General features: G+C 46.8%; 2 protein-coding genes across 2 annotated transcripts; both read right to left on the bottom strand.

The window, feature by feature from the left end:
- Nucleotides 1-16,526: 16,526 nt before the first annotated feature.
- Nucleotides 16,527-17,027, bottom strand: LOC140616470 (large ribosomal subunit protein eL32-like). Its single transcript, XM_072797134.1, has one exon. It carries the CDS (start codon nucleotides 16,988-16,990, stop codon nucleotides 16,541-16,543), a length of 450 nt encoding a protein of 149 aa, XP_072653235.1. The 5' UTR covers nucleotides 16,991-17,027; the 3' UTR covers nucleotides 16,527-16,540.
- Nucleotides 17,028-54,163: 37,136 nt separating this feature from the next.
- Nucleotides 54,164-69,133, bottom strand: RP1L1 (RP1 like 1). Its single transcript, XM_072796077.1, has 3 exons — nucleotides 68,525-69,133; nucleotides 62,366-62,507; nucleotides 54,164-60,806 (listed from the first exon to the last, which is right to left on the bottom strand). The coding sequence occupies exons 1-3, from the start codon at nucleotides 69,131-69,133 to the stop codon at nucleotides 55,687-55,689; spliced, it is 5,871 nt and encodes a 1,956-aa protein (XP_072652178.1). The 3' UTR covers nucleotides 54,164-55,686.
- Between the last annotated feature and the right edge of the window lie 2,279 nt (nucleotides 69,134-71,412).

Here is a 71,412-nt window from a genome sequence, read left to right as displayed (position 1 = left end):
ACCTCCAAGACTATGAGAAAATAAATGTCTGTTGTTTAAGCCACCCAGTCTCAGGTACTTTGTTATAGCAGCAGATGAATACAGCAGGAGCAAGGAATGCTAGAGAATCAGCTTTACTACAAATCACAGGCTCTTTGTACAAATCCCCCCTGACAACACTGTGATGTCATATTTTCCCAACAGCCTCATCCAAGGGACCATCTTCCCATTTGGATACTCATCAAGAAAAGCAGAGAACAGAATGTCAGTCTGGAGCCAGAAGTTCTAGCACATGCACTCAGGAATTCCGTGATCTTGGGCAAGACATTTAACCTTACTGGGCCCTAGGTTCTTCATATAAAAACAAGATTCATAATTCCTATTTTTATTTATTTATTTTAAAGATTTTACTTATTTATTCATGAGAGACATGCAGAGACAGAGGCAGAGACACAGGCAGAGGGAGAAGCCGAGTCCATGCAGGGAGCCCAATGTGGGACTAGGTCCTGGGTCTCCAGGATCATGCCGTGGGCCAAAGGCAGGTGCTAAACTGCTGAGCCACCCAGGCATCCCAATAATTCCTATTTTTAATATTTTATAGAATTGTCAAGAAGATCAAGTGTAGAAATCATAAGATAGGTAATAATATGAGGAACTGTTATTACTGATAGTAATACTGTATTTATAATAAAAAATATTTACTTATTGAGTCTTGGTTTCAGTTAAAAAATGCAAGCATAATCCTCTCTAGAATTTGCAATCCAGGAGGGAACATGAGATTACATGTACTTAATGCTATGTACAAGATGGGACATGATGAAATACAGTTCACAAAACGGAAATCAAATGTTTAAAGAAAGCAAAATCATGGGCTGATATGTATTTGGTACTGTGTACTTATTCATCAAACATTTACTGGGAGCCTCTGTGTGCCAATGCTGTTCTAGCCACAGGATAGAAACTGGAACTAGATAGCAGGCCCTCAGAAAGCCTACATTCTAGTGTGAGGACAGACACAATAAACGAACAGATATTACTGAAAATGACAGGAAGTGAAAACACAGTGAAGGAAAGTAAAGAAGTAGGGGAGGGTGGGAAGCTTTTGAGTGGAGAGGAATTTGGGATTCCTTCATAGCAGGTAATAGGGAGGACCTCACTGAAAGCTCAGACCTAGAGGAGGTGAGGGGTAGAGCCACGCTGCTACATGGGAAAAGAGCATCATTGATGCTACTGGGCGTCTTTACAAAATAAAGCTCCACAGATTTTGCAGAATGAATGGAGTCCTATGAGGTTGCTGGGAAGGGCTTTGGAGGTGGAGCAACGGAGCCAAAAAGGCTTATCTGGGATTGGCCAGAATGGGGATGCAATTTCCAGATATTGCCACCAGGTGGTAGAATGACTTCAGCCAAAAGGTCTACCAGGTGTCAAGGAAGGAAATTCTTTCTTCCTCCAAATGAGGAGTGCTTGGCCAGGCCCCGAGGAATCCCAGAAGCAGCAGAGCCACAGATACAGCTCTGAAGGGTGAGAGGGAAAAAGAGGTTATTTGCCTCATGACAAGGTGGAGCTTTCTGAGAGCCATTGGATTCTCCCACCCTCCCAATGGCTACCATGAGGCTTTGGGTCCAGAGCAGTTACACCTGACAGATATATTTTAAAAAATATTTTATTTATTTATATGCAAGAGAGAGGGGGAGAGAAAGAAAGAGAGAGAGAAAAAGAGAGAGCACATGAGCAGAGGGAGTGGCAGGCAGAGGGAGAGGGAGAAGCAGGCTCCCCATGGAGCAGAGAGCCTGATATATGACTGGATCCCAAGACCCTGGGATCATGACTTGAGCTGAAGACCGGTGCCCAGCTGACAGATATTTTTGAAGGAGCATGGCCCCATGGCGTTTGCTCAGTACTGGGAGCTAGCAAGTGGTTTCTGTTCCTCTATGGCTGGGTCATTTGGAGGCCTTCCTGTCCCTGTGCCCAGTGAGCCTCACTCTATAGCTTCCCCAACACTAATCCATGAAGCCTGCAGTTTCTCCTCCCAAGATCCAATGCAGGAAGCAGAAGCCCTGGTTTGGCAGCACAGAGTCCAATCCCACAGCCTGAGGCTGTTCACGGTGCTGTCGTGTTAGACTTGGATCTGTAGGAAAATGTGTTGTGCCCTACTGTCCCCTCCACATAGCCTTCCTGGTCATATATTCATTCAAACACATTTTATAAAACATCAACATGTGCCAGGCCGTGTGATGGGGACTTAGGGGTGAATGAAATATGTCATTAACCAGATCATTCATGGTCATAGAATGGGGACCACAAACTAAAATGTGGCGGCTGAATCCAGCCCACTACCTGCTTTTATAAATAAAGTTTTATTGGACCACAGCCTTATCCATTAGTTTATTGTCCATGGCTGCTTTGTGCTATAAAGGCAGAGTTGAGTAGCCATAACAGAGAGCACATGACCAACAAATCTGTAAGTATTTACTGTCTGGCCCTTAAGAGAAAATGTTTGCTGTCTTCTGGTCTGGAGGAAAAGACAGGGAAGTAAACAGATGATTGCATCACTATAATGAGTGCTATGATGGAGATGGGCAGGTTAGAGATGAAGCTTGGCTGGAGTGTGGGAGAGGGCAGGGGAATGCTATTCTTTAGGACCCCAAAAGGTCCCCGAAGCAGTCATGGGCAGCCACTGAAGGTCTTGAGCAGGGGTGGCATGATCTCTTCCTGGAACTATTGCATGGGAAGTGGAGGAAGATAGCAGCAGAGCCAGAGGGCCCAGTGAGAGACTGTTATGATGATCCAGGAGGGAGAAGAGAAGGGCCTGCATGGGTCAGGAGCTGTGGGGATGGGGGAGCCAATGCTGACAGGACCTCAAAGGCTGGGTAACAGCATCTGAGTGAAGGGAGGGTAAAGGAGGGTCAGGCCTGAGTTGGTGTCCAGCCTGCATCCCACCACTCTGGGGTCACAATGAAGCTCACCAAGCCCTGCCAAATGCAGCAGTAGATGTAACCATGTGGATCATTGAGAGAAGCTCCCCATTCAAAGATGGGGAAATGAGGTCTACAGTCAGCCCTCCAGCTATCTAGCGGCTGTGTTAGAAATGCCAGGCAGGAGCATCCTGAAGTCAGTTTCAGCTCTGTGCTCCCTTTCTGGCTGTCTTTCTCTTCCTGACTGAGTACTTGGTATGTTCCAGGAGTCTCCTAACCTCTGACAGTGGCATGGTCACATTACAATGCTCTGTGGGTGGGACCAGAGTTTGTGTGAACTTAGGGAGCCTTGAAAACCCAGCACATTCCAGCCCAAGGCCATGTGCTGAAAGGCAGGGAAGGGCAGAGAAGCTGTAGCCCTGTTTCCCCCAGGGTGCCTACCGTGGCTCAGGGGAGCTAACAGATGGGCCTTGGGGTCTGCAGGCAAAGAGCTCCACAAGTATGGTGATCTCTGAAGCCTCCGATTTTCTTTAAAACTCAGTTGATTTTTGCATTCTGTTCCGTAGTATATCTATTGCATTTTGATCTAGAAGGAATTTTTAAATTACTTATTGAGTAAAGTGATGCTTTAAGATGTTTCAGAAGAATGTTTCAGGTATATTCTTTATTTCTTGGTATCCCTGGTTTAACTAGTTAAGAGAATGTCTTTTTGAAAAGCCTGGATCTGGGGTGTAAGAATGAGAATGTGGCTGCAGCCTGCAGAGGGACAAGGTCCCAGAAAGGATCCAGCTTTTTGTGCTGAAACAACAGCAAAGATGGTGGAAGGACAAAGAGGTCATCAGGCTCAAAGCTCCATGACTGCAGGGGCACACTCTTTCACCCCTGGGTCTCTTGAAACCCCTGACACAGAGCTTTGCAAATACGCCAGATCAATAAAGGGGAGAAGGATAGAATGCTCAGGGCCATGAAGCAGCTGAAGCACAGCGGGCCACTCCCTTCTCTCTGTGATTTCTCCAAACCACAATTTTCTTGCCTACAAGATGCAAGTAATGATCTCTTTATGTCTAGCTGTCAGTCTTCTTGCAATGAGGTAGAACAAAGGCAAGCACTTGATAAACTACTAGGATTTTAAATATGCAAAGGATCATCATTATTCCATAAAGAATCATTCTAGTGAAACCCTGACAGGTAGCCATAAGTGGAGACTGAGAAATCCAAGTTCCTAAAATGCAAGATTTAGACGTTCCAAAGTCAATGAATGAGTGCTGTGCAGTCTGTCCCAGCCCAGGCTCTGGTTTGGCACCATTGATTGCAGCTGTCTGCTCTGTCTTAAATATCAATGATGATTTGGGGTTCTGGGACTTTTGTGAGACCTTTGAGAAAGAGGTAGATTCCAGGATTCTCCTAATCTGTGCCATTTTGTTGGCCTTTTTGGAGAAAGTTGAGATACAGGGACATATCCTCTGCCTCCTCACTTTCTAAATCAGGATTACCTGCAGTCTGTCCACCCAGCTTTTCCTTTTCCTCCCAGCCTGCCCGTCCATGACAATATTTGATGTCGTCTTTGTTATATCCAAATTCCTGTCACCATAGGCTATGATCTTGGCTTTTAATAGCCTCTTCTGAAGAAGCAGCTTTCCATTCAATACCTGTGTCTACCACATGATCTTCTTCCCCAAGGACATGATATGTTTATATTTATGTGTGGAGTGTGTGTGTGTGTGCTCATGTGCACCCACAGCTACACATAAGTATGCACAGGTGTGAGCATTTGTACAGGGGTGTAGGGAGAGCTTGAGGGAAAGGTATTTGCTCAGTTTTCCTGTCTTCTTCCACATTCAGTTGACTTTCAATAAATCAGCTTTTTCCTACCCCCATCAGCCCAAATGGACCCAGCCTCGGTCCCAAACTACTTTGAAATTCCCTACTGCTGCCACCTTCCCTTAGCGTCTTCTTATTTCAGAGCACGCTGAGAAGGCCCTGAAAGTGGTGGGCTTTGAGAACCAACCAATCTCCCCTTCCTTCTGGGAGGGCAGTGGAAGGATATCCTTTAAAAGCAGTCTGTGCTCAACAAGCAGTAAAGGTCATGCTTCATAACTGAAGGTCAAAAGGCACAGGAAGCAATCCTGCACACAGGACTGCTTACTGATCTCCTTCTCATTTGCTTTCTTTGCTCACAAAACAATGATTTGGTGAGACAGAAATATCTTGTCACTAAAATGCGCTAAATCATTCACTCATTCATTCATTCATTATGTTATTGCATCAGAGGGATAAGTGCCTTTCTCTGTGCTGGGAAACAAAATGACAGAATGTGCATGATTACCATCTTGGGGGAGCTCAACGTCTGGTGGGAGAGGCAGAGTCCCTGGGAGCATCACAAGTCAGTGGATGCAATAATAGAAGCACCAGATCTAAGGCATGTGTCCCAGAGGACTGAGGATCTCCTGTGACTGTGCTTGCCTGGGTCATCTTGTTTAAGATTTGGGAACAGCACAAGCAGGTTTCACTTCCTAATTTTGGCAATGCTGTCCGAGGTATCAACAAGAGGGGCTGAAGGGAACACAGTGTTTCTTCATTCTGCACTGGCCCAGAGTCTCTCAGTGGTTAGAACAGAGTCCCTACCCCATCCTTTCAGGAAGCAAACAAGTAATTGCATATTGCTTTGTTCTGGGTCAAGTCCCTAACTATCCTCACTATAAAGCATTTCAGATTCTCTTTTCTTTCCATGTGTTTGTTTGATAGGTGCCAACAAATAACTTCCAAAAGCAGAACTTTGCAGAATCCCCGCCTTCAAATGTTCTTGCCCAGAGGAACAGTTAAATGACAGAACCATTGCACATTTGGATAATGGCAGTATGGAGCGACCAAGTGGTGGAGCACTGGAGAAAATGGCTGGAGATTACTGGGGAAAAAAGGCTTAATATCCTGCCTTGCCTCAGTAAGCCTTAATGTGAGTATGCAAGAGGGAATATCTTCGTGCATTAGAAGAAAAGGTATTAGGAGCTCCAGGGGAAGCTCCTAGTCTTCCTCTTAATAGAAAGGCTAGGGACTGTTTGATTTAAACCAGAGATCTCATTTTTAACTTACTGATGTCCTAAAGTTGGAACTTTTAAGAAGTCCCTTTCTTTGAGAGTGAAATCATGGGAGTGTTAATAATGGCAAAGCCAGTGATGGCTGGAGGGGATCCAGGGAACATCTTCCTACTATAATCTACTGAACATTGGCTTGAAAACGCAAAGCTGTTTTCCCATTTTACGAGAACTGAACCTGGGAAGCTAGCAAATGAAGGCCATGTAGATCCCATGCCTTTCATCTGCAAATTCTGTGCTTTTCTTCTTCTTCAATGTAAGCCATTTTCCAGGCAGAAAACACATTCTCTACGCATAGTCCCAAGTTGAAAATCTTCAGGAACTTCTTCTGTCTAAATGAATGGAAAAATTAAGCCTCTCCATTTTTATAATGCTTTTGCTTTGTGATAGAAATAGCCTCAAAGTGTTTTAATGGGGTCGTTTTCCCTGCCTAAATCATGAAATTTCACACGATTACCAGAAAAAGGAATACATTGCACTGATAACGAAAATTAGGTCTCTTCACGACTGTGATTCTATTGGTTACCGTCCATGGCAAGAGAGGGGGCTGGGAGCCTGCTTCGATGAAAGTGATTAATGTAATAAAGATATTTACTGGACACAGATTACATGTACTGTTAACACCATGTGTGCTATAACATCTCATCTCATCTAAAACTCCATATGACCCCAGAGAGTAGACTCTACTATTTTTTTTAAAGATTTTATTTATTTATTCATGAGAGACACAGAGAGAGGCAGAGACACAGGCAGAGGGAGAAGCAGGCTCCATGCAGGGAGCTTGATGTGGGATTTGATCCCTGAACTGGGATCACGCCCTGAACCAAAGCCAGATGCTCAATCACTGAGCCACCCAGGTGTCCCAGTAGGCTCTACTATTGATCTCTATTTGACAGATGAGGAAAAGGAGACACATAGGGGTCTCATAATGTGTCCAGGGGGCACACAGGAGCAAGTTGAACTTGATGCTTCTGGGTCACTCCCAGAGGTTGCTGAGAATCACCCAGGAAAATGCAAACCCCATGAAGCCAGCCAATCTTCGGCTCAGAAATACATGTGGTCTCCTGCCTTAGGGAATGGGGCTCTGAGGCCTCCTTCTGTCTTTGTTTTATGGTCTTTGTCCCTGAGGCATCCTCTGAACTTCATTTCTCCAACTGAGATACCCACATTGAAAAACATTAATATGTATCACTGCATCATCCGGAAAAGAAACCAACAATTATTTTTAAAAAGGATCTAAGAGAGAGACAAGTTCTAATTATAATCCCTTCTTTCACTCTAAAAGCTCACCCCTGCCTACACTACCCATTTTGTTTGTCCTGAAGAACCTCTGTTTTGTCATTTGCCCATGTAAAGATGCCTGCTGAGCAACCTTCCATGGGCTAGGTGCTGGGCAATTAGGTGGCGAGCAAAAAGCAGCAGCCATTACTCTGTGCAGCTTCTGCGGGCGTGGGGGAGATAGGCATCTTAAAACGGTTGCAGCTGCAATAAATGTGATTCTGGATAGAGAATTGGTGACAGGGAGGAGACGAGAGGAGGATCTGGCCTGTGGGATATCCTGGAAGGCTTCCCGTGCGAGTGACATTGAAACTGAGATAGGAAGGGATGAGTCAGAGAACAATGAAGGAAAGAACTTTCCAGGCAAAGGGAACAATGTGCATCAAAGGGCTCAGGGAGAGGGAACACTCCCGGTGAATCTGGAAGTCTGAAAGAGGTCAGGTGGCTGTGGAGAGAGAACTGGAGAGAACTTGGGTGTATGCACGGTGGTGGCCAGGCTGGAGACCTGGACAGGGGCAAAGCAGGCAGAACCAAGAAGACAATGTCAAGTTTTGCCCCCTTCTCTTATAAGCCAGGGGGAAGCCACTGATGGGGTTAAGCAGAGGATGATGTGATGGAATTTCCATTTTAGGGGAGGCCCGTGTGGCTATATCAGGAAGGGGGGCTGTTGGAAGTGAAATAGAGTAGATGCCTATGAGTCAGGCAGGTGCTGTGATGTGGTTCCGGGGAGAGACTGATGGCTTGGGGGGCATAGGTAGCATGAGGGGAGGTAGGAGAATATTCAAAGTATGGAGTGAAGTTGATAGCTCAGGAGCTAGTCTGGAAGCCAAATCGGTGTGTTTTGATGATGGGCTAGATAACGGTTAAGGGGCAAGGAAGTAATCTAGATTTCGGGATAGAGAAGAATGCAACTCTGTGAGACAGGAAAGAAAGAGTGAGTTAGACCCAAACTAGTACAAGATTACCTGACCAGCCTGCTTCCGCATTCACAAGCACAGCCAGCAGTTAGCATGTCCCGACGACTTTCTATTCTGATTGATTCAGGAGGGTTTTAGAGAAGCAAGTCTATGCACTCAGCAAAGGCCCTGGCCACTGCTGAGGTCTTCAATTACTGGATTCTACTCATGGCTCCTCAGTCTACTTCCATGACCTTTAACATCTTCTTGCTCCCTGCCAACCCACCCCCACAACCCTGTACATGTAATAAAATAATAGATGCAACATAAACGCAGATACTAGGAGCACAAACCCTTACAATTCTGGGAAAAAAGTCGGGGCTTTAATCAAATTCTGTTGAAATCTATCTAAAACCCCAAGCCTCCAGTTTCTCTCAGGGTTGAAAGACCAAGAATCTGCAGGACCCAAGCTGGGTGATTGGCGCCCCCTGTAGGTTGCTGTGGGAGCTCCTGGTTGAGACTGAAAATTCAGAATTGAGGCCATTTGTCCCAGGAATCCATTCCTGGGCTCATCTATATCTAGAGGCCCTGACGTTTCCCAAGACCTCCAGAACTGCCATTCAGATTCTAGGGTCTCCATAAAGATTAAGGAACAAGGTCTCAGCTAACTTTGAGTTCCAGAACCTCCTGTTTCATGGAGCCCTGCCACAGGGTCAGTTTAATTCTCTGACTCACCAAAGATAAATCTTACTGGGTCCACCTCCTCCCCTCTTTCACCCATTTCCAAGAGCTTTTACCCACAGGCTAGAGGAATTCAGGCCTGTGGCCTAAGAGAAGGCACAGAATCTTCTCAAAAAAAAACTTGTCCTGACCCACAGAAGTCCCAGCAAGGACCCACTGTATGGGACAACCTCCACACATCAGCCACTCTGAGCATCCTGCTTACTCACTGGAGCTTCTGAATCCCAGGCCAAGGTCCATACAGTCAGAGGCTTGACCCTTGCCATGCACCCAGGCCCAAAGAGCTCCCATCCCAGCTGTGGTCAGGCCACACCTGCAGCCAGCAGAGCCAAACCCACAGCCTACCTGAACTTGGAGAAACTTGAGAAAGGGCCCCTAAGAGCAAGTGAGTGCTGCCTACCCCAGCTCCAGGAGGAAACAAGTGCTGGAGTTTCCCTGGGGCTGGTGCACCCCAATCCCACACAGACCTCCATCTCTTGGCCTGTGAGCCAACTCCTGTTTTAATCCCCTCCTCTTCACTCTATTGGGGAGGGACTGTTTCCCACTTTTGAGTTATGGGGCAAGTCTTACATAACAACTGACACTGAACTGATGCGACCAACATAGACTCACAACCCTGGGGAAAAAGGAGACTGCCCCATGCAGGCCACATTGGGGTGGCATCAGAAACAGTATCAACAACCAGGGGCTGTGGGAAGTAGGCTTTGTAGTAATAAGAGGATTGAGTGACCCTCTGGTTCCCAAAGGAGGCTGGGATTGGCTTGTTTAAACAGTGTACCATTGACTGGGTGGCTTAAATAATACAAATCTATTTTCCCACAGTTCTGGAGGCCAAAGTCCAATATTAAAGTGCAGCAAGGTTGGTTTCTGATGAGACTCCTCTTCCTAACTTGTAGAGATGGCCACTTTATCACCATGTCCTCACATGGCCTTTCCTCTATGCACACACACCCCTGGTATCTCTCCCTCTTTATATAAGGACACCAGTCCTGTTCAGTTAGAACCCCACCCTAATGCTTTCATTTAACCTTAATTACCTCCTTAAACATCCTACCCCCAAATAGTCACATTGAGGATTAGGGCTTCAACATATAAGCTGGGAGAATAGGGACAAATTCAATTCATAACAGAAGTACCTGATATTGAGCCTTAGTTTCAGGATTTATACCACACCCTGAGATCCAATAAAGCAGCCCAACATCTGCCAGCACTGCCCAGTTGCTCAGAATGAGAAAGAGTTCCAGAACCAGTGGTCATCACTTCTTCAAGAAGAACTTGACCCCACGATCACTATTAGAAGCAGGTCAGGCTGGCCTTTCCAGTCCAGCACCTTGGCTGCCAGTGGAGGCCCAGACCTCACAACTTTGTGAGCCCTCTAGGACCTGATTCAAAGTAATATCTAAATTCCATCGGAAATCCTGACAGCTCTGAAATGGTTGTAGAGAAGAGACCATTTGTTTAACTTAAATCCTAAGTTGGGAAATGAAGCCTGTGGCCAGGCAGGGCCATTACTCAGGAACTTGTAACAGCTGTCCCTAAATGGGCTGGGCCATTGCACTGGCTTCCTAGGAAGCACCAACTGAGATTGTTTCCCCAGCTCCTATCCCACTCCATGTACAGGCCTAATCCTAGCACTGGGTTCCTACTTGTGCTCCTTTTTCTGCTATAAGGGATTGCCCAGTCTTTGCAACTCCCAGCCTGCATCTTAAAGCCAATGAGCAATTCCTGGGTGCCATCTAGGTGCCCTGCATAGTGCCAGGCACTTTCAAGAACGTAGACTTATTTAACCCTCACAACAGCCCTGCCAGCATATAATATCATCATCCCCATGTGGTCAGGAGAACAGTGGCTCCCAAAGACATCAGTTCCTTATTCCTTATTCCTTATTCCTGGATCCTATGAATGTAACCTTAGTTGGAAAATGGGTCTTTGCACATGTAAATACAGTAAGGATCTTTAGGTGGGAAGATTACCCTGGATTACCAATGGAACCATAAGTGTCTTTACAAGAGGAGGCAGAAGAGTATTTGACACACAGAGAGAAGATGAAGACAGAATGGAGAGGTATGAGAAGATGCTGGCCTTGAAAATTGGAGTCATGTAGCCACAAGCCCAGGAACACCAGCAGCACCAGAAGCTGGAAGGGGCAAGGAAGAGTATCTGTCCTAGGGCCTCCAGGGAGAGCACAGCTCTGCTGACATCTTGATTTCAGTGCAGTGATACTAGTATGATTTGATTTGATTTTACATATATATATATATATTTTATTGAAGCATAGTTGACACACAATATAGTTTCAGGTATACAACACAGTAATTCAACAACTCTCTACATGATGCTGTGCTCACCACTAGTGTAGCCACCATCTGTCTCCATACTACGCCATTATAATACCATTGACTATATTCACTGTGCTGTACTTTTCATCCCCATGACTTTCTCATTCCATAACCAGCAGCCTGTACCTCCCACATCCCTTCACCTATTTTGCCCATCCCACTATCCTCCCCTCTGGCAACCGTCAGTTTATTCTCGGTATTTAAGTGTCCATTTCTGCTTTTTGCTTATTTGTTTGTTTACTTATTTGTTCCAGGGATACAGATTTCAGACTCTGGTCTACAGAATGGTGGGAGAACAAATTTCCACTGTTTTAAGCCACTAGTTGTGGTAATTTGTTACCATAGCCATAGTATACACCCATTTAAATACTTCCGTGTGCCTGACCTCTTTTAATCACCATCTCCATTTACAGTTATTTACCCCTATTCTTATCTGTAAATCTGTAAATACTCATTTACAGATTAGGAGACTAGGGTCCAAATGATCCCCAGACACTGCCTCCTGGAGATATCTTGGTTTTTCTGTTCAACTACTCCCCATTGGGGCCCTTGTATCCTTCCCTAGCACACTCCCCTAATGCCAACTGCCTGCCTGGGATTCTAGATGGAGGGTCTACCTGTTTATTGGCCTTTCTCTGGTAATCTAGAGCTATCCCTCTTCATGACACTCTGGCTTATCCTTCAGAAGATCTGGATACAGGAGCTCTCTTTCCAGACTGACGTGGCCGTTGGCCATAAGCTTCCTGACTGTCCCCATTATTCCACATGCTGGCTATACACAGAGCCAGAGGGTTGGGGCCAGCAGAGAGGCCAGCATGAAATGACCATTGAGCTTCACATGGGGCAGCTCTGTGTGCATAACAGTTCCTGCTGATCCTACCTCCCAGGAGTCTGGTTCTATTCCCATAGGTGCTAGACAACCCCCGTCCATCAGTGCAGAGTGCCAGGTTGCTCTTGGAAGGTCTGGGCTTTCTGATTTTCCAGTGGGGCAAAGGTAAGACTTACAGCTTCTTGGAGTGCGATGTGTGTATACCAGAGAGACATCAGTTTCGTGACTGTAGATCTTGAATCTGCAGTCCCCAGCAGGCTGTCATTGCCCTGCTCACTACAGAATGTTCTTAGCAAAGTGATGGATGTTAGAGACACCATGCAGGAAGCAGATGAGTGTGACAATGGTATCCTGGGCAAGATCTTCTGCTGCTCTGAGGGAGGGAGGAAGGGAAAGATTTGCAGATAAAAGAACACAGTGATAAGGCATTGATTCACAATCATGGATTGTTCCAAGTTGTTCCATGGATTGTTCTTTAAGATTTTTAAGCCAGTTAAATGACACGTGTTCTTATAAGAGATAGAAGAGGAAAATAGAGGAGAGGAAAGCCATGTGAAGATAGGGAGAGATTCAAGGGCTGCTTCTGCAAACCAAAGAACTCCTACAGCTGCCAGAAGCTGTAAAAGGCAAAGATTCTCCCCTTTCACAGGGATCTTGACCCAGCCTACACCAGTGAAAGAATAAATTTATGTTTGCTTTTTTTAGAAAAATATTTTTAGGCCAAATCTTCATATTTTTAAAAATGAGTAAGCCAAAACCAATGGAAAAAATAAGTCATTGAAATTTAAGGGAGGGGGGTGCCTGGGTGGCTCAGTTAGTTAAGTGTCTGCCTTTGGCTTAATTCATGATTCCAGGGTGCTGGGATTGAGCCCCACATTGGACTCCCCACTCAGCAGAGAGTTTGCTTCTCCCTCTGCCACTCCCTCTGCTTGTGCACGTTCTCTGTCTCTAAAATAAAATCTTAAAAAAAAAAAGAAAAGAAAAGAAAAGAAATTTAAGGGAGGAAGCTCGTTATTAGGAGTCAAGTTCCTAGGCCACCAAACCCAACATTCTGACCCCCACTTCAGACTCTTGTATGTGCAGATTTCTTATATGCAAAGATATCCTTTGCCTAGTTCATCCAGAAGGCTGTGTCTTTGGTTTACCCACCTAGCCTGGTACTAGAGAAGCCATCAATTTATCTACCCTCCCAAATTTCCATTCCATTTCAGAAACCCAGTCTTTCTGGAGAAGTCCCAAATGTCCTACCAAATCTTGTATTACTCCCAGACCAAAAGATTCTTAAGAAATACATTCAAGTTCAAGGCCGTTAAATAGTTTGGGCCATTCAAGTGAGGTTTCTAGACTTCCCTGAGACCCACCTTAAGACTTGCCTACAGTTTCAAGGGGAACATAAGGACTGCTGCTCATGTCAGCCTCTGGACTCTACCCATGAGATCAGGCCCCTAGTAGTTCTTACTCTTTCTCAACTCTGTAGATAACTGGCCAGAGCCGACTTTGACAATCTTTTCTCTCCTTCCCCAGCTTTTTGTGTGCCTGGCTGCTCTTCATGTTTTATAGTGTCATCTAGGCTGTCAATCTTTGGGAACCCTGTATAGTCACCCAGGCCTAGTTGGGTACATTTGCACCAAGCCCCCATAACTGGGCATACTTCCAGTGTGACTTCTAGCACCATAGTTCTAACTGCTTTTGTACTTTCTCATGACCTCTATCCTTTCTCCAGCACCCCACTCCTGGTAGGCATGCAATAAAAGCATGGATGAACAAATGAATGAAATATTGTTGGTTAAGGCACAGTGAAGGGGATTTGGAATAGGAGGCACTTCTCTGAGGTCCAGCTAGGCAGGTGAGGAAGCAAGTCTCCTCACTGACTAGAATTTTACACTATGCTTTCACCAGTGGCAAAACCAAAGAGAAGAGCCACATCTCCTGGTGGTTAACCACAAAGAACAGCTCCTAATACACTGGCAAAGAACTGAGACTAAAACCTAGGAACTAGAAACTTGAAGGGCCTTCAAGTCTCCTAGCATCCCACAGTGGAAATATAGTTTGATAGTTCAACTATAATTGGGCAATTTTCATGGAGAAAGAGCCCAGCACCAAGTAGGCCTTTTCCTAACTCAGACATGTATTAGAAGCAGATATACTCACCACCCAGGGGGGCTCTGGAGGACAACAAAGACTAGACAGCCTCGTTGAGTGGACCCCAGAATTGGTGGGGGGTCTTGGGACATGGACTCCAGCCTGCCCTCTCCTGAGAGTTTTCAGGTTCCTGTGAATTCAAGGGCCTAAATACAGAAGGATGAACGGGAGTGTGAAGCTCTGGGAGTAAGCAGTCCTATTCCCAAATGTACTGATGTTATCATCTGGAACATATCAGCAACCTATAATTATGCAGCAGATGCCTTGCACTAAATAAGATTCCATTATCCACGTGAAATCTGTGAAAATGTAGATCTGCAGTATGCAAATCCACTGTCGTGCAGCATTTTTCTCTGCCACTAGGTGGCAGATGTTCGCGTTTGTGGGACTGCCTGGGAGACAGGTTTACCAGGAAGGGAGGATTCTGGTCAGGGGAAGTCAGGCCTCATGCCACCTGAGCTGTCTAGAAGCTCCTCAGCTGAGGAACTCTCTGCATCTAACCTGGAGCTGTCCCTTCTCTCCCAGGATCTCAGTCTCTAACAGCTGTGACATTTACGCTCCTTTTCTGGTTCTTCCTGAGTTGACCTCCCTTTTAAGCCAGGCTTTCTCTCTAACCCTTGTACCCAAGTCCCCCAGACCTCAGGGGGAAGAAATAGTCTCCTCCTCTAAATAGACAGGATATCTCCCTGTCATTTTTAGGTCATTTGTCCCAAATCCTATAAAAATTTCCTAACTGACCCTCTGTCTTTCTTTACCAGTCCCTTGCCCTTCACCTGGCTGGCTGCCTGACCTGTCTGTTCTTGACATGAGCCTAGCCTCTCCTGACACCCAGAGTCACCCTCCCTATTCCAACAGATCTTGTTGTTGGCATCGGACAGCATTTCCCAAAGAGCATTCCAAGGGTGTCATGAAATGCTCTGAGTTGGGGTGGGTTTGGGAAACTCCTATGGCTACATCTCTATCCTGGGGATACACAGTGCATGTTACATAGGAAAGGCTCTGGAGAGTCTTCTACAAAGGCTACTGTTCAACTAGGAGGACTCAGGCCTCCCTAGATATCCCAGGTCTAGTCCTCTGCTCTCCTTCACCCAGCCCCCAGCCTTGTTAGTGCTCTTGATTACTTCTGTATATTTCAGGCCCTGATAACTAATATCAAGTAAGTATTTGGGGCTTTCTGGATGGCCCAGAGTTCAAGCCTGAGCATACACTTCCAAATGAAAAGTTGAGAGTTGATTAAAGAATACCAAATAATTATGAGGCATATTTAAAATGTTTGTGGGTTGAATGAATGAAAGAACAAATGAATTCACTGAATGAAGGAGAAAGCTTACAACCTGGGATCTGGGATGTCATTTTAATTTGTTTCCATGTTTAGGTGAAGACAATGATATTCTTCCTTTAGGTCTGTGTGTATGTATGCAAAGACTCTCTTGGTCTAAGAGAAGAATTGCTCTAGAAGTGTCTATGCATGGATACACAGCTGCGGCATATGTTAGCAGGTGCCCTGTTCTGCCCACAGCACCCCTTCTCTTCATGCTTTGTCATTAACCTGCTTTTGTCTGGGAGAAAGCCTCACGGGCACCTGTGCTCACTGAGGGTGACTTTTGCTTGTCCTAAGAACTTCTCTGGCAAGGTAGAGGTTGTGCTCATAATAGCAAGTACAGGAATGTCCCAAGGAGCAAGTGCCTAACCTTACAATCAATGGCTTTCCTTTTAAGGGCTAGCCATCCCCACTTTTATAGGTGAGGAGGTCCAATCAGAGACTGAATTGCCTGAGGGCATGGCGCTGGCGGAGTCAGAATGCAAACCTCTGGCCCTCTGTTTACAGAGCTTGACCTGGGCTTCCAATCCCAGCTTACTGATGGAAGACAGGGAGGCTTTTTACACTATTGGATGCCTAGGCCCACTCTGAAAGAGCAGTGGAAAAGGGGCTTTGAAATGGTACCCTAGCAACCTTGCACAGGTCCACATAGGCCATGCAGGCAAAATGTGAGGCTCAGCTCGTCTGAGTCTTGGCAAGACAGATTGTGATGGGATGGCAGTCCAGGGATGGGAGCCTGGGAGGAGCTGGTAGGAGACTGTCCCACATCCCCTGCTGCGGTCATCTGGCCCCTTTTGTCTCCATGTTGTCCTTCTGGCATGGTGGACAGGGCTCTTTAGGAAATGGCACCCTTTGTTCTCCTTTTCACTGTCACTGTAAGAAATAAACTGTCTATGTGGTGTGATGAGCACTAGGTGTTACATGCAACTGATAACTTATTGAACACTACATTTGAAACTAATGACATACTATATGTTGGCTAATGGAATTTATTTTTTTTTTGTAGTTTTATGGTTTTATTAACACAAATATGACACGCACATAAGCTGTCTCTTCATTTTCTTCGCTACGCAGCCTGGCATTGGGATTGGTGACTCTGATGGCCAGCTGGGCTGCTCTTTCCACAATGGCTTTGCGGTTCTTGGAGGATACATTGTGAGCAATCTCTGCACAATAAGACTTGTTGCACATCAGCAGCACTTCAAGCTCCTTGACGTTGTGGACTAGGAACTTCCGGAAGCCACTGGGCAGCATGTGCTTTGTTTTCTTGTTGCTCCTGTAACCAATGCTGGGCATCAAGATTTGGCCCTTGAATCTTCTGCGTACCCTATTGTCAATGCCTCTGCGTTTCCACCAGTTGTGCTTAATTTTGACATATCGGTCTGACTGGTGCCAGATGAACTTCTTGGTCCTCTTTTTAATGATCTTGGGCTTCACCAGAGGTCTGAGGGCAACCATGATGCCCAGCAATCGATGGCTGCCACCTCCACAGGCAGCGCCGAGGAAGAGAGGGCTAATGGAATTTAAATTTAAAAAAAAATTTTAAAGAAATAAACTACCAGTGTCTCTTTGGATTAGTGAGGTCTTGATCTTTTCTTATGTGTCTGCTTGACAATCACCTGACTGGTGGAGATGAAGCCCAGAATGTCTCATTTCTGATTGTAGTTTTTACTTCTTAGTTTGAAATAATGATAGATTCACAGAAAGTTGCAAAATAGTGTACAGGAGGTCCTGTGTACCTTTCACCTTGTTTCTCTCAGTGATAATGTCATTGTAACCACAGGACCATATCCAGTCTAAGACATTGACATTGGTATAATCCACAGAACTTCTTCAGATTTCATTAGTTTTATAGGTACGTGCATGTGGTTCTATGCAGTCTTAGCCCATGTGTAGATTTGTGTGTCCACCACCACCACAATCAAGATACAGAGCCATTCCATCACCATGAGGCTCTCACATACCATCCCTTTACAGCCTCACCCACCATCCCTGTTCCTTGCCCTAGCAACCACGAATCTGTTTTCCATCTCTAACATTTGGATATTTTGAGAATGATACAAATGGAATCAGACAGTCTATTGAAACTGGCTTTTGAAATTGGCTTCTTTTACTCAGCATAATTCCCTTGAGATGCCCCCCAAATTGTTGCCTATGTTGATAACTCACTGTATTTGTCACTGACCAGTAACTCATGGTGTGGACATACCAGGTTTAATTTAACCAGTCACCCATCAAAGGACATCTGAGTTGTTTCCATTTTGGGGCTATGAGCTGCTTAGAACATTCATGTACAGGTTTTCATGTGAATATAACTTTTTATTTCTCTAGGATAAATGCCCACAGAGTGCAATTGCTGGGTCACCTGATAGCTGCATGTTTGATCCTTTAAGAAACAACTACCAAACTCTTTTCCAGAGTGGCTATCTGATATTTGGCTTTTCCTCTCATGTGACTCTACTGTGCAGCTAGAGCTAAGACTCACAGCTCTGGAAGGAAGCTGAGGCATTCCCAGAAACCATGGGCACTTCAGCTAGGGAAGTGGAGGTCTCCCATTCCAATTTTTCAGAGATAATTCCTGGGAAATCTTTCTAAATTGTTCCCTAAGGACCAAAAAGGACTGCTCCCTTCACCTTAATTACTTATGCATGTCCTCTCAGATACGAGCTCAAGAGAATGGAAATGTCCACACTGCATCTATATAAGCTTCAGTGCATGGTAGAAAACTTGCCTACATTCAGCTGGTAGGAAAGTCAGGTTGAACTTTGCAACCAGGGGCAACTGCTCTTCTGACTCCTGCCACTCTTTTCATGGGGGCTGGAAGCTTTTCTAGAAAATGGAGCTCTCATCATAGCTAAGCCTCTCAGCACCCTGAGCTCTTGTAGATAACTAAAATCAAAACAGTCTCTCTCCCAAGTGGTGCGACTTCTCTGGGGTCCCTTGGGTGTTCTTTGATCATTCTACCATGTATGTCCCAACCACAGGGAGCACGGGTGGTGACATATACAGTAGAATGTTGGCAGGGCTTCCTTGGACCCAAGCATGGAACTAAGGAGTGACTAAGTCACAGACTCCAGGATACCCCTGAAGATAGAGCTCTTGACCCTGCACCCCTCCACATGGCCTTCAGCTAGTCATCAAGCACTTATCTTGTGTGTGGCTTTTGCTAAGGGTCTCAGTTGCACTACACAGATGCCTCACACACACAGCTCAAAGGGTCTATAGGTCATAAAAGCATCTGGTGACTATGTCCCAGCATCTTACTTTTCTGGCCCATGAAACCCTAAAACTCACCCCACACAACCTCTCCCCCACAAAAGCCATCACTACCTTCATTCCCATGCCAGTTCTCTGTCCACTCCTTCAGGGAGTTCTCCGAAGAACTCTGGTGGCATCACTGCCCCTCCACACTCCCTAGTCCGAGCCTGGGGCTAACCAAAGGCCAAACCAAAAAAAAAAAAAAAAAAAGGGAAACAAAAGCAAACAAAAGAATTCCCCTGACCCCCCAATAAACACACACACAAAAGAGCAGGCTTGTGGGAAGAGGAAGCTTGCACCAGCATCTACCCCGAGGGGGGGGCCCTGGGGCTCCCCTCATTGTTCTCCCTCCTCAGGCCTCGTGATGACAATCCCAGCCCAGACAGGTTGTAGCCCCCCTGCCCTGCAGCCAGCACCCCTCCTCTTTTCCCACCTTGGGCCCCCTGAGAAAGCTGCCTTGAAGCAGATGTCACAGCCCCAAGAGTGGTTCCCACAGGAGGAGGAAGTAAGAGCTCACAAAAGGCTGGGCCTTTCCCTGAGGAAGTAACGGTGGCTTTTCAGTGACAGACTCCTGCAAGGATGAGGGACAGAGCAGGTCGAGGCCCAGGGGACCAGGGCCAGGAGAGGAGCTGGCTCCTGGAGGAAAGGAGGGCATTGTGAGTCCTTGTTTACGGTGCTGGCGGGGGCCCTGACCTTGCTGCTTGTCAACAGACCCAATGCTCCCCCCTCCCCACACCTTCAGTATTGTTGTAGAGGCAGCCCATTCATAATTTTATTTGGGGGCGGTTGTTTTCAGGCTCCAGCTCCTCCCCCAACTGGCTCACTTTCAGCATTGTAACCCGGATAAAAAGGCAAGATATCCTTCCCCTTTCCTGGAGCCCCTTCCTATCCTGGCCCTGTTGGCTCAGGACTCTGTTAACCCTTAGAAGAGCAGGAGAGGGGGGTCTTCTCAACCACAGGCCTCCCAAGTAGGACCGAGACCCCCGACCCCCACTCATCTCCCCAGTATTGTTGGAGACAGAAACACATGACCCCAGGAAGGGCTAGGGACAGAAGCAATTTGGGATCGTGGATTTAGACACTGGAGAGCCCGAGTCCTGGGAGGTAGAAATGGGCTGTTAGGAAATGGGGTTTTCCCTAGAAGAGGCTGACATGTCACCCACCACAGGACACATGAGGAGAGGAAACACACACTTTTGGAGGAACACTGACCACCCAGAAGAGGACTGCAAGCTAAGAAAGGCCTGAAAGTTGGGTCAAGGGTAGGGTAGTGGAGTAGACATGGGACTTCTGGCCTGGAGGGGTTTGGCCAGGGGGCCATAATGGGGGTTCCTTGACATACTGGGGACTGTCATGGAGCTGGGGAGAGGTTTACTCTGAGTAACTGAAAGAGCAGAATTTGGACTAGGGTGCAAGCTACTTGAAGTCTACTTCCTATTAATAAAGGATGCTCCCCATTGTTGAAAGTGAGCCCTGAGAAAGCAGTGAACCACATCACTAAAAGCAGAGCCAGAGTAAGGTGGAGCCAGAGGGTGACAGGTACCATTGAGACCAGGCATTATGGGACCATGAAGCACAGGCTCACCCTATGACAAGCTCAAGGCCAAACAGGGAGCCCATGGCAAAGCCAGGACCACAACTGAGGGTTCTGGACTCCTGGAGCAGTGTTCTCTCCCTCTTACCTGTTTATATTGAGGCTGGCTGGCCCTGCAAGGCGCAAGCCTGCAGATGATAGGCAGTCCTGAGGGACCTTAAGGCTCCTTCCATAGTGAGATCTATAGCTTCAATAACTTTTTGTCTTCACCCTTGGAATTACTCTGCTTGCTCTTTCTTCCTAACACCCTGTACATTGTGATCCATTCTTCCCTAAGCTGGTCCCTTATGCCTCATGTCTTCTCTCCTGACATCCTGGTTCCAGCTCAGAAAATGCACAGGTTGCCTGGACGTTCAGCCAATTTGTTCTACCTCCCACCTGACAACACCCATATGCCCACCTCCATGAGGCTTTCTGCCTGAAAGGTTCTAAGAAGTTCTTGTCCCTGCACTCTGCAACAGTACAGCCCCTTTTTGAAATGCCTTATTTTCCCCCACTAAGGTAAATGTCCCAGGTGTTTCTGAGAAGTTTCTGACATTTAGGTCTCTACTCTGTAGTTTAGTTGGAAAGAAAGTTTTCACAAGACGGAGCCTCAGTTCAACTCATGCATTTGAGGGCTGTGACAGGATATAGGGAGAATGATGGCCCTACCTTCATGGAGCCCACAGGTCAACAGCATCCTCCCGGACTCCCCACAGCAACCTGCACTGTGCTAAGCACACACCTCAACAGCCTTTCTTCCTCACCTGATGGGCTGTGTGTTCTGAGTCATCCATGCATTCAGAGGGCATACTGATCTGCTTGGGCTGCCATGCCAACATGCACTAGGAGGTGAGGGTGGGTGGGGGTCTTAAGCAATAGATATTTATTTTCTCATAGTTCTGAGGCTAGAAGTCTAGCATCAAAGTGTCAGCAGGGTTGCATTCTGCAGAGCCTCTCTCCTTGGCTTATAGATGGCTATGTTCACCCTGGGTCCTCACAAAGTCCTCACAAAGGCCTTTCCTCTGTCTGGGTCTATGTCTGTGTCCTAAACTTCTCTTTTTTTAAAGGCACTAGTCATATTGGATTAGGGCCCTCCCCATATGACCTCATTTTAACTTAATCACCCTTTGAAATGCCCTGTCTCCAAATACTATCACATTCTGAGATACTAGAGCTGAGAACTTCAATATATGAATTTTGGGGAAGCACAGTTCAGCCCATAATGGTGGATATGGAGTACCCTTTCTCTAAGAGGATCTCCAGGATCTCATTGATTCTATGAAGAGTCAATGGCAAGAGAAATAGAGCAATAAATAGAAAGGAAGAACAGAGGGATCTGAAGTTGAAGAATGAATTGAATTGAGGGCTAACAACTAGAAAGCCCTGGAATCCTCAGAGAAGCATGTCCTGCCACCTCAGCAGTCTCTTCAGTACAAAACCCCTTGGCATCTTGGGAGGCCTAAATCCCAACATGGCCACCCATGGATTCTTAGTTAAGGGCTCTTAAAACTCACGTAAGTCAGTAAGGCCTGCATGCAAGGATAATGATATTCATGCCAATGACAGAAACAGGCTGAATGGAGGTCAAGAGCCACTTTTGGGAGATGGATAGTACATTGAGAGAAGTGGTCTTGCTGCTGGTAGGGAGGGACATAAAGGGTTGGGACATTTAGGGATTAATGATAGCCAGAAAGGCTACTAATTCTGACCCACAGAGGCCACACAAAGTGTAGGGTAAGCAAGACTTCCCATGAATGCCAGGATGCTGATGGGGAGCCATAATCTACCCCCGGAATTCCTTGCCATGTGTGTGCATATGTGTGCCCACATGCATGTTTGTGCCCGCATGCATGTTTCTGTCTGAATGCATGTTTCTGTGTGCATGGATGTTCATGTTTGCATGTGTGTGTGTGTGTGTGTGTGTGTGTGTGTGTGCCTTCATGCACTATGAGTGGCCAAGTGTCCCAGATGAGGTGAAGAAGGGACTTGGGACCTGTCAGAGCAGGGAGGCTGTAATTCAGGCCATAGAATTCTTTGCCATTGGGTGGTCATGACACAGGAAGCATCTAGTTTTACCCAGGAGCAGGGGGGGACACCCACTTCTCCCCACATCCCACTCCATCAGAGGCTTACTCTGGCTCCTTATTGGTCTCATTTTCTCTAAGAAGAGACCATCAGGATTTAAAAGAAGGGGTGCATTCTACCCAGGCTCCATGGGAGGCACCCTGAGAAGCCCTTACACACATCACACTGCTCTAGAGCTCAAAGACACATTCCTGTGAATTCCTTCATGGGATTCTCACAATGGTACTGACAGTAGACTGCAAAATCATCCCCGTTTTGCAGCTGGGCAGGGGAAATGCTGGCCTGGGGCTTGGAAGCCAGGGAGACTTGGACTGGGATCCTGCTCAGCAACTTAGCAATGTATGTCTTAGGACAAAATTGATCTCTCTGAACCCCTGTTTCCTGAGATACAAAAAATAGAGATACTAATGCTCACTGGAGAACTTTTGGGGTGGTTGGTAAGTTAAAGCATGCAAATCGTGAAGCACAGCTTATAGTAGGTATGGCAGTCCCTCCTCTCCTCCTTTCCCCATCAAAGATGGCATGGGGCTAGCTCAAGGTCACAGAGAGCACAGCTGGAATTGACTAAGGAATGTAGCGTCCACTATCCCTTTGCCTATCTCTAGAAATCTCTGCTCAGCTGTCCCATCTCAAGGCTGCTTCCTAACTGATCCTCCAAAGGCTGATAAGTGGGTGACCAGCATATTCTTCCCCATTTTTCTCTTCCAATGACCCCCAAACTAGCAAAATCCCATATCAGAACTAAGAGGGCAAGATGGTGTAACCTGGACCCTTCTCAGAACCCACGGTGGGCCAAGGGTCTCTCAGTCTCACAGAACTTCACCTCCCCAGAGGTGAGCCAAACAGCAGCTCAGAGGTCATGAATGGTCCACCACTCTTCTTCCCTCTCATCTCTATCTCTGTACATGGGGAGCTCACACCTTCAAGATGCATTCATTCACTGCTTATGGAGCCCCTATGTGGATAAGCAGCAAGGCCCTGGCACATAGCCTTCTGATTTCCCTGGAGTTAATAGTCCCTGTGGCTCCCCACCCAGCCATGAACAACTGAGTAGGTGAGAGGGAAACGATGAAGGACAGCAGCAGAAGGCAAGTTCCCCCACACTGCCTTGACTAGAGGGAGGGAACCTAGCAGCCCTACCTATGTCATTCCCATAGCACTTCTCAAATCCTGGACTCAGGATCAAAAGGCAACTGAGTCAGGATCTAAACTCAACTCCCACCCAAGGCAGGAGAAGACAAACCCATGGCTGATGTTCAGGGCAGGATATGATAAAGAATCTCTCCCTAACCAAACTTTAGATAGGCTCCTCTGCACCTTTTTTTTCAAGTAGACCTTATCCTTGGGCTTCTATGTTCATTCTTTCAGAGTCTAGTTTTGGTAAGATTCCTGCTAAGACAGTTTAAAAATAATACTTCACACTTGGTATCTGATGACCCTCAATATCTGATCAATTCCTTCATCCCCCTCACCCTGCCTCAGGTAAAATCAGATCACCTGACCTGCCTTCTGTAAGAGTCCTTTTAGGTTGTTTTAGCAATAATCCCCTAACCCTAATATCTCCTTTTAGTAATTTTCATCCACTGACCCCATAGACTGCTCCTTGCCTATAAATCCCTACTTGTTCTGGTCATATTTAGAGTTACCTGCATCTCTCTGCCCCATCAGTAATCTTAACACTTATCCCAGTAGTCCTGAATAAAGTCTTCCTTACCATCTTAACAAGTGTCAGAATAATTTTTCCTTTAACAGGTAATATAAAAAGCAAGCAAACAAACAGATATATGCTCTTTTAGGATTTTATACATATGAGACTTACAAGGTGCCTACCTGATCAACTTTTGGGGAATAATCATGAGGTATTTTTGGCAATACACAGAGCGATGGCCAGGTGGATGATCCCAGGCTGTCGGATTTATCTTTCAGAGAGAAGAATCTAGAGACATGGACAGAAATCTCTGCAACTCCAGGCACCAGGCCTGGAGCCAATACCCTGACAGAGTGAGACCACCACTCTGTTGGTGACTATTGAAGTGAGAGCCTGAGCTTATGGCCACCCTCACCCTCTTACAGTCTTCTGTCATCATGTGGTGCTGGCCAAGGGCTTTGGAACCTTTGATGTCTGAAATTCTGTTTGCCTTTTGCATGAGGAGGAACAACTACTTAGGGGCTGGTCTTGCTTACTCTAAACAGAGAATCCTCTCCACAGGCCACATCCAAGAGGAAGATTCGAGTCTTCAGCACACGGTATTTGTATTCACAGCACCTGCTTCAAAAAGAATCCTAGATACCTGGCCCACTTTCTCACTGAACAGTTGGGATCCAAACCATTTGGTAAAATCAATCCCTTACTCATCACCAATCAGAGCACAGTTGGGATTAGAACTGAGAACTGGAGCTAAGGAGACCTTCCTTTCCAGTGAGTGGGGTCCCCACATGATCAATGCTGAAGGGAGTCAGAAACAGATTTCACTGTTATTTTTCACCCTTGAAGTTGAGAGAAAACTCCCCTCTCAAGTTTTCTTTGTGGGAGGAGGAAAAAATAAGAACCTGCAAATCAGCAGGGAATACAATTTTAAAAATAAGCCTCTGGGCCAGTGTGTTTAATGCCCGCCCCGTGGGGATCCTCAGCCCATAACTCAGGAGCACAATGGCTTTTCTTGTTATGAATGAGTGTGAAGTGCCAGCAGAGGAAATAGGAAGCCCCCAATGTAGTCTGAATGGACCTGTGAACAGGGATAATAAAAGTTGTCCTGGATTTCCGTTACCACCAGGTGTTTCCGCCGGGGCTTCTATTCATTCAGGCTTGGGGATGGCCACGGGTGCCAAATCTTCCCCAGCCCCAACCCCAACCCCTTGCTCCATGCCCCTGACCTTACCCCATCCACTAGAGGCCACCCAGGCCTGGACTTCTGGGATTCCATGATGGGCATGTTCTCACCCTTGGGGCATCAATTCTATGGGATTTATTCTAGAGTAAAGATGAGAGCAAGGGATGAGAGAGAGGAGGGGAGCACCAGATTACAGCCTCCAGCCCAGTTTCAGTAAGAAAAGCTCATGAGAGGGAACCCAGATGCATACGGAGACAGGTGGTCATGAGCTATGGGTGACAGACACATAGTGAGGTACTTAGGCCAGGAGCTAAAAGGGACCCAGCAATGAGGAGGTTTAGGGTTAGATGCTGGAGAAGGACACCCATCTGTAAGGAGGGGCTAAGATATATCAACACAGGTACATATTGGAACAGCTAGACGCAGGCGCCTGGAGGCCTGTCATAGAATCTACCACTAACTTGCCCTGTGACCTTGAGCATGTCACTCCTCCACCGAGCCTGTTCCTTAGCCCCCAAACAAGGAGGTTGGAACATGCTGCTCATCTAGCGCTACCTTCTATGATCCAACATCAGACTGTAAGACAGAAGTGCTTCTAACTGAAAGGGAAAAGGAGTCTCTAGTGTCAAATGCCCACAGAAACCAGAAAGGGGCACAGATGAGTGAAACTAGCCTGGTGCAAGAAGAGGGACTAAGCGGGGTGGGCAGGAGTCAACTGCCCTGTCATGTATTTCAGTATGATGCAGGCCACAGAACACACACCAGCCCCCTGCCAGGTGAGGGACCCTGCCAAGGTAGGCTTCTTGTCCCCAAATGCTGAGGTAGCCACTGGGATGGGTTATGTTGCCCTTTAACCATTTTAATTGGACAGATTAAGAGATATGCTGCAATGGTGGGGTGGGGACTCTGTCATTCTGAAGTGGAGAGGGGAATTTATTCTCTTTGGGTAGAGAATATATCATAAATGGCTTAATTCTTTACATAGTAGATGGTTTACAATACACACCAGCTGGATGGACAAGAGCTCGTGGATCAGCCATAGCCATGACCCGATCACAGGTAGGAAGGCCCAACTCCTCCCAATCGTGGAAGACACTGCCTGAAATCCATGGATAGCCAACTGCATGGTCACTGAAACACGTTAGCTGGGATTGTTCCTCTCTGGCAACATCACTATCACAGATGGAAGAACCTTCAACTGGGAACCCCATATCCTACCATTTCTAGCCTCTCTTTGTTCCATCTTCAGGGCAGGTAGGTGAGCCAAGCAATAAACATATACTAAGAACCTACTAGGGGGAGAGAAGCCCTCTGGTTGCTGTTGTTTGGAGAGCAAGTTCTGACTATGGACAGTCCAGGTGTTTGGTTGATATTAGTTGCCTAAGGCCTTTGATAATTAGTGAAGTATGCATCATGACATCCAAGATAATATACATCGTCGGTTCCTCAGGCAATGATGATGATGGTGATAGTAGTGATGTTGATGATTCATAAACAGCTTCAGAGTAAATACTGAGCTATGTCCCTTTCATATCCTATATTGAATTTTTGGGTCTAATAACTAAATGATGTAAAAGAGATGTATATTGACATACAAGGAAGAGCACTGAGGTTCATAGACATACACGGGTTGTCAGAAATCTCATAACTAGTAAGTGGTAGAGACAACCTTTTGTTTTCTCAGCCAAGAAAGCCAAGTCTGAAAAGCACTGCCTACCACAATGCCATCACCCAGAAGATGCTGAGTGGAGTGAATACTTTTGTCCAAACTGGGAAAATCTACTGGGCTCTGAAACACCTTAGGAACCAGATGACTTTAGTTTTTTTCTTATAACCCTGTAGAACCCTGGTCCTCTATCAACTCCTCAGAAATTGAAAGGGCCCAGAGCTTCAGGTGGACCTTCAAAAATGGTGATAATCATTTTGGTATTAATCACCTTCTCCATCCTTTAGTCTATACACATGTGCTGGGTACAGAACCACCAGGTACAAAACAGATGAGATGTTGTGTGGGTAGTAAAAAAAAAAAAAAAAAAAAAAAAAAGCACCACGCTGGAAACCAAAAATCTGCATCATATTACAAGACATTCACCTTCTAGCTGTGTGACCTTAGGTGAGTACCTTCCCTTCTGACCCTCATTGTCCTCATTTGTCAAATAAGGGAATTAAATTAGATGCTCTTTTGTATTTCTCCATTTTATTGTTAAGTGATTCTACAATGGTTCCCATGCCTTTTGGGGCCACTAGCATCTTCCAGAAGTCCACACAGTGGAGGCTGCTAGAATACTATCCCTTTACCTAGAAGAAGAGAAAATTGAGAGCGGGAAGCAAGTGCTTTTCTGAGTGGAGAAGGTTTTTCCCTACCACCTGCTCTAACCATCTAAATCTCAGCCACCCTTCAGGTCGAGACTCAGGTGTGAAATAGTAACTACAGCAGCCACTGGCTTGCTTTCCCCACCCTCATGTCCCATTGGCCCCAGCTATCCCTCCTACCTCAACACACCCCCACTTTCAACCTTTCTACTGACAAATCACATCACTTGCAGTTTTGCAATTTCTAAACTGAGCTCAGATTCTCACTTTCCAGAAGGCTCCACACTTAGAAACCAAGACAGCCCTACCCTCCACCATTCCAGGCTCCCCTTGGCCTAGAACTTAGCACTCTACTTCTGGGCCAGCAATGTTGGTCATGGATTTCTTTCTGATCCTCATGCTTTCTGATCCTGATGCTTCTTTGAAGGATGCAGGATAGGAGACAGGAAGAACTGAAGGGTTAGGATCACCATGGGTTCATGCACCTGGTTGAAGTTTTGTACCTGGTCTCTGACTTGGCTCACAATTGCTGCCAGGGCAGGGAGGTGGCTGAACCAGCAACACAGAAACATCTCCAGGGCTGAAAATTCAGTCATGGAATCCTCTTGGAAGGAAGACAAGAATATAACCACCAGCAAGACCACCATTTTTATGCCTTTGTGTCAGGGGGCAGTAGACAGAAGAAATGCAATGTCTTGGTCAGTTCGGGTTGCTATAACAAATTACCATAGATCCGGTGGCTTAAACAATAAAGTGTATTTCTCACAGTTCTGGAGGCTGGGAAGTCCAAGATCAAGGTGCCAACAAATCCCATGTCTGATGAGAGATTGTTTCCTGGTTTGCAGACAGACTTGTTCTCAATGTGCTCACATGCTGGAGAGCAGAGAGAGGAAGCTAGCTCTCTTGTGTTTCTTCTTATAAGGGCACTAATCCCATTGTGTGAACTTCACCTTCATGACCTCATCACCTCCCAAAGATTCCACCTCTAATACCATCCCATTGGAGGTTAGGATGTCAACACATGAATTGGTTGTGGGGGGTTATAAGGAGACAAATAACTCATTCCAATGGTACAGCTATGAAACAGTGTAAGGTAGAGGACAAGGTTAGGAGAGAAAGACTCCTCCATCCCTCTCTCTTTCTCTTTTTTTTTTCTCTTTCTCTTTCTCTTTCTCTCTACCTTGTTCATATTCTCTATAACAGTTTTCAAGTTATCACCACCTGAAAGGATCTTGTTTATTATTTTTTCACTGTTTCACTTTCTACTTCTTCTCATCAGACAGAAAACTCCATGAGTGCAGGCCTTTTTTTGTCATATCTGCTGCTGTTTCCAGAGCCCAGAAGGGTACCAGTTGGTACTCAATAAGTGAGTTGGTGAACAAAGAAATAAACACTTGTTATCATTAGCATTAGTCCCCAAGTTATAGTTAATGGAAATGAAGGCCCAAAGAGGTTAAGTTACTTACCCATGACACGCAGCTAATAACAGAGGCAAGAACCTATCCTGGTCTTGAGATTTCCAGTTGGCTAACCATTTCATGCATCATGTGACTTGTTTTATTGTCCTTGAAAACAGTACAAGACCAAGTCAGATGCCTGGAGGCTTTCTCGGATCTTTTGAGCCCAGAAGAGTCAAGGAGATTGCACTATCCTTAGGGCTTAATATAAACCTATATTGTTTTCCTCCCTATTTAGGAGTCTATTTCAGTAAATATCTTTTGTGGTTACTACACTTATGTAGAGTACACTTATGTAGATTTTATTCAAATGATCCCAGCTGTGGTTGGCTCACTGTGGTTAGCACCGTAGGGCAGGTTATGGGTCTCTTTCATTCCTCAACCACCATGGTATCCAAAGCAGGCTCAGTGTGGGATTGTGTGTGTGTAGAATTGAACCAAATTGTCTGTTATCTTTATAGATGCCCCTCCTGCCTGATAGGTTCGTTATGCAGGGGGGTCCTCAGCTGGCCCCAGACTGAGCCTATTTCCCTTGACAACAAAGTTCCCACTTTCTTTCAGGCCCGAGGCACTTACTCTAAGGAAGGTACAGAGAGAAGACTCCCTTTCTCCAGGAGTCTCTGTCTTTGCTTTCCAGGAAGTAGAGGCTGGAGGTTGGTTGCTGGTGTCCAGTCAAGCCCTGACTTTTACATGCTAAGCCTGAGAGCAAAACTTGGTGAAAGTTCCCAGCTGGGGGAATTTCCCCTTCTTCACCAGCCTCATCCAGCCTACTCTGTACCCCCAAGCACCAGAGCCTGGGTCCCTGAGTCCACATAGATTCATCTCTACCTGCTATTCCTCATGAGATAGTCCTCTAAAACTTTCATCTCTGAATGGGCACTGTACCCATCCGTACTTTCACTTCTTTTCTCTACTCCATTAGGTAGTGGGAACCCCATTCCAGTTATATAAAGGCCGTAGTTACTGATATGCATCTGGTCAGTGAAGGGCTCCTTCCTGGAGGGTCTCCATCTCATCCTCCATCGGTGAGGGCCAAGTGACCCCAGTTCCCTAGTGGAACATTTATTATATCTTTCACTTGGCTTTCACTTGGCTCTGCTATGCACAATGGCCAATGGCTGGGAATTCTCTGAGCCCCAGTTACACCACTGTAACATAGAAATAATCATCCAGATCTCTCACATAATTGCTTTGAAAAACTAGTGGAGAAAATGCCTCGCTTAGGTGAGCTGTCTAAATAGAGTTTTCTTGTGAACTGGAATAATAATATCTAACTTATGGGGTGTGAGGAGTAAATGGGGTACCATATTTAAAGTTAGCAGAGTGCACCATACAGAGTTGCATCTCAATAAATGGCAGCTAGTGTCATCAATATTGTGGTCTCTATCAAGGGGACTGCTTGAATATCCAACATAGGCTGGCTGTATTCTCATGCTGTGCTTCTTGCCTTCCAGCAGAACCTATAAAGCTTTGATATCTCATCCTTGGCAGGGCACTATGTATGTCATCCCATGTGTTCCTCCTAGGGAGGAAGGGTTCAGTGGAAAGATCCTTGATTTTGGAGTCCAACAGACGTGGCTTGAAATCCGTATTTCACCATTTGCTGGCTGTGTAAACTTGAACGGTTATTTAATTCCACTGATCCCCTATTTCCTTACTTGCAAAATAGGGTCATTAGGAAAGGCTTTGCAAAGAAGCCATCATTTGAATCAGGCCTGGAAGGATGCGTAAGATTTGGAGAAGTGGAGAGGAGAGTCCAGGAGGAAGCAGATGCAAATGAGTGAGGCAGACAACAGCTCTGCTGGTCACAGGGCACAGGGGAGCCAAATCATGAAGGCCTTGACTGCCAGGCAGGGGGAGCTCTTTTCTGTAGGCAAAAAGGGACCATGGAAGCTTTGCTAACAATGAGGTCATCTGCACTGCATTTCTTGGCCTCTGTTAGAAGTGAGCTCTTGATACTGGTTTCTGGGAAGATGGAGATCCCACTTATAGCACCTGCAATGGGGAATCCATTCTTGGCAGAGTGAGTAAGGACCCCAGGGTTGTCTCATGTCCTTTCATGTCTCTCCACAGGTGTGTGTAGCTTGGACATGAGCTTGGCTGACTGAGATTTTTGTTTTCATTACTCTTAGCACATGACTGATGCCAAGAAAAGCAGAGAAAGGCAGATTAAGTCACTGAAAGTTGTGCCCTTGAGAATGTGCAAAAAAATAGTTTCAAGGAGTGAACAAGTGGGGTGTCTTTAGTCCAGGTGGAAATATGCAACCTGGTCATTCTGAGAGGTGGGTACCAAAGGCTAGAAGAAGCAGAAGAAGGCCAGATCAAAGGTCTGACTAATCCAAAAGGCCTAGGGGCTTCCTTGGATCAAGATCAGGATGAACTGAAGACCATGTGATGAGGGCACATAGTATGCTAGAAAAAGCACAAAACCTAGAGTCTAACAATCCATAGTTCATCTTCTGTTCTGGCCACTGTTTAGCTATGGAATCAGCATGCAAATGAAGCCTTTATGAGTTTTAACTTGCTCATCTATGTAATAATAATATTGCCCTCTTAGGGCTATTATGAGAAGTACATGAACACACTTAGGTGACTGCTGTAGGAGGCACTGGATTTAAATGCCTGATACGAACACCATAGAAGAGAACACAGATTGGAAAACTGGAATCTGAGACCTGTGATCAGCAAGAGCAAGGAGGAGAACACAGGTGTGGGGTCCAGGCCCAGTCCCAGCCCTGTAAGGAAATAGGACCATTGCATCCAGTTCTATGGCAGAAGTTACTTGCTCTGTCTTCTGAGTCACAAAGCTGACTGTGCTCAAGAAGAGGTTAGAAGTCAGGGTCCAGCAAATAACCTATTTGGGTGAGAGGGAGGTATGGACAGAGGGGCTTCTTTTTCCTCTGGACCCTTTCTCAGGCCACATCTTTATTATTCTGTATAATTGAAGACAGCTGGCTTCTCCACCATGGAGAAATGTGGACCACAGTGGACCATGCCAAATTCATCTTGTTTGGGAATAGAGACAGCACAGACTTTTACTTTACTCTTAAAGATTTTATATTAATAGGACCACAGATTTCAGTCTGAATCCATAGCAGTTGAGCAATCGTATCTAATATAGTTGGAAAGTTACCAGTTATAATGAACACAGGCAAACAAACACTCATCCCTGTATCATTGTGAATGCTATGTATGTATGTTTAAGCAGAACCTTTGCGGGTTCAGAGCCAGGGGGATTTAGTGAAATAAGCATTGGGCTTGGAGTCTTGAAATCAAAGGGCCTGAAGGGATCCTGAGCATAGAACTCACCACTGGGTACATGGTTGTAAGGAAGTTATTTAGCCTTGTGGTCATTTATTTTTCTTATTTGTAAAATGGGATAATGGGATAATATATACATAGGGAAGCTGTCACAGTTGAATGGGATATAAATGTGAACATGCTTTATATACCATAAAGTGGGATGCCTGAGTGGCTCAGCGGTTGAGCGTCTGCCTTCAGCTCAAGGCATGGTCCCAGGGTCTTGAAATCAAGTCTCACATCGGGCTCCTCACAGGGAAACTGCTTCTCCCTCTGTCTGTGTCTTTGCTTCTCTCTCTGTGTCTCTCATGAATAAATAAATTAAAAAAAAAAAAGAATTATATATACCATGAAGTGCTGCAGAAGAGGGAAATGTTTTGCTTATTGAGTTTTAGAATTGATTTACTTGGCCTGAAGACACTCTTGCTCAAAGAGGTCATCTGTTGGCTTTGGCTGTTGTCTCCCCACCCTCCCTGGGAGTTGGGAAGGTAGAATTGCCAGGAATGATGCAGCAGATCAGGGGCTTCTCCTGGCCCCCAACAGGCCTTTCTCTTAGGCAGGGATGGGAAAGAGTACCCAGGGAGCCTGGCTTCCCTCCTTCCCTATTAGAGGCAGACAATGCCATGGGAATGGGAGACTCCTGATGCAAAGACTCCCAAGCAAGGCCCTTGGTCAGGCTTCCTCCAGGGGGCTTGAAAAACCCTATGGTTCATAGGTCATCTGCTGCCAGGCAGTCTCTGTGAGATGAGGCGGTGAGGTGTGGTAGGAAGGATGGACTTGGGAAGCCAGGTTTCTCATTCCTGATTTCGCTTGTTCTGCAACCTGGGTGAGTTATGGCCTCTCTTTGGAATGATCTCTAAGATCCTTGCCACCTCTGAAAAGTAAATTCCTGCCCTTCATAAACTGTAAATGCATTGTGATGCCTTTGCTCTTAGATCTCAGGATTTACTGATCAGTTTTTATCCTCCCCTCTGTCCCACTGAAAAATTCTAAGAGTCCTCATCATTGTAGGTTAGGCTTCTTTGTCCCACCTGACACTAGAATGGCCCACCTGGGCCCTGACAGTGCTTCATACCACACTTCCCAGGCTATCTGACCTGCTCTTTTGTCCCAGAAAAGGGAATTAGGCACAGAGAAGGCCATGGGATATTCCAATGGCCTAGATCTCCTTTCCAGGCAATGTCCCCACTGACACGGGCTTTCTTGACACAATGTCCCCATGTAAAATGCACCTCAACTTTTAGTTTATCCCAAAGAGATGAGTCAAATTGTGGGCACTTCCTTTCAGACAAAAGTTGAGTGGTAAGTGAAAGATTTAGGTTCCAGCAAGACCTTCCAAGACCCTGCATCAGAACACATAAGGTCGTGATCACCCAGTCCACCTAGTTCAAGAGACTGAATCATTGTCTGTGCCAGTTGTATGATGCCCAGGGCAGGTTAACATGAACATGTGTTAAGTAAGGGTTGATAGAAGGTCCGGATCCCCTCAGTGATAGAACAAGTCGGAGGGCAGAAGTTAGGCCTCCCTGCACACAGTTCTGCTAAAGGGCCAGGCCCAGCACTCAAATACTTTATAAAGTAGTGCCATTTCTGCTGCCCCTTCTTCTGTAACCAAAGGCACTGTCATATGTGCAGCTCTCAGAGGAAACAAAGCAGTCAGAATCCATTATTAGGAGAGCCTTTTACAGATGGAGAAACTAAGACCCAGATACCAGGACTGGCTTGGATGAGATCACCTTTATGAGTTGCAAGACCTGGAGTGTGACACCAATCCCAGTGCTGACAAAGACAGGACACCTGTCCTAGCACATTGCCCCAGATCTCCGGAAGGTCAGCTAGGGAACCAGACACACGGCTCCCAGCAAGCCACCTATAAATAGCACTGAGATCTGTACCTGCACACTCCCGACCGCCGTGTACAGGGCGGTGTGCACAAGCCCAGGGCACAATGAATGGGGATTGTTAAGCAGGAGATGGCTTGTATTCATCTGCATCGCTTGGGTCTACGCCAGCCCCTTTTCTCCAAGCAATCCCATTTTGGCTATTGTGCCCATTATGGCTGATCATTATCTTGGTTGTTTATCCAGTTGCTGTATAGATTGACTTTCTGAATGTTAGGGTTTGGCTGTTTCCATAACAGGAAGCTGCTTGCTGTCTTACTGTGTTAAGAAACTCCAGTCTACACAATAGAATCCCAGCAAAAGCCTAAACACTCCATTTGCCGGGGAAACCTCATTGAATCTAGCTCTTATTGTTTCTTTTATAGGCTGAATCCTGTATTTACAGTCAGAGTGGTGTGTGTGTGTGTGTGTGTGTGTGTGTATGTATGCATGCACAGGATATTAAGACTGCCTTTTCACTTTCCACCTGAACCTCAGCATAAATTAGGGTATGAAGATTCCCCAGATATAGACTTACTAAAGTTGGGGTGTGGGGGACACAAGCAGGATCTCGTTCCTGCAGAGTTTCTCCTGGTTCTCCTCAGAATGCCTTGTACTTAGAAGGAAGTTGGCGTTTGTGTTTTCATACCAAGGCACAAACAGTAGAACAAAACGCTCAAGTCAGCGTTGAACCCAGGCGCCAAGACCCCTATGGAGGAAATAGAAGATCAAAAGAGAGGCATTCGGTCCTTGTTTCTGTCTGTCACTATTATTTATTATCTTCTGAGTGGTTCCCATGCGCCTGGAGGTTTTTAAACCAGTGCCTGGGTGTGGTTAAATATCACGGATCCATCTTCGATTTTATCAGGTTCTCCTCTCCCATTTCACCTACCAAGGAGCTTAGAGAAGAAATCAGATGGACCACAGTTGGAAGAGTCTAGAGCTCCATGGAGAGATGCCTCCTTCAGAACAGAGACTTGGCGCATCAGAGAATCAAGTGTTTAGAGTTTGGCTGGGTGCTCCCACAGGGCACAGGCCTCCTCACCACCTTACCTGGTGAGGTAAACCTGCTAATTTGACCTTTCAAGGACCTTTATGAGGTTGCAGTTCCTTGGGATGCAATTCTAGATGGAGAATGACCCTGGATCCCTTACTGTATCTGTAAACCCTGTAAATCTCATCAACAGATGATTTTAGGCATTTTGCCTGTTGTAACCAATGAAGCTAGGAAACAGCTTCGTCAAATAATCCATAAAGGTTAAGTGTGTATGCAAATTGCAGAGAGACTAGTAAGTATCTCAGGTTACCTAGTCTACCCACAGGGACCCTTTCCCTACTTCACCAGTAGAGTGCAAGTAGTCAACCCAGAAGGATCCTGGCAGAAGCTTGAGGGACAAAGAAGTGGGATTATTGGGTCCCAGAGGGACCTAGCAGATAGTATAGATATGATTTAGTTCAATTCATTCTTCACTTTGTGGCAAAAAAAGTGAGGTCAAGAAAGTCAAGTGCTTGAGGTCAAGTGGCTAGTTAATGGCAGTGTCAGAGGAGGATGCCCAAGTTGAGAGGCAGCAGAGAGAGTTAGCATTCCCCTCAAAGGTCCAGGTAAGGAGGGATGACAGTCACTCAAACCAGAAACCCAAGGCACCAAGAGAATGTGGACACAAGACTTTGTCTCAAATGATTGAGCCTGGGTTATTTTAAATCACTATATACATCATAGTCTCCAAATGTCTTTTTTTATTATTTTTTTTATTTATTTATGATAGTCACAGAGAGAGAGAGAGAGGCAGAGACACAGGCAGAGGGAGAAGCAGGCTCCATGCACCCGGAGCCTGATGTGGGACTCGATCCCGGGTCTCCAGGATCACGCCCTGGGCCAAAGGCAGGCGCCAAACCGCTGCGCCACCCAGGGATCCCTCCAAATGTCTTTAAAAGACAGAGAGAGAAGGAGGAGGAAGGGGAGGAGAAAAAAGAGAAGAAAATGCAGGTCTGGGCAGCCCTGGTGGCGCAACGGTTTAGTGCCTCCTGCAGCCCAGGGCATGATCCTGGAGACCCTGGATCGAGTCCCAGGTCAGGCTCTCTGCATGGAGCCTGCTTCTCCCTCTGCCTGTGGCTCTGCCTCTCTCTCTCTCTTTCTCTCTCTCTCTGCATCTCTATGCATAAATAAATAAAATCTAAAAAAAAAAAAAAAGAAAATGCAGGTTTCCTGGAGAGAGATTTCAAGTTACATAAAGCATGGAAGTCAGCAGTTTTAACCACTCTTAAATTAAGTAAAATTGGAGGTCCCAGTGGCGGTGATAGGACAGGGGAACAGAGAGGAGAGAAATGCTTAACTCTTGATCCTTAGAAGAAGCTCTGAATCTCCAGATCATTCTGCTCTGCTTACAAAGACGTGATCTGGTGAGATATAAGTGCCAGCCAATCTATCGGGTCTAAAGAGGTAGAAAAAGTCTTTGCTTGTTTTGTTTTGTGTTTTTAATTAGTCAAACAAATGTGTATATTCTTGTATCTTGGTGCTGATAGAATTCCAAAGGCCCTGTAGTCCAACCTCAACTGGATGCTTGAATCTAAATATGAGACAGAAACTTTTGTTTTGGTTGAAGGCTCCTGGTGTCCTATGGATCAAACATCATTTCCATCTTGTTCCACTCCTCTTTGGGGGTCTTTGTAGACAGAGCCTCCTTGGGAAAGCGGTCACCCAGAGAGCTGTAATGAGAGCTGTTTAGCAGCAGAGGGCATTGTTTACCCAAAATCCAAGCCTGAACTCGCCCTAACAAGACAAACTTCGAATTCTGATGCTGAGAGTGGTCATCTAACTGGTTCTCTGGTCTCTTCCAAACCAGGTCCAAACCAGCCTAACAGATGAGAAGGTCATAAGTTCACAAAGCACTCCCTTGTCTTACTCGGGAGCTCAGTCCTGTTGTAGCAGTCCTCCTTGTCAAGAAACCCTTAAACCAGCCTGCGCCCATTGTGTTACATTTCCTCTTGTTCTGTTCCACTGACTTTGAACCTTGTGTCCATATTGCAGCAGATCGAATTACTTCCCCAAGATGCTTTCCCTCTATTATTCTCATTTAGCCAGCATTCGCTACCATGTTAACATCCTTGGGATGGGACACAGGGTGGGGTTGGGGCAGTGCAAATTAGGCCTAATTTGAACATTGGCAGATTAAATCTAACATCGTGTGAGAGTTTGGGATAAAGCTAGATTGCATAAACCACAAATGAAGAGCATTTGATTATTTGTTGGGCTTACACTTCAGAAACCTGGCTTCTGTAAAACACATGTAAAAATCAGAATCACTCTTACAGGACTATGCTTCTTGGAAAAAATGTACCCAAGACACTTGGAACACTGGAAATAGCCAGACACCATAGTGTCATTCTCTAAATATTTATTAGCTATGTTACTGTGGTAACATTAACTTTACTCGTATTGAGATTTGGCCTTGGTCTGTATAAGGTTAAGCTTCAGAATCCCTTGTTCTAACCAAAGAGCCTTAATCCAGCCATGCGTTTTGTGAAATTTGTGAAAGTGAGATATTTTAGTCACAAATTGGTTAAGACTATTGTTTTTTTCCACTCTGACTTTCCCTCCGTCATACTCACCATGTATATACGTACTTTAGTCACTTCTGTGTAGTTAATCATTGCTAGCTCTCCAGGTGTGGCAATGGCTTCCAGGCACACCCCAGGGACCAACAGCACCATTAAATGAAGGTGCAAGGCCAGAGGTCTTACCTCAGTGGGCGCACATTTTAGGGCTCCCAGCACTGGAAGTGTGTACCAAGCAGGCAAGACTCAAGATTTGGAATATCCAGAGCCAGAAGTTTGCATGAATTATTTTTCTGGCTTTGTGATATTTGTCGAGTTTTTTCTTTTATAAATATGTTTTTGGGACAAAACTATGGAGAAAGTAAAAAATATCAGTAGTTTCCAGGGGTTCAGGGGTAGGGAGGGTTGAGTAGGTGAAACACAGAGTATTTTTAGGGCAATGAAACTCTGGTACTGTAACATTAGATGCATGTCACTATACATTTATCCAAATCCACAGAATGTACAACACCAAGAATGAATCCTGATGTAAAACTATGGACTTCGGTGATAATGCTGTGTCAGTGCTGGTTTGTTGATTGTAGCCATGTACCACTCTAAAGGGGATGTTGTTCATGGGGGAAGGAGGCTGTGGATGTATGGGGCAGGGTGTACGTTAAAAATCTCTGCGACTTTTGCTCTATTTTACTCTGAATCTAAAATTGCTCTAAAAAATAAAGACTATTTTTTTAAAAAAATAGACAATTTTCTGTAATTCATTTACTCATTCCAAATAAATATTCACATTTGAGCCTAGTTAGCATTCACAAGCTATATTCTGTTTCTTGAAGAGGACTCTGAATTGTGGAGGCTCCCACAAAACCTGGGGCTGCCCTGCTTACAGGCAGCAAATTCTTGCAGCTGTATTAGTTCATACTTAATAATTATGCCATTTTCCATTCAGATTATAAAGATCTTGATGGTGGAAAAAGTACTATTTCCTGTATTCCATTCATGAAGGACAACTATTTGCTGTCTGGAGTTAATAGACCCCCTCTTACTATACTCCATTGGCTGTTATCTGTAGGATTTGTGTTACTGGCCTGTTGAGTAGAGCACGGAAAGTTTTGTCCTGAGATTTCTGGTCACTCGGAAGTGTCTTGAGCTAAAACAGAAGGGGTATCACAGGAAGCATCTAATTATCCATGTTCCATGTCAATAGAAGGGAACAGCAAATAGTGAACTACACAAGCCAGTGACTTGAGTACAGTGAATGATGTAATGGTATCCCGCCCTGGTGAGCTGGGTTGAGAGGAGCTACGAGGCCTTTCAGCGTGGTCATCCATCCTCCTGTTCCCACTGCTGCTAATGACACTGAAAGACATTACTTTCCAGAAGGGAACATACTTTCTTTGCTTCTAGAATTTTCCCAAGTTCACTCCTTCTGGGAGACAAGATTGGTAAACTTCATAGTTTGTTTTCTCCAAGGTACTGCTTGGCTAGAGTGAAAAAAAATGGTTTTTTAGACAACCAATATTCATGGTGAATTTTTCTTCCCAGAAAAAGCCACAATTCCGATTCTCCCAGAACAGATAAAGTAGTGAAGAGAAGCTATAAATGTGGCTTATCTGGTAATTCTCCCTGAGACCCTGAAGGAGAAATCCTGTCATATCTGCATTTGCCAGCAGAGGGCGGGACATCCCTGATGGTAGGAACAATGTTGGCTCTGTAGCTAGGGGTCTTGCCTTGGTCCCCCTCCGTTACCAGATGAGTTCTGCAGACTTCCTCTTAGGCACCACACCCCCTGATGAGATGGTCCCACCCGAGGAGGTTGCAGAGAGCCCTGGGCCTGAACATTTGGCTTGGGCTGTTCTGGAGGCCTTAGGCTTGGGAATCCTGTGTCCTAGAGAGCCACCTGCAGCTTGCAGGTCTTCTCTGGAAAGGGTGCTCCAGAAAAACTTTAGGGAGTCAGACAGATCTAGGAAGACTCCCCAACCCCCATCTCCCCAATCCTGTCTAAACATCCCAAAGACTGCTCTACAGCATTCTAAACCCCACAAAGGGGTCTTAAGTAAAATCAATAAAATACAGGACATCCAATTTGATGTTTGAATTTGAGATTTTTTAAAAAAGAGTAATTTGTTTAACATAACTATGCCCCAAATCTTGCATAGGACATACTTATATTTTATTAATCATTTTTGTTTATCTGGAATTCAAGTTGAATTGGGAGTTCAGTCTTTTGACTTGCTAAATCTGCACACTCAGCTCTCCTGAGATGCTTAGAATATTCTATCCCAGAGCAGAACCAAAGTAGGCTTTCTTCTCCTTTCCCCAGCCCCATCTCCCCTAAAACGCTGGGTAAGAGCTGCTTTATTAGGCCAGCTCTAATCTCAACCCCTCACTGCAGAAGGGGCCTCGGAACTGTGGGCAAAACATGCCTTCACACTCTCATTTCCTGGGCCTTAGCTGATCCTGCCAACAACACAGGCCTGCGCTTAACCACTTAGACACAGAGCTTCTGACCAATGCAGGCACTGGTCTTGATGGAGAGACGTGGAGAGACTGCACGCACCTCCCCACATCACAGCTGGTACTGGGGTCTCCTGCCCCCCACCTCAAGCACAGAGGACCGAGATACCCAAAGAGCAGGGCCACGTGCCCTGTGCTCCAGCATGCGGCAGCAGGCCGAGACTCTGGGACCGGCCTGAGGAGACCCGCCCGTGCTCTGGGCCCGCCAGCAGGACACCTGGGCCCCGACGGCCGGCCTCCGCAGCAGCCCCAGCAGCAGCCACGCTTTCCTGTGCAGCCGCTAAGCGTGGAGGATGCTGATAACGGGAACAATGCGGCAGAGGAAAAGTGGCAGGAGTGGGACAATGAGCCAGCCAGGGGGACTCTCCCAGGCCAGGCGGGATCGAGGAAGGATCTGCAGGTCCCAGGGGCCAGGCTGGAGACTGCTCTGTGCTGGGGCGGTTGAGGGGGGTGTGCCAGGGACCCTGGGAAGGAGGGCTGGGGGGCAGCCTTGGCATTACTCCAACCCCCGAGAGACCTGTCTCTCTCTTTGTGGGTGGGGCAGATTCAGAGAAGGAATCATTAACCTAAGAAGGGGCCTTCCAGACTTCCCCAGGCGGGAGGGCAGGCATCATCCAGCTAGGACAAGGAGAGAGAGGCTCCCAGGATGACCACAGCTCTGATGTCCAGCTTACTCTCCTGCTCTCCTGCCTGTCCCATGCCCTGCAGCAGGCAGGGCTCTTCAACACCTCCAGCCCATGCAGAGCGGCTGGGTACACTTACGCACACCTACGCAGGCCCGCCAACCACTCAGGTAGACCAGCCACCAGGGGTAGCAGACAGACATTTGCTGGGGGCTGGCCAAACAGACCAGGTTTGGTGGCTGAGTGTCAGAAGGTGCTGACCAAGTAATCCTAAGAGTTGCTGCCTCTGCTCTCAGGAACGACTGCTGAGATGTCTCACATGCTGCCACCACTTCATCTATGGTTCATGGCATGTGGTAGCTATGGGGTAAATGCATGTAGAATATATTCTCAAATCCTCCAGGCCACATTGGAGACCACAGGAGGTGGGGCCTGGGGAGAAAATGATGAGCTTTGAAGAAAATCTGCCTCTTCCCTGTACAAAATCCAGGCCACAGGTCCTGAATTTGTGTTCATTGCTCTGTCCCATCTTACACCCCAAAGGACTTAAAGGAACTTGTGAGATGCAACAACATAACAGGATAAAATAAAAACAAGGGAGGGAGGAAGGGAAAGGAGGTAAAATGGAGCCAGGAGCCAAGGTTAGTCCCATCAGTGCTTGCGACCAAGTTCCGCATGCCGGCTGGGGGAGCCATGGCTGTAGCAGTCACCATGAGAGAGAAACAAGTTGCCTTTGGGGAGGAGCAGAAATAAAAGAAAACAAAACAAAACATTGGACTATTATTTCTTTTTTTTTAATTTTTCAAATTTTGTTTAAATTCAATTTGCCAGCATATAGTATAAAACCCAGTGCTCATCCCATCAAATGCCCTCCTTAGTGCCTGTCACCCAGTTACCCCATTCCTCCACCCACCTCCCCTTCTGCAACCCTTTGTTTGTTTCCCAGAGTTCGGAGTCTCTCATGGTTTGTCTTCCTCTCTAACTTTTCCCACTCAGTTCCCTTCCTTCCCTTATGGTCCCTTTCACTATTTCTTATATTCCATGTATGAGTGAAACCATATGATGATTGTCTTTCTCTGATTGACTTATTATACTGAGTGGAATATTATTTCTGACACTAAAACCATAGGCCAATTCTTGCCCAAAGTCCTCTGGGAGAGCTCAGAGCGGGGCACTGAATACCTTCCCCTGCATGGGGAGTGTGCTTCTCAAAGCTTCTCTTAGTGTTGGGCAGGGATCAGTCAATAAAGGCCCTAGAAGGAGACCACTGTGAGATGGCCCATGTGTCCACCTGTCTGCTGTTTCTGCTTAATTGTAAGGCAAAATGTTAAGGGGCAAATTTTAGTTTATTGAGAGAAGTGGATGTTTCTCCAGCCCCTGGCCAATCCTCAGCTAACCTTGTTTCTCTTGGTTGAACTCTGCTTAGGGATCAGATCACACAGAGTAGGAGGTGTTCTTCTCTGGCAACACCTGGGAGAGCCGTTGTATGTGTTCCTGGTTCAGTGCAGCCCTCTCTGCCAAGCCGTGTGCCATGGGGTGAGGCTGCCACACTCTTGTGAAAGACAAGATATTTGAGAGGCCACTCCACCCTCTCCACCCTGCAGTTCAGAAAGGCCAAGGCCCTGGCATGGCCAGATCAGGCCTGGCCTAATGCAAGATCTCCCTGGTCATGAGCAGGTGACTCGGCTTTTACCCACTTAAGCCTACCCCTTTCCAAACTCCTGTCCTGGCCAGCACTTCAACCTGTATTTATAGATGAAACTCATTTAAACTTAGGTGCATCCTCTGGACAGGGGAAGGATATCAGCTTTGCTGGTGGGAACCAGGAGGCCTCTCAAGGGTCTCCACCTCTACACTGCCAGGATGCTGAGCAGCCATGCACTGCACTGACCAGAGAAGTGTGTGTCAGACATGAGGTGCAGCCTTGCAGGTGAGTCATGGATCCCAAACACCAAGCTGCATCAGTTTAGAAAGTTTCTAGCACATTCTCCAGGTTGGAGCCAGGATACCTTTACACATGCTCCTAACTAGTCCTGCTGGGCCAGCTGCCTCTCTCTGCTTACCCCCAGAGAGATCAAGGGGCCACATCAGGTCAGTTACCGGCAATTCCCTCGCCCACCCAATCAAGGGCAGCCACTGGAGATCCCTGTTATGGGCTGTTTTGTCAGCACTTGGCATGCAATCAACAGAGGTGACACCAATTACTTGTGTCACAGCTTCTGGAGAAGACGGAGATGTATGGAATCCAGCGCAGGGGCCATCCATCAAGGCCCGAGAGGGGGCGAGGGTCTGTCACAGTGACAGGGAGTTGAGGGAAGCTGGGAGTCTCTCAGGACAGCTGGTTGGCAAAGTGCATTCTATCATCAGAATTGACGCCTCGGCAGTGGAATGAGGCCCAGCATGAGGCATTGGACCTTTCAGAGCAAGTCCTCTGGGCCCGAGTGCCCACCCCTCCCCCACCCACCAGTGTTTGGTCAAGATGGGCCCTCCCAGTCTCCTAAACCTTTGGGCTTTTGACTAGTCTGTCCCTTTCATTGGAATCTCCCCTGCCCCAGCCCCCAAGTCCTCTCATTAACACCCTGCTCTTCCTTCAAAGTGCTGATCAAATGCTATCTCTTTTACGAAACCTTCCCAAATTTACTCTCCTCAAGTCTGAATGTGTGCGCTCTCTCTCCAGGCTGACCTGTGGTAGGATTCTATCCTCTCAAGACAAAAAGTTTTCCATTTAATCATTTATTAAATATTTACTCTGGCATGTCTGCATTTATCACAACGCTTCACTCTTCGCAGACACTTAGCTGAGTATCGAGCCCATTTTGATAGATGGGCAGACTGAGGCTCAGAGGCATTGGTAACTCACCCTAGATCACACAGTTGGTAAGCAGAGTGTGGCAGCTGAATGTTCTGTAGGTACAAAGGACTGTGCAATGAGGGAGTCAACCAACAGAGCCTTCGAGAGCTGCCAATGTGCCCCTGGGGACCCTGAACCAGAGGGAAGCTGAGAAGATCTGGTCCTGGCAAGTCCCACCAGCCTCAGGAGGGCACTGAGCTTTAAGGGGTGCCTTCCAATGGAGACGGAAACCAGTGCATGTTTGTGGGTCACAGGGTCCAGGCTCCTTTCTGACTCCTGGGGCCCAGCCCATAGAGTCAACTGGGCTGGCATTCATAGGCCTAGGGAATTTGAATCTTTCTTATAAAGCATGATTCCCTTCAGAGCCAGCGCCTGGATGCTCTAGGGAAAGAAAGTTCCTTCTTGAAGAGGGAGTGTCGTTGTCTAGCAGGTGTACATGTCTTCAGGCTCTCCAAAAGCCCCTGCTGGTTGTGTCACAACCTGAGGCTCCCTCCACATGAGGACTTTGACCAGAGGATTTCTTCACTCCTCCTGTTCATCCATCCAGATCAGCATCCCCATCCATCAAATGAGTATAGCAGACCTTGCCTTTCTTCTTCACAATGTTGTTCCAAGGGTCAAAGGAAAACAGGCTGGGCTTTGTGAAATGTGCGGTGCCCCTCACCTGTGAGATGTGGTCTGGTGGATTCTTACCGTCTGACTTGTGGGATTGGCGGGAACGGGAACCAAACTCTGAGCTGTGGAGAGGTATATTGTTCTAGCCAAGGTCGAAAAAGGTTGAGATTGGTAGATCCTGAGATCTAACCCAGGACTGCTCAAGAGATTTTGCAGAACTACCAGCATGGGTATGGATGAGTCTGGATGGGAAATTCAGGGAGGTGACTCACCCTGATAGTTCAGAGTGGGAAGGGACTCTAGGAAAGGTGTAGATGAGGAAATGGGCCCAGAAGGGTGAAAAGGCTGGCCTAAGGTCACCCAGCTAAAGACAGAAGAGCTGAGATGGGAATGCCCTCCCCACCCCACCATTCCCCACACTGCCAGGACAGTCGCCCTCTTTCCTAGGTGGCAACAGTTAGCTAGCACAGGATTCTTCTGTCTTCAGTGTAGATCTTGCTTCCAAGAAACCACTTTATTGTGGCAGTTTCAGGAGCTACTCAATCCATGTGCTCTCTAACGAGTTCGTGGAGGGTGGCATGTGGCTACTGCCAAAAACAGTCTTTCCAAACTTCTACTTCACAGTTGAGGAAACTGTTCAAATACTGGTGACTGGGCCAATGTCTTACACTCCCACCTGAGAGGAGACTTAGGTGTAGTTCTGGGCTCTTTGCCCCATTATCACCATATCCCTGTGCTGCCCCAGGTCATAGACCATCAGTCAGCTGGCCTAGCTTCTCTCTTACTAATTTTCCTCCAATCCCAGGTCTTGATTTACTGGATGCCATAGGTTACCCTGAAATTATAAGACATATGCAATGCACCTCAGGTGGGCCCAGAGTTCCCTGCAGCCTCTTGCCAAGTGAGGGGACACCAGGGATTAGATGGTGCAGGCATTAGCACTTTTCTTATTTAAAGTGACCCTGTTGCATTAATTAATTAATTAAACCTCCTTAGCCTCTGAGAGAGAGATGTTACAGAATTATTCCTACTTAAACCTGGGGGCGAGGAGTAGGTAGGCTAGCTCCATCCTACCCATTAAAAGGAAAAGTGGAAGCAGAAACATGGGGTCTCAAGACAGGTACAGGGACACCCCCCCCCTTTGTTCATCCCTCTATAAGCCTGAATAGAACCAGGGTAAATAGTAAATCCTCAAAGTTTTCACACTCCTCTTCTCTCAAGTTCAGTGGGCTGCAGGGGAGGGGTTTCAGAGCTGTAGGAGAATGTACTGGAAAGGAAAGAGGAAAAAAAAAAAACAGCCTAGAAAATGCGAATCGGCTCAGGGAGCGGCGTAATGGGAAGATTTCAGTGTGATGTATGGTGCTGGGGATGTTATTAATGGTTTGCTGATTTTTACCTTTAAAACCTTTGGGCAGATTATTTATTATGTCCTTGGCGTGCCTATGATCTATGGAGGGGGCACTAATCTGCAAGCACGGCCCCCCATGTCCCTGCTCCTCTACAGCTTCTAATTAGGCTGGGACGCTGCCCTCTCTGCCTGCCACGCTCTCCTCCCGCACGAACAGAGGAGGCAGCCCTGACTCTGAGGCTCATGCTCAAGCTGTGGAGCAAACTCGGGCCTGCAAATCAGGGAATCCTGTTTCTAGACCTGATTCTGCTTTGACTTGCTGTATAACCTTGGGCCAAAGCACGACCTCCCTGGACCCCCGGGCTCTTATCTTTCAAATCAGGCCACTGGACTATGCGAACTCCAGTTACACAGAAGTATAAATGGCAGAGCCAAGATGTAGCAGGTACATGGCTCTCCTGGTCTGAAAGACCCCTGCTTCTGTGACACAGAGAATTGGAAACCAGCAGTGCTCTTCCAATGGTTCACTGTCACTAGCCCCAGAAGCCAAGTGTTTCCGAGTAAGAGGAAGTCATTCTTTCTTGTTGTGGCTGTTAACTATAGGGAGGTCCTCACCAATCCTGGCTCCTATAACTAGGAAGGGATAGCTGAGCCCTCCAAACACATGGGTGCCCTGAGTCACTCTTCTGGTTAGGTATGAAGCCAGGACTAGAAGGCAGGTGCAGCAGGAAGGCCGTCTTGATGGTCAGAGGGCATGGCCTCAGGCAGGAACACCTGGACTGGAGAAGACCACACCCTTCATGGTGGCCTGGCCCCCATCCCCCAGGAACCCAGAGATCCTGCTAGTCCTGGCTGCTCTCCAACCTGACAACATCCCACACTTCTCTTAGATTCCAAGTCACTCCTTCCTGGGTCTGTGGTTTGGGGAAGGAGGCTGGTGGCTGGATGGGTCTTTGAGCCAGAGCCAGCCTTGAGCTACCAGCTGGGATGGCTGAAGCCTGGTCCTCCTTGAGGCATGGGAAGAAGCCTGCCCTCACATTGGCCGAAGCTCCATCCTATTTTTTTGAAAGTGACGGAGGAGTTTCAAGATTTCCGCGCCCATCCTCTTCCATTGTAATGAGTCTCTTTTGCCTTCCAGAACAGGCGTCTCTCAGGTCATACTGACCTGGGGACCATCAGAGCCCCTTCCTCAACTAGGCAACATTTATGTGACTTTCAGCTCCCTCTCTGCCCTATACCAACTATCCGTAACCCCACTCCCCATATACCACATGACTCCCTGTGGTTCTTTCTAATTACTGTAACCCCCATCCTCCAGTTCCCTTATCCCCAGTCTTAGCTCATGGAAAACTTATCCTACCTTGGCTCCAGTCCTTTCTTTCTGGAAAGCACCCACACCACCACTGCCACTAGTCAAACTAACCCTTGCAGCCTGGCCTTTTAGCTGTCATAGTCGCTCCTAAGGCCCTTGTTGTACCTCCCAGTTTTCTCAATCACCACCTGGGTTTTCTGCTGTTGCTTCCCCAGTGGGCATATGGACTAGAAACACCACTCTGTTATTCCACTTCTCCATCGAGAGGGTAGCACTGATACTCAGTAAACCCCAGGGAGGGGCCACATAGACAGGTACAGGGAGAGGCACATCAGGAGCATGAGTTTTACCTCAGCAGCTGGAACATGGCCTGGCGTGAAATAGCTGCTCAATATATGTTGGATGAAAGAACTAACAAATATCAATCATCCCAGCATATAGCATGTCCTAAAATGCAGGTCTAAGTAATGCAGGAAAACTCTATCATAATGAGTCTTTGTGGTGCTGTTGTGACATCCAATTTCAGTGAACCCATTGGCAGAATCATAATCTCCATCTGCAAGACCAGGATGAACTAGATACCATCTAGTTTCATGGTAGGGGCAAAGAGCCCTGGGCTCAGGAGGAAATAGACTCAGTTTATCCTGTAGATGTTTTATATCCTTCTCCCATTCCTTCAATTTAGAACTTTTTGTGACTTTGATCCTGATATGCATTTGGGAAGATCAGGTGTGCTTGGAAAGCTGGGGTCAAAAAGGGGTAAGAAAGATAATTGCTCCTTGATCATAGAACAACAGAGCTATAAAGCTTTCTCTTTACCCCTGGGTCTCCAACATTTTCTGGAGCTGCCTATCCTGTCAGAACGTGTTTCCCACAGGGCAAGAAAAAGCTCACCATGCTGGGGCAGAGCAAAAAAGGGGCTCAGCCTTTTCCAAGAAAATGAGTCACTTTCCAAGTCTTATCCTTCCCACTCTTCCATCCATTGCACCCAATTAGTATCTGTCCCTGGGTTTGTCCTTTTCTGGAATGACTGTGTTTGATGGAGCTTTGATAGGTCACTCAGTTCATCTCTTTGCCTTAGGGTAAGGAGCTGGAATGTTAGGAATGATCTCATCCTTTATGGGATAGAGTGAGAAGAGTCAGAAATCAGGAGAGGGATCCTCATCCACTCCTAGCCCTGGGCCTCTGGGGAAGACATGGTGCTCTAGAACTTCAGTCCGCTCAACTGTAAAATGCAGCAATAATGATACCCATGGTGGCCAAGGTGGGACCACCCATCTTTGTGAGACTGACTCACATGTTGCAGAGTGTTCATCATCCTGGCCCCTGCATCCCAAACTTCATTAGTGCCCCCAGCCATTGTCACAAACAAAAACATTCAATGCTTTTCCAGGGTTTCCCATAGTTGAAAAACCATGGGTTCCCTGTTCCTTATTAGGGAAAACCCAGTGAAGGTGTCAAGAATGCAACTGAGGAGGGGGGCAGACACTGACTGAGACAAGAAGTGAGAACCTGGAAGGTTCAGCCCAGCAGACCAAGCTTAGGACTGAAACATGGCCAGAGGTGCAGCCCAGCAGAGTGCAACCACCCTGGCCTGCCTCCCCAGTGGGGCCACAAGGGAAGATGGTGAAGCTTGAAGCCCAGTCCAGGAGACATAAGGCAAGAAGATGCTTGGAACTTGGAGTTCAGAATTGGGCTGTGTGGAAGAGGGAACCCAGGCTTGGGAGATTCAGGTTTGGATTCAAATCACAACTTCACATCTACCAGCCGTATGCCCTTGGCAACTCACCTCAGAAGCCATTTCTTCATCCATAAAGTGGCAAGATGACAGCCTTGTAGAGTTGTGGCAAGGATTAAAGATAAGAATGTACATAAAAGCCTGTATTTTCCTGATATACCTTAGGAGTGCAATTAGAAATTGAAGATTATCTTGGGAAGAGGGGGAAGTTGCACCTTCAAGAACAAGGTAGATCCTCTATAAAAAGGCTCCCCCCCCCCCAAAAAAAAGGCTCCCCAGACAGCTGAATTCCCAAAGCAAGGACTCAAGCCCAGACTAAAGATAGAAGTCCAGTTACCAGAGTGCAGACTGAGAGCAGGCCCAATTGACCCAAGGGCTGTTTGAATACCTCTCTGGCCAAAGGTCAGGGCTTTCCAGGAGCCAAAGGATTCAAATGGCCTCCACTATGGGGCTGTGTACATGACCACACTCTCTCTGTTCACTCACACTTAGTTCCAGAGATCCTGGCTATTCACTGTTCACCCTCCAAACCCATGTATGACCTCTCTGTTCCTTTGCTCTTATCATCACCTCTACCTGGAATGCCCTTCTCTTCACCTCTCCACAACAGAGCTCATCCCTCAAGACTCAGGCCAAGTGTCAGTACCCCCCTGGTACTTTTCTGGACAGCCCATCTGGAATGCCTCTTGCTCATGTCAAGTGTTCATATCTTACCCACATGATGCTCTCCTTCAACTGCACTATGCCAGCCTGTATTTAAGGGAAGCTTCCTCACTCCCCAAATAAAAATGTCCCATAGCTGACTCTGCTGAAAAAAAAAAAAAAAAAAAAAAAAAGAACAAAATAACAGTGACAACAAGTGATAGTATTTATTGACAATTTTCTAGGTGAGCATGCACCATGCTCATTGCTTTGTGTGTTCTCTCTGAACCATCTCAACAACTTTAGGAGGTGAGTACTATTGTTTTCTTTGATTTTCACATGAAGGAGTTTAAGTAAATGACACCTGATGGTGGAGGTGAGGTTAGAGCCCCTCAGCCCACCTCTAAAGACCACAACACTAATCACTGTGCTCTGCCATTTCTCTGGTGCTGCCTCAAGGAGAATCTAGGCAAGAACATGCTGTGGTCACAGTCCTGGGAAAAGCAAATAAGAAGAAAATGGCCTCTTCCCAAAGCTCCAGCAAAATACTTTAGTAAACGCTTAAGATTTCTCCAAGTCATTAGCAAAAAGGCCTTTGGTAGATAAGTATGTAATCTGCAGGGTATTTGTGAGCACTCAGGAGCATCATTCTGGGTGATGAGAAGCTCTTGCCTAGTTGTAACTAGAAGTAACATGGTGAGGTTTATCTTTTAGATAGGTGATGGTAGCCATGGTGAGGATAAACTTGAGTAGAACAAGGTGAGAAATGGGGAGACCCTCTTAGAAGGCAGGTGATAGTAATGTTGAAGACTGAAACACCAGGCCTGGGAAGTTTTAGTAGAATAAAGGGAGAGGACTTGATGGACTTGGTGGAAGAATAGATGAATCTAGGATGGATAGTGGTGGTGCCATGGTGTGGTGGGGGAGAGATGAGTTTAGGAAAGATGGAGATGGTGCCAGGTCAAAGCATGTGGGGAAAAGAACAGGCTGAGAAAAGGAGATGAGTTCTGCTCTTCAAGTGTTGCTCTTGAGGAAAATGTAAGGGCTGAAAGCTCAGGAAGATGTCTGGACTGAAGCCCTGGATTTGGGAGTCATCAACCCAAAACTAGAAGCAGCCACAGCAAGAGTGAGTGAGGTCATTCAGGGAGATGAAAAGAAAAGAAGAGCAGTGGGCTGGCATGGGGAGATTTCAGCATTTTAGGTTCACATGCAGGCCATGGAAGAAGTACCAGAGCTCGACTAGTCGGGGGCCATGAGGATGAGACATTGTCACGAGCCAGGGAGACATCGTTAGGAGTCTGGGCCCTACCAATTAGGAGGATCATGACTAAAAAACACCATGTGGTTTGGAAAATAGGTCACTAGCCATGATTCCAGGGTTAAGAGTGTGGTGCAAGACATTGAGTTGAGATGGGGGGGGGGTACAGATGAATGTGGGGGAGGCATGGCAGCAGCTGGGGCTCAGGCTCCTGAGCTGCAGGGGCTTTGTTCAGCCTTCTCATCAAAAAACCAGGCACCTTGGGTTCTAATCACCCCCAAACAAAGTCTAAAATCTTAAAACCCAGGAGGCTATGGATAGGGCTCTGTAAATCCCAGTAGGAATGAAGGCACAGGTGAAGGTCTACAAATACCTCTAGGCTGAGGGTATGGAAGCAATGGGAAAGTGGAGAACTGCCCAGAGGTGGAGCAACATGAGGCAATTGCCCTCTCCCCCTGGATACTGGGTCTCAGCTCAGATGCTAGGAATGACCACCAGACCAAAGGTTGAAAACCCTGGGCTGAGTACCCCAGGAGGCCAGGTCCAGGGGTGCTCCAGTGGAAATAATCAAAGAAGTGTGGGTCCCTCTGCCTGGGATAGCTTGGTTAGTGAGAGGGCATGAGCTCAGGGGTATTTGCTGCCCAGGTCAGTGTCTGCCCCAGGTGAGTCCCATAGACAACCAGAGGGGCCTGGGCTGCCAACTGCACCTCTGGATCTAGGGGTGGCTGGGAGGAACAGTGGAGTTGAGATTTCTCTTTATCCACTCTAATTGCTTCTCCAGAGAGGGAAGCAGAGAAAGGTTGCTATGTCCCCTGGGCAGACAATATGATGAAGGAAAGCAGGGAAACTGTGTGTATAGGAGTGGGGCTGGCGGGCTGACAAGGCTGGGGAAAGATGTGCAGCCTCTCTGAGAAACCCCAGTTCTGGTGGGATGGCCTGACCACAGAATACAGGAGTCAACTTTGCAGAAGCAGTGGGGTGCTGGGTATTGTGGGGTTTCTTCCAGGGGAAAATGTACATCCCTGAGTCCCACCTCAGACCCACTGAATCAGAATTTTCAGAGTGGAACTGTCCACTTTAATGAAACTCTCTAGGTAGAAACCCTGGCCTATGATTCATTTGGAAATCTCTCAGGAAGTGACCCTTCCAAGCTGCACCTGCCTGGAGAGCTTCACAGACTAAAGTCAGGTTACTTCTCCCCTGGACACCTAGGAAGGGCCCTTGTGGAGATAAAGCCTGAGTCTCAAGGACAGACTCAGATGCAGGGAATTGGGGGGAAGAGGCGGGTGGGTGGGCATGCAGGTGAGATGAGCACAGGTTTGGGTTACAAGGGAGTGGGTTTTCAGCTCATTCCATTCCTCTGCAGGGACTCTCAGCTTTGGGAAGGAAGAGTCTGAAGTGAGATATAGTATCTGGTCTCAGCATGGCCACTTGTCCTGCTGTGTGCTGTAAGCAATCCTCTTTTTCAGGATGGGTCTGTCTTTTTACCTAAAAAAAGGGAAGCTGGACCAAATCAGGGATGAGCCACCTTAATAGAATATTGTATACATCTCAGATCCTGGCAACATATCTGTGCTAAGCTCTAACTTAGACCAATAAAGTCAGAATCTCTGGGCACAGGACCTGGACACAGGGGTCTTTGATTCCCAGCTGCTGAAAGATGGTCCTTTTGAGCCAGAGCCTCTGATCCCCACCAGCTAAATAACAGGATGGGGAGAAAAGCTGGACTTCTTTTGACTACTACTCACTTTTCTCTCCAACTTACTTCAAGGAGAAATCTCTGGCTGGAAATGTTATAAGCACTTTGGCAACCCTTTGAATGACGAATGAATCGAGTTTGGAATCAGGTATTCAGGCTGAGAATACAGGAATGCCACCACTTTCCCGAGGTGCTACATGTCAGAGGTCTGAGCCATGCTGTGCAGTATGATTGTACAGAAGAGAGAGGTGGGGGTGAGACACAAAGATCCCCCACCTTTGGTGATGGCCCTGAATTCTTTATCTCCAAGTCAGAAGAAAACACAGAGTTTTCCATTAACAGAGATTTTTGAAAGTTAAAGGGCAGAAATATTTGGGAGCTTAAGGCAAGGGAGTTTGTAACTAAAAAGAGAATCTCACAGAGAGATAATTTTCCAGTTTAACTGAGCTTTATAAAACTAGCTTATCTCCAGCTCTCGATATCTGTGTATAAGTAGAACATTACTAAGGACATAATACAATCAGTTGAGCAAAGCAATCTCATCTAATTTACTTTTCTAAGTCTTAACTATTTTGCAGTAAGTTCATTCAACAAAGTGTTGATCACCTTTAGTTAAGTTATTTATTTATGGGGCCTGAATTGAAATGAGGAAAATATGATACAATGGAGGAAGGACAGGACTTCAGACTCTGAAACATCTGTGTTTAAATCTTGGCTTTGCTCCTAAGGAGTTTCCTGAGCTTGGAGAAGTTTATGTAAGTCTTCCCTGCCTTGGTTACTTCACTTGTGACATGGGGGTGACAACGTGCACTTACGTACTTCACAAACGTGTTGGGAAGAGTATGGGGGTCATGTACATCTAATATGATAATTGACACATAACAAGCATTAAAAACACAGCAGTGCTAGTAGAAGTATTGCTATTTTCCCAACATGAGTGCAATGAAGTTTCATATGTTCTCATCTACTTCTCAACAATGCAGTGAGGAAAACATTATTTTCACAGATGTTGAAGCTGAGGTGCTAATACTAGAACTTGAGCCTATAGGTCATGCAACTCTAAATCCCTTACTCTTTTCCATTGCATTCTCATGATCAGAGATGGACAGTGCCATTTTAATGAAATGCCAGGTCAGTGAGTGCCATGGACGGCTGTCTTCATCATTTGGGCAGAACAGATTAAGAAGTAGGAAGATTGGAATATCTCTTAGGGAATGACTGGGCTTCTCAAGCCACAGAAGAAGTGCATGGTGTATAGATCATATCAACTAGTAGTGACAGATTCCAGACAACTCTGTGTATCACCACATTTAAACAAAGCTCACAATGCAATCTATTCTGCTGAGGGCTTCTGGCTAGGGCACCAGTGCATGTATGTGTATATATGTATATATATACATTTCATCTCCACAGGGGCATCTGGGTGGCTCAGTCATTTAAGCATCTGGATCTTGATTTTGGCTCAGGTCTTGATCTCAGGGTCCTGGGATCAGGCCCCAAGTCAGGGTCCGTACTCAGCATAGAGTCTGCTTGCCTCTCTCCCTCTGCTCCTCTCTCCACCCAAAAATAAATAAAATCTTAAAAAAAAAAAAAAAAAAAAGAATTACCTCCACGGAAAACTTTACAACACATCAAATTTTATTAAGAACATCTCCAGTTTGCAGAAACAGAACCAGGTGACTGCAGGCATGAGGACACAGCCTATACCCAACATTCACTTAATCTTAATTTTTTACTTATTTTTACTTATTTTTTATTAATATTTACATTTAAGCAACCAGAGAGCAATACCTGTCCTTGTAGCATCAACCTCCACTTTAATAATTATAAATACATAAAATGTCGTGTATGAGTGAGAACACTGCTGAGAATCGGTCAAAGAAGCTCCCTACTCAGACAGAGCCTGGTCCAAGGCTTCTTGTGGAAGGATGCAGAGAAAGGGCATTTTTTTTAACCTCAAAAAATGATAAATAGAATATTAGCAAAAAATTATAAAGGGCACATGTAAATCAATTCATCAAAAAAAAATCTAGGATCCCAGTTGAAAATGGGCAAAAGGCATAAACATAAAATTTATATGCAAATATATTTTTAATAAATGTAGAAATCTCTTTAATCTCACTAGCAATCAAATATATCAAAAATAGTACCTCATTAAAATCAGGTACTATTTTTTGCCCATAAAATTAGTAAAAGATTTCTCATTTTTAATGGTTATACCAAACACTGATGAGCGTGTGGTGGGCCAGGTGATGTAAATTAGTACAGACCTTTAGAAAAGCAATTTGGCAGCATGATATCAAAAGCCTAAAAAAGCTGATATTTTTGGCTAAGTAATTCCAAGCCTGGGAATCTATTCTAGGGAAATCATCTGCAGTCCATGCAGAAAAATGTTAAGAAAAATAAAATAAAATAATGAAACCCATCTAAATGGTCCACACTAGGGAAATGAAGAGGTAAAATCTGCATAATAAATTATTCAGGCATCAAAAATAGTTTTATGAAAAAAATAGTTTTATGAAGATTTTGAGATAAATCGGGCAAATTCTTATATTGCTAAATCAAAAAAAAAGTGTATAAAGGTTTGCTCAACTATTAAATCATTAGGAAAAAAATGCAAAGGAATTATACCCAACTGCTAACATTTGTCATCTCTGAGTGATGGGACCACGGGTGATAATTTTCCTTCTTCATCCTTTTTCTTTCCTTTCCCAATTTTTTCCATTGCCAATACGTATATTCATGCATATATGCATGAATAAAGGAAATCTACATGGACTTTTGGGCTGAGAAAAAATTTTATCCAATGACCCCTGAATTTATCCATTTCTTCTAAGTATTCACATCTGCAGAGTCACCAAATATATTCAAGACTAGAAAAAAGCACCTCAAAGTCGAACGAGGTGAATGCCAAGAGAGGCCAAGGAGAAAAATAACTGCAGATCAATAGGCAAAAGAATGAGAGCAAATAAATAAATAAATAAATAAATAAAACACACAAACAAAAACTCTCCTGGAACACTTCCAGTCAGTTCCATCCTTCTGGGCTCAGCAGGAAAATGGAGGGGTCCAGCTGACCTCAGATAACAGGGCAGATCTGACATAACCCTCCGTCACACCGTGCATGGGATTGGCCAGCTGCAGAATTCAGAAGCCAGGGACAGCGTGGTGAGGCTGTGTCCTTGGCAAGTCCTGGTCTTTCTCCATGTTCTTAGTACACCTCCAGGGGACCGAGACACGCTCAGGTCCGTGGACAAAATATTAATAAAAACAGACTCATGACCGGCTTTGCAGCTGGGTCTCTAGAAATCTAAGTCATCTTGGCCAAAGCCATCTGTCCGGTCCACGGGGAGGTTTTGAAACCCCATTTCTGTGAAAGCAAGAGTTTTAACTACCTTCTCAGCTTCTAGGCCAGAGGCCTTGCCTGCCTCCTGCTCTGGAGTCCTCGGGCCCGAGGGGGCCCCTTCTTTTTCAGAAGTGGAGCTTTCTGGATACATGCCTGTGCCTGTTCTCTCTGGACCAGGGATTTCCTCGGACTCCTCTTCGATGCTCCTCATGTCTCCGTTCAAGGGCTTTTCTTCCGAACCTTTCTGGGAGAGCTGAGAGCAGTTTCCCAGAGACGCCACGCTGGAGGAGGCAAGGCCTGCTTTCCAGCCTGCCCTTGGGCAGGGGCTGTCTGCACCTGTGGTAGGGGGCAGCGCTGGCTTCCCCTCTGGGTCTGGGCTGCTGTTTCCAGAAGTCTCACCTGGCTGGCCCTGGCCCCAGTCGACCTGAGGGCTACCTTCTTTCTCCTCTTCTCCTTCTCCCCTTCCTCCCCCTGACTCTGGCTGCCCCTCGCCTTCAGCTTCCTGGATCTCTTCACTTTTGTCACCATCGTTCTGATCTCCTGGGCTTCGGTTACCTCCTCCTGAGTCTTCACCTTCCAAACTGCCTTCAGCCCCAGAGCCCTCCTCTGTGTTTTCTTCCTTCCCCCCAGAGCTCAGCTCCTCCCCACCTGCTCCCTCTGGGATGCTGCCTGGCCCACCTGTGCTCCCTTCTCTCTTCTGAACAGATGCCTCCCCCTCTCCCACTCCGGGGTCTCCCTCTCTGCCAAGGGTCTGACTGCTCTCACCCTCACCCCCCTCCTCTGTCCCAGAGTCCTGGTCTAACCCCAGCTCCAGGCCTCTATCAGACTCCTGGACAGTCCCTGTCCCGAAGGGGTCCCCCTGAAGCGGCTCCATCCCTCTCTTCTCAGGGGCTGCCTCTTTGGCCTCCCCACTAATGCATCCCCCTTTCTTCTTCTGTAGAATGTGCTGCAGGTCGAAGGCCTTTTTGATGGGTGCCCTGGATGCCTCCATTGTGTCCTTTGGAGACGTGGGGATCACTTTTTTCCTCATGCAGGCCTCACAGGGACAAAACTCCTCCTCCTCAGCCTCCCCAACCTGCCAGGCCCCCAGGGCTCCACTGAGGGTTGGCATATCCTCCGTGGGGAGGGCCAGCGGCCCCTGGCTTCGAGCCTGCCTGGAGAAGGCCGAGAGGCGGCGCAGGTCCTGGAGGCGGCGCCTGCGCTGCTCTGTCTGCAGGGACATCTCCCACCTGAGGCCCTCCCTGGCCGGCCCCTGCATCTTGCCCCCTGCCCGGCTCTGGACCTTCCGGAGCTCTTTCTCGATGCTATCTTCGAGCCGCCGGCCCAGGTCTTGATGCAACTCTGCTACCATCTGGTCCAGCAGGATATTGTTCTGTAGGCTCCAGCGGGCTCGGAGCTCAGCCGTGGCGCTGGCAAGGTGGGCCATGAAGGCCTTCTCCATCTTCTTCAGCAACCTGGACACCCAGAGGGGGTCGGGGTCCAGAGACACCCTACGGACCGCAGAAGAGCTCTTCTCCCCAGGCCCCTGGGTGCATTTGACCTGGCTTTGCTCATGGCATGTCTCAGCTGCTTTGGGCAGCTTCTCCAAACCAGGCTCAACTTTGGGGTCACTCTCAGTTTCACTGGCATTTGGATGCCCCTCGCTGAGGCTCCTAGGTGGCTCTGTGGGTTTCTCTTTCCTCCCTGGAGGGCAAAGTATGGGGGAGGCAGGGTCTCCTGCTTCCTCTTCCTGCACACTCTTATCTTCTGGTGCACCTTCCCCAGCCTGAGAGTTGGCCTCTGACAATTCTTGTCCCATGACTGTTTCCTCTTCTGGAAATCCTGGGACACCCTCTCCTTGCAGTTCTGCTATTTCTTTTTCTTCTCTGACTTTCTTCTCTACTTGTACCTCTTCTTCTTGCATTGTGTTGTCAACTACTGGGTCCAGGTTACTGCCTAGCACCTGCTGTCCACTGTTTCTTTCTGCCTCATCTTTTCTGGTGGCACAAGCCCATGCTTGGGAGTTTGAAGAGGCTGTGGAACCACTTGGCTCTTGGTTTCCCGGATCCTCTCGGTTCTCAGAGGTTCTAGAATCTTGTCTCGGGGAGGGGATCTTCAAGGGCAGTGTTATCCTCTCAGGGACCATGGCACAGTCCATAGCACAGGGTCCACTGCCCTCCCCTGAGCCTCCAGAGCCACTGCCGACATCCACACCAGATGAGGACGTTGGTGTGAGGTCCTCAGTCATGACGTGGGACCTGAGGCCTGGCAGAGCCTGGCACCGGCCCAGCTCCCAGAGGCCTGAGTCCACCTCACCTCGCCTGAGTCCACACGCTGGCCACAGAGCCTGGAAGATGCTCAAGAGCTCCTGGTACCGAGGAGAGTCTATGAACCTCACTTGGCCAGTGGGAGACCCAAGGTCTTCATCAAAGAAGTGGAGCCCAGCAAGACAGGTGATAAGGGCCTGGGCAGATCGGCTGAGCCTCCTGCCCACTGCACTGGACACTTCAGGGAGGCTGCTGGGCCGGCCCTGCTTGGAGCCTATCAGTGCCTTCATGACCTGTATGGAGGCAGAGAGCTTGTGGGGAAGCAGGCACTGGCCCACACCACGGTCCACAGCCATCCCTTTGCCTGATCCAGCCTCCCTGGGGTCTTGTGAAATTCCGCTACAAGGAAGACCTTCTCCTGACTTGGAATGAGCATCACCAGGCACTGGGAGGGCTCCATCTGGTTCTGCTTTCTCGCTGGCAGCACCTTCGTGCAACAGTTGTCTGACCTGGGTTGGCTCCCCTAGACATTCTGGGGAATGTCGGCCAACGGGATCCTCCTTGGGGCCTTCTGGGTCATCCCCTGCCACATCTGTGCTGTCACCCACCATTTCACATTTCATGGGTATGGGCTCCTCTGGGATGTTGCTCAACCATTCACGGACCACAGTGTCTGGTGAGGCTCGGGGCAGAGCACGCAGCATCTTTCTGCCATCTTTCTCTTCCTCCTCCAGGCTTTTCCCTCCACCAGCAACTTTCTTCTGGAATACTCTCCCAGACCTGGGACCACAGCTGGAGCTGCCCCTTCTCGAGGCTTTGACTGCTTTCCCCATGGCCCCTGGCTGACAGGCGGGGGGCTGTGGGCGCCACATATCAAGTTTTCCCTCCCCCAGCTCCCCCCGACCTGGCCCGCAGTCAGCACTGGAGCTGCTGCTGCAAGAAGCGTGTTTCTTGACAAAAGGCCATGTCCTTGGGGGAGTGGGACAGTATCTGCTGCATTCTAAGCAGACCTCAGAGAAGACTCCCTGGCTGCCTAATGGCTGGGAGGTCTGCGGGGCATGAGTCTCATCACTGGGGGTCCCGTGGAACATGGATGTGCTGATGGGTGAGCAGCTGCAGCCTCGGTGGGCTCCTGGCATCCCTCCCTCAGGCTGTCCACCTGGCGGATCTAAAGGCCAGGAAGGCTTGGGAATGTCGCCCCCTGGCTTTTTGTCCAGCCCATCAGCTTGGTTGCCCAAAGAGTCTGATGTGTTGGAAGGTGTGGGAGCTGGTGAGCTTGCCCTGAGTTTAGGGTCCCCTTCAGTCTCAGCAGAGAGGGAATATGGGGGGTAGAAATTGGAAGCACATTCAGAATTGCTCACAGGGGTAATGAGAGCATACTGGGAATGAAGAGAGGCAGAGGAGGATGGCCCTGTGTCCTGAGAGGCCCGGTTCCTGGCACTAGGTGAGCTTTCAGAAAGGTGTGGTGCTGGGCCATCTGGGCAGGCCCTGGCTCTGCTGGGAGGTCCAGGCATTTTCTTGGGCACAGGTGAGTCAAGTGGGCGGTGATGCCTGGGGTGGCCTGTCTGAGCCCCTTGGCTGGGTAAGGACATAGCACTGGCTCGGCCCTTCTGCTTTCTTCTCCTGCCTGGGACTGGAGAACAGCTTCCTGCAATGTCCCTAGAGCCAAAATGACGTAGAGCCAGGCGCCATCTCATCCCAGACCTATCCTTAGCCTGAGAGTGCCTGGTACCCTGTCCACTCTCCTCTTCCTGTGAGTCCTCATCCCTCAAAAACAAGGGACTCACTGTGGGAGGACTGAGACCTTCCCTCTGGGTGATCTTTGGCCGGGAAGTAGTCACAGCCCTTGTCTTGCTTGGGCAGCCCTGGGGTTGCTCACCCCTTTCACTAGACTCCTCATGAGACCCAGCACTTCCTGAGGAGTCAGAAAGAGCACCAGCTGTGCCTTGGGTCTGGGCCTTCAGGCGGCTGTGGCACTCCCTGCTGCCCTGCCCTGCTCCCTGTGGACCTGGGCTCTCACTCGTCCCCGATGGGTCACCCCCTTCCCACCCTGCTCCTCTCTGAGAGATAGCCCCAGAGGCTGACTGTAGGTCACAGCTGCCCATGCTGCTCCCCGGAGACCTGGAGCAGCATGAGGAGTTTGGCTCAGAGTCTCTGGGGCATCTGTCACTAGAGGCAGGGCTGACACTGTCCTTGCTGCTTCTTTTCCTGCTGGTGAACCTTTGGCTACAGGGCCTCCGGGAATGGGAGTGTTGGGTCAGCCTGGATCTCCTCCGAGAGTCTGTCCCATCTCCCTGGGTAGAGTACAGGGGGTTCATCCAGATTTCATACCTGGACCCTGGCTGCCACCGGCTTCGGCCCAAGGCTTCCTCACATCCTCCTGCCCCACAGGGCCCCAGTCCCTGTGCCCCAGGCTCTGAGGAGCCCCCAAGGTGGCCCTCCCACACACAGTGGAGGGAGTCCACCTCCCCCAGGACAGGGACCCCCTCACTGGCTGCCGGGAGGGCACTGGCCCTCCCCACCCTCCTGGACCACAGGACTGCATCCTTGCCAAGTAGGTGGAAGCGGACTTTCATCTCTACAGATAGGCTGCCATCCTCATTCATGCGGACCTTCTTCTCAACATCGTCACTGGCCACCAATGGGCCAGGGTGGGCAGGCACATCCTGAGGGTGTCCGTCAGGAGCAGGGCCCGTCTGGGCGCAATGCAGGGATCCCGGGGCGTCGCTGAGACCAGACCTCTCTGACAGCAAGGAGCACTGCCGTGGCCGGCTGCCTGACCTGGACCTTGAATGGATCACACTCTGCTTGGCCTTTGGCCCCCAGCCTCCTGGCACACAATGAAAATAAGAGAAAAGAGGAAAGACAGTGAGCTACTAGGGAAAGCTTCAGGGTAGGAGAAAAAAAGGCTAATCATGAGCCTTTCATTAGTTAAACACCCTCCAAAACCACAAAGTAAGGGCAGAAACCATTCTAGAATGAATACGCAGTCTGCAATTTGTGAACCAGAAAATCTAGTAAGATGAACTTGAGATCTGAATTCAGTCTCAATGCTGCCATTTCCTTGCTGTGTAGCTTTTGGCAGAGCCTCTTTACTGAGTTGTAAAATAATAATGGCAGGTTTGTTTTGATGATGCAAGGCAATGCATAGAAAGCTTTCTGCAGAGTTGCTAGCACAAAGTAGATTCTTGATAAACAGCAGAGTTGGAAGGCAGAGCAGCAGTAGCCAGAGCTAACTCCTAGCCCTGCTCATGCCCACCCCCAACACAGGAAGCAAAATCAATAAGCTGCTGCATAGGTGCCTGATTGTAAACTGTAAAAATGCTTTGCAATTATTAGTGGTGATTTATCATTCTAACACTCATCAAGCTTTGGAGTTGATAAATGATGGCAAGGAAGGATGTGGATACACAATACTAAGCCCTGATAGTCAAGCCTGCACTCTAGCCTTGAAAAAAAGAAAAAAGAGCCACTGAAGGAAGAGAGAAGTGATCCCAAGGAAGAATGAAATCTTTAGTACTTTCTCATTTCATCTCCTGAACTAACGCTTGGCAAGAGGAGAAAGCTAGTGGAGGCTAAGCCTATGGTGAGCAAAAAAAACCAGATGTGCCCCCTAGAATCTGTCTGGACAGAAGGTTTTATCAAGTTCTGCTCTTCCATAAGCACCTAATGAGACTGGGGGCTCCTTCCAAGGAGGCTCTGTGGCTAACAGGCCTTTGTACCTCTAGCACCTGGCATGCAGTGATCACCAAAACCATTATTGTCATCTCTTAGCAGCTTTTCACAAAGGATAATATTTTGTTTGTTCACCAGATTTGTCCATTTCCAATGATTTTGCTGAAAGTTTCAACCTGTAGTTGTTAATTATGCCTTGAAAATAATGTGTCTTCAAATAACAACACCTACACTCTGGCACATAGTAGGCTTTTTGGAGATATATACAGCTGGATGTATAGATAGACGAATACATGAAGGATAGATGGTTATCACAAGTTTTAGTCCATTTGGCTTCTTCTGTTGTCTAAGGGAGTCATGACTCTTGAAAGATGCAAATGCTACATACCGATGGTCCATTGTCTCCATAATGTCATGCCCACTATGGTCCTTAATAAAATTTATTTTAGATCCTAGAAACTTAAAGATCTTCTAGTCCCTGTTCTTTTTAAATACCAGACTCCCCTCTCTCACATGCCAGCCAAATTTCAACCCAATTAAGGTCGATGGCACTAAGAAAGAAGAAAAGGCAAGGGTGACCCAAAACAAATGGGATACCCAAGAACTGGGGCCAAAAGGCAGGTTTTTTAGATTATCTAGAAGGAATATATGCCCACTCCTACTGAACCACCATCCAGTGCAAACAAATTTGGAGAAATGCCAAAACTAACTCACCGGTTTTGTTTCTTGAAGTCTGCCCAGATAAAGTTTCAGTCCCATATCTTCTGGCATCTTCCACTGCCAGTGGTTTGAAAGACTCGTAACCAGCACATACTAGCACTGAGGGGCTGTGGAGCAGACCCTTCAGAGAGTCCACCTGAAGAAGGAGAGTGTTGAGTTAGGAGGCCCAGTATGCAGAACCCATCTTCTGCCCAGGGAGACATAGATAAAGAAAGAATCCCATCACTCTGGCCCTTTCGTAAAGTTTGCACATATCATACCAGAATTCTGATTCAAGGGAAGGATCCTATCCGCTTGCCATAGTATCTCCATAACTAGCTGGGGGCTGAGGTCCTTCCACCATGACCTTCCTCTCCACCTACACCCCTCCCTCCACCTGGTATATGAGGCCTGTGGTTTCCTCAGAGGTTCCTAGGCGTTCTTCTGAATGCCTCAAGTGGAAAACATTTCAAGAAGTCTTTGGCCTGCCTCCCTGCCCTCACTTGCACTCTCCAGAATATGTATTTTTTAAAAGCAACCAGAGCAGACAGGCCTCCAGCTTCCCTAAGGAGATATGATTTCACTATCTCACTCTTTTCCCACACAAAGTTCTCTCCTGGGTCTAATCTGTGTTTTCCAGTATAATCTTGAGCCCATTGCCTCTGCTTTCAGCCCTTTTGGAGCAGAGAAGGGCAAGACTGCTCTCTCTACAGGCTCCCCCCAGTGATTCCCTAAGCTCCTGCTCAGAGGTTTGTGCCATCCTTTCCCTCCTGCCACCCAGGACATCCTGGGCTGGATGCTGAGCATTCACTGCGTTCCAAGGAATAGGTCCCTACTTTTAGAAAAATTTCACATGGACCTGAGGCCCTTGTATATGTGAGACTTTGCACTATTTATGACATTATATAGTAATTGGCAGTGTTAGGGGATTTAATTTCATCTTCAAAGGACTGAATCTGTTCTTCTTTATTTTCTCAAATTAGAAGAGTGTGTTCATTAGCAAGGAAATGAGAAAAAGGGAACTCTTGCTACCTCTCTCCACAAATGACATTAAATTAGTTAGATACCATATCTTTCAATCTAGTTAATTAGAAGTTTGTTTCAAACTACTGAGTACATTTCTTTGTTGATTTAGAGCTCTAGTCCATCACAAAAATACAAACATGACCCAAATCTATTAATTTATAGATATAGTCATACTTCTAAGAAATCATATTTTCTAAGAGGGAGATAAAGAACTCAGGGCAAAATGATGCTCCCATTCTAGAAAAAACGTCAAGATTTAGGATCCACACAAAAAAAAGAAAGTTACTTAGAGTGTATTGAGAGTGTTCACTCAGTTGAAGACCTAAAAACTGATAATTATGCCACAGCCTGCCCTGGGGAGCAATAAGACCATTTTGTTCACAGAGACTGTAATAGTTCTGGTGTAAGTCTATATAAAAATACACTGATTTTTTTTATTCATTTAACTTATTTTTGTACCTGCTGTCTCCCTTTCCCCTTACCCACTAAACTGTAGCTAATTGAAGGTAAGAACCCTGCCTTATTTCTCAGTATACTCTGCACGTAGCACATGCTGGTACATAGCAAATGTGCCATAATTTAGAAGTTTTCTTATGACTCTGAAATCATTAATACTAATCCTATCATTTGCTAGCTATGCAAATATGAACAAATTATTTGACCTCTGTCCCTCAATTTTCTCACCTATACAAAGGAAATGATAGCATGAATTGCCTCATGAGGTTGTGCAGTAGATGTCATGTCCTAAACTAGTCAACCTCTATTTTATTCCCTTTCTGGTGTAATTTCCAGTAATGCAGAGTGTACACAGCTCTATACACACATTTTCTGGGCTCCCTTGCAGCTAGAATTCTAACCATGAAATCATTTCCAACAGTTAGATGAACTTGCACAAGCTAGGAGAAATGACATTGAAGCAGAGGCCATCTTTTTTTTTCTCTTGACTGTTGCCACAAGAAAAAAAGTCAAATATGAAAAGGGGCATGTGCAGCTGAGATGGCAAAAGCCACACTCATTGTTCCTGTACCCCATCATCAGCTTTCTGAATATCAACAGACAGCAGTGTCACATGACCTCTCTGATCCCAGACCAGAACAATGGTCTGGAATCAGAACAATGGTGGACTGATACTGAACTCAATTATTCCAGGAACATCACCCCAACGACCCACTTGCGTGATCATGTTAGAGGCATCCAATCCACCCAGATAGGTCAATTCTGTGATGCTCTGGAAATTATTTCTAGAAACCAAGCCTATTCTCTCCTCCAGCTTTCTAATCTTGAGATTTTATTTATTTATTCATGAAAGACAGAGAGAGAGAGAGAGAGAGAGAGAGAGAGAGGCAGAGACACATGCAGAGGGAGAAGCAGGCTCCATGCAGGAGCCTAATGTGGGACTTGATCCTGGAGGCAGGCGCTAAACCCCTGAGCCACCCAGGGATCCCCTAATGTGTAAGTTTTGTATACAATATACATGTATAATTGAAACATGTATAAGTTATTTTCTTCATGCTTAAGATACCTACAGAGGTTTCTGTTTCCTCTGTAGGTATGACTGATTCAATGTACGATATCAGAGGTTGTTGTAGGCAGTAGACCCTCCAGGATAGAAATCTTGGAATAGTTATCTGACCAGATTGGGTTTGAAGGCAGTGACAATCTGGTCACAATGGAATACTGGTAGCCTTTGGCACAAAGTGATAAAAACAGGTTTTTGGATGATTAGTTCTGATAGTAGGATGAATGCTTACTGAGAGCAAGACTTTGACCATCACTGACTGGCATGATAGACCCTTTTAATGAGAATGAGAACTACAAGGACTATGGAGTAGGCTAGCTTCTCTGACTTAAAGAAAATGGCAAGCTCAAGGTCTAAACTCTCAGCTCAGGGTGGCCAGAGGACCTGGATGCTTCTACTATTACTGTAAAAGAATCTCTTTTCTCTTGTAGCCAAACATCCCGCACAGAAACTTATTCTTCTAGTTGTTGAACTATAATTGAAATGACTGTTATATGATCCATCAAACCATAAAGCAAGTATGTCAAAGCAGCACTCCATCATCAGGAGGGAGTGGTATGTACTAGATCAGGCTCCAGACTTCATTTGAACTGAGGCATTAGTAAATTGCATGAGTCCCACTCCCAGGTCACTCGCTTCTGCTGCATTGTCATCTCTCCTGCCTGCATACCTACAACTTCCTGGGGAAGTTCCCTATGGCCAGTTAACTGAAGAATAAAATGCTTGATCGTGTGTTTCAGATGGTTTCACAGGATATTCTGACATGAGTCAAAAGTTGACTGCTGCAGCATCACAGACCCACCTGCAGGACCTTAAAGGGCAGTGGGGTAGGAAAGCACAAGGGACAATGTGATTTCATTGGTTACTTTTCATGGAAAGAGCAATGGCAGGAGGTTCTATGGCAATGCATAGGCAGTAGTTAGCAGTTCAATCTGACAATAGGGCCTTGGAAGGAAGAAGACTGGAGGGTTGGTGACAAGGAACTCTAGAGAAGAATCTGTATGTAAATGGGTTTCCCAGAATGGGTCCATTAAGTGAGAATATTTGAGTCCCATTGAATGCTCACCAGAAGGTGATAATCATGTGGACAAATGACCTGCCCAATGGATGTCAGTCATTCTTTTCCTCCAGCCACCCCAAGGTGCGCTCAACTGGCTCATGAACAGAGTGGCAAAATAACATGAACTGGAAATATAAACTACCCTATTCATGTAGGTCTGACTGCCAAGTCTGCTTGAGGGGGACCCTCTGCCAAGAACAGAGATCCATGCTAAACTTGTGCCAAAACACTTGCGAGCAAGTTTGCAGCAAACCTTGAGGTATTCAGCCAGCCATCTCGTGGGAAGCTAATGACATTGAACACCTCCCTCATGGGGAGGGTAAGCAATGTGGATTCACTGGAATTTTAAATTCACTAATTTTAAATATATATTTCCTTCCTTGCCCACATCCTTCTTCCAGTATCACCATCCATGGACTTACTGAAGACCTCATGCATCATTGCCATAATCCATGAAAATTACTTCTATCCAAAGAACTGATTTTATAGCAAAAGAAGTGAGGCAATGCACTAACACCAATGGAATTCACCGTGTAGCCATATACCCTATTACCCAAAAGCAGCATAACTTATAGAACAGTGGATCATTCCATGGGAAGCTCAGTTTGGGCATCAGCTGAAAGGCATCACTTTACAATGTTGAGGCATTATGTTGCAGGACGGGATATGTGCTCTGGACTGGTAACCACCATATAGTACAGTGCTGTTTCTCCACAGACAACAGGTACCTTTGGAATTAAGGGGTGGAAATGCAAGCAGCTCCTTTCACTATTACACCTATGACCTAGCTGCAAACATTTTACTTCCCATCCCAACAACTTCAGGCTCTGCTAGTTTGAAGGTCTCTAGATGCAAGGGAAAATGTTCCCACCAGGAGACACGACAGTGGATCCGTGAAGTTGAAAGTTGAGACAGTCACTTGGCCATATGAGGATCCTGGCAACAATGAACCAAAAGGCAACAAGGGGAGTTGTGTGTCGCATGGGGTGATTGATTCTGTAATGGGTCTCTAAGAATGGGAGTTTGAATCCTATTCAAACTTGGTTAGGGGCAATAGAGCTGCTATTATGCAAATAGGGTCATGGAAAAAGTCATTTACAGCCCAGGAATCCCTTGGGTGCTTTCTGTGGCTTCCATATTCAATGGTAAAAATTAACACAAGGCCACAATAGCTCAGGAAGGACCTCCAAGGGCTCAGAGTCCACAAGAATGATGTAACACATACTAGCACATAGTAAATGCACCATAATTTAGGTGGTGGAAGTGGTCCAGTGCTCCTCCATATCCGTCACCACATTCAGCTGAGGTGCTGGCAGAGGGCAGAGGGAACAGGAAATGGACAGTGGAAGGAAACCTCATACTATCAATGGCGATGCAGAGGATAACCTAGTTTTCTTCACAGCTCTGCTAGGCACAAATCAATTTTCTGTTTTGCCTTTACCTCCCTCTAGTACTTCATATAAGACATTTTGGTGGCTGTGGACTTGATAGTTAAATCTTAAGACAGAGGCTACAAAAGATAGGCTTGTGCCTAGAGGATGGACGGTATATTGCTGATGTGATTCTGAGGGGAAGATGAATATGTTTGATTGTAGGAAAGACAGCTACACTCTTAGATGGGAACATGCTGCTGTAGCTGTTGCTCGTAAATTTAAGTAGTGGGAAAATAGCGATAGGATTCAACAGCGTTCAATAGCGATAGGATTAGATTATGGTGAGACTGTGGGATAGATCAAGCCACCTCCATCCTGCCCACCTATGGTGTACATTTATGTTCTGCAGAAGCTGGGAAGGCAAAAAATTATATTCTCTAGCCTTCATGGTCTGGGCTGTATGCAGATGGGGTTCTCCATCAATTAGATGCACTTGATCAAGTCTGGGAAAGCAAGTGAGGCAGACACCATCTCTTCTTGCTTCTGATTGTTGTTGCTGTGAAGCAGATGTGTGGGCACCGGGAGGCCACAGCAGTCGAGGCAACAGCGGCTAGACCTGGCACCCCAGTGCTCCTACGTGTCAAGAGCATCAAGATGCAGTGGTGGCAGTTTCCTGATCCCAGCTTTATAACCTTGGATGCCCTACAGAGAAGTATTCTTGAACTCAAAAATCACAGTAGCTTCAGCCAGGTTAGCAGCTTCCTGTAGAACCCTGGGAGCTATTTCTGTAGATCCAGCTTAGAGCTCATGCCTCCAACTGTCCAAAGATTCAGAAATCCCTTAATGCTCTGTGTTAGATTACTTTCTGCTCAAGGTACTTTGAAGAGTTTTTGTTTTCTGCACAGAACTCTCGCTGAAATAGGTGGTAGTAGCTAATAGAAGGATTGGATAAGAAAATAATGAAAGCGTTCAAGGCACAGTGTCTAGCACTCACTAAGCGCTCACTAAATGGTAGCCAAAATACAAATAATAATTGCTTGTTTAACTGACTGCATGTCTCCACTCCTCTAATTCACCTTTAATTAGTAGCAGGGCAATCAGTGCCCTGCTGTAAGGAGTAACCACCCCCCGCTCCCCGCATTGCATCTAAGGTCCAGATAGTTTTTTAAAGGAAATAGCACATTCCAATAGCCTACCTTTTTCCCACTTGTTGTGTACACCTGCTTCACAGGAAAATGCAAAAGATCTGAAGCTTTGCTGAGAAAGGCCATCAGGTTCCTTGTATTTCTATGGCTGAGAACCACTGTCTGCTGGAATCTAGGGTCACCATTCTTAACCAGCACTATCCTCCTTGGGGCCTTAGGACCCTTGCAGGAAGAGGATGTTCCTGGTGCCTCACACCGACTTTCAAAATCTCTTGATTGCTGAGCGGATGAACTTCTTCCCTGTGGCCATCCTGGCCTACTGGGTGTTTTGGGGGGCTTCTTATCAGAGCAGAGGTAGTAGCCACCATCCTCCAGCTGTTCCAGGGCACTGAGGCCATGCAGGCCCCGGGGCGTAGTGACAGAGCGCACCCCAAAGGAGAGAGGCACGCGCTGAGAGAGCTCGTCCATCAGAGCGCCAAAGCTCTTGAAAGCGCGCTGGTCAACAGCCAAGCGAACCCCAGCAAACCGGGGATCCCCTCGCTTGAGGAAGGTTATCTTCTTGGCTGGCGTGATCTGGGTGACAGAGGGGGTCCGGGCCACAGAAGGCAGGAGGCACTCACGGTGGCTCGGGGCCTGGGCATCTCTCAAGGTGCTGTTCATGGCAGATAGACCCAGGCGGCTGAAATGGATCAGAAGAAGAGGGGAGTCAGAGAGCAACCCAAGGGAGTTTGTTTCCTCTCTCCCATTTGTTACAGAGCTATTTCCTGACCATCCCAATTTTGTACCTCTCAAAATGGTTAATCCATTTTGATGGAATAGAAGGAAGGCCAAAGGTTTGGTTTGGGACAGATATGAATTCAAATCCCACCCCCCCTTACTACCTTTGTGACTCAGGAGGTCAATGACATAATCTGTGTTTTGGTGGATCCCACCTGTAACATGCAACCCTAGTGGCCTTGCATAGTGCAAGGTCTCATGTGTAACCCAGAGGAATTGACAGCTCTCTGGATTCATGTGTCTCGGGCCAGCTGAGCAGAATGCCTTGGTACCAAACCAAGTACTCCTCAAGGACAGGAGTACAGACAATGAGGCTTGTAATTGAAAGAAGATGCCACCATGTCTTCTCTTTATTATATAGTGATGCTTGCTTTGTGGTAAAAAGAACGCCTCCCGCCTTCTCTTATCCCTCCAAAGTCTTTCAAAGATGCATGATGAACTCTATGGGAGAGCACCCCAGCCCACTGCCATCATCATGGGGCTTAGCCCAGTCTTGATAGGGGCAAGCCCATTCGTCCAACTGTTCATTTCTATTCCCACCTCAGGAAAGCCCTATTGTCTTGCCCGGGACTTTGGAAAAGCCTCCCACAGGCTTTCCTTGTCCAGGTTGCTATGCTGTGTTCTGTGCACCTGCTGGCCAAGTTGTCCTGAAACCCAGTTTTTACCTGGACATTTCTATGTGACAAACCCTTCAAATGGTTCTCCAGCATCTGCAGAAGAAGCTCAGGCTCATTACTCCACAATTCAAGGGTCTCTCAGGCTTTCTTCTCACTGCCTCCTCAAGCCTCAGCTCCTGCTTCTTTCCCACAGTTCTCCTTCACTCCCATCAGGCCTCCTGGCTGCATGGCTCTCCCCGCATGGCAACCCCAATCCTTCTGCACCCTGCCTTGGCTTCCCTCCTTCGTGGAGCTTGCCCCAGCCCCCCAGTCTGGGACAACCCTCATTTTCAGCACAGCTCCCCCAGCATTTCCTATATCCCAGGCCTGTATCCTTCTTGGCCACGTACCCCAAGCCTAGGAGGCAAACCTGTATTCCCCAGGGCTCCAAGTCCTACACTTAGCATAGATCAGAGGTCCAGGAAAGACAAAATGATTAATAATACCCATATTTCACAGAGCCTCATAACAATGCGTAATCCTGTCAGTAAGCTGACACTTGATGAATTATGATCAGGTGAGGAGTCTTTGCCACTTCCACGTGGCTCAGACCACAGCAGGACCCTCATAGATGTATGCACTGCAAGTAAACATGGTCTTCCTTGCTGCAGCCCTGAACCCCACTTATGGCTCAGCAGTTCTCATACCTCCCTTCCTTACCTTTGCTCTCTATTTATCCCCACTGATCTCAGGGAAAAGAACTCTTCTCTCATTTTCAAAATCTTGGTGCACAAAGAGGCCTTATAATCCTCTCTCATCTCTGGTACAAACTTTATAATTAGCTTCTTCAAACTCCTCCCTACCAACTAATCCCTTTAAAGCTTCTTTCTTAAACCTCTCACTAATATCCCTGCAGCAGCCAGACGCTGTTACCCAGGAGTGTCTTCCTACAGAACTAACTTTTCTTCCCACTGACTTCCATTTTCACTTGTGATCATGTGCATCCTTCTTGGCCCTTACTGAGGCACTGAGAAGGGAAAGAGGGTGCCTGTGTCCCCCAGCATTACCATACCCTCCAGTGTCACCACGTCCCCAGTGTCAGTGTTCTCTATTGTCACTGTGTCCTCCAATGTCACTGTGTCCCCCAGTGTCACCATGTCTCCCAGCATCGCATGTCCCCTATGCATTCTGCTGCCTCCAAGGGCTTTTCTGCTCCTTGCAGCCCATTTCTAGACAGAGAGGGCCTCTCTAGAGACCTCCAAGACAGCAGATCTGCAGTAAGAAGGAGAGCATTCACCGGGAAAGCAGAAACCTGGTCTTAATCAAAGGCAAAGACCACTCTGTAGCTCCTTGAGGATCCAGATAAAAGTGTAACATTGCAACATACACTCAAACTGCCCTTTTCTTTTGGCATTCTTCTAGGAAATAATATCTTTTCGAATTGGAATTCTCAATCTCCAACTGGGTTTCTGAAATAAAAAGAGAATACAAAGAGAAATAGATCCAAAGTATTAAAGACCAGGCTAGTAGCAGCCACAGTTCACCATGAAGATTCCTTTCCAACAT

The sequence above is a fragment of the Canis lupus genome, chromosome 24 (assembly GCF_048164855.1).
Source record: "Canis lupus baileyi chromosome 24, mCanLup2.hap1, whole genome shotgun sequence".
NCBI classification, from domain to species: Eukaryota; Metazoa; Chordata; class Mammalia; order Carnivora; family Canidae; genus Canis; species Canis lupus.
Note: the sequence above shows the minus strand (reverse complement) of the source record. Positions and strands in the feature narration are given on the sequence as shown.

Excerpts from the sequence above, each read along its gene's own strand:
- RP1L1 (XM_072796077.1), bottom strand. The coding sequence starts at position 69,133 with ATGAACAGCACCTTGAGAGATGCCCAGGCCCCGAGCCACCGTGAGTGC. Across the intron at positions 62,508-68,524 it reads ACACAACAAGTGGGAAAAAG|GTGGACTCTCTGAAGGGTCT; the intron begins GTAGGCTATTGG and ends CTCCTTCTTCAG. Across the intron at positions 60,807-62,365 it reads GACTTCAAGAAACAAAACCG|GAGGCTGGGGGCCAAAGGCC; the intron begins GTGAGTTAGTTT and ends ATTGTGTGCCAG.
- LOC140616470 (XM_072797134.1), bottom strand. The coding sequence starts at position 16,990 with ATGGTTGCCCTCAGACCTCTGGTGAAGCCCAAGATCATTAAAAAGAGG.